This window comes from Elaeis guineensis, chromosome 2 (assembly GCF_000442705.2).
Source record: "Elaeis guineensis isolate ETL-2024a chromosome 2, EG11, whole genome shotgun sequence".
In the NCBI taxonomy this organism is placed as follows: domain Eukaryota; kingdom Viridiplantae; phylum Streptophyta; class Magnoliopsida; order Arecales; family Arecaceae; genus Elaeis; species Elaeis guineensis.
Window position 1 is genome coordinate 88645773 of NC_025994.2, and position 61069 is coordinate 88706841.

The 61069-nt window shown below is 40.4% G+C and overlaps 2 protein-coding genes across 4 annotated transcripts; both read left to right on the plus strand.

Annotated features, from left to right (window-relative positions):
* Window positions 1–9671: 9671 nt before the first annotated feature.
* On the plus strand, window positions 9672–23009 carry LOC105054610 (succinate--CoA ligase [ADP-forming] subunit alpha-2, mitochondrial). Its single transcript, XM_010936171.4, has 7 exons — window positions 9672–10002; window positions 11536–11745; window positions 13985–14155; window positions 14238–14361; window positions 18887–18948; window positions 21106–21187; window positions 22658–23009. Exons 1-7 carry the CDS (start codon window positions 9769–9771, stop codon window positions 22795–22797), a joined length of 1023 nt encoding a protein of 340 aa, XP_010934473.1. The 5' UTR covers window positions 9672–9768; the 3' UTR covers window positions 22798–23009.
* Window positions 23010–31413: 8404 nt separating this feature from the next.
* On the plus strand, window positions 31414–47173 carry LOC105054596 (DEAD-box ATP-dependent RNA helicase 37). Of its 3 annotated transcripts, XM_073252087.1 has the most exons (8): window positions 31414–31585; window positions 31804–32669; window positions 32790–32873; window positions 40973–41026; window positions 41126–41215; window positions 43062–43229; window positions 43411–43524; window positions 46043–47173. In XM_073252087.1, exons 2-8 carry the CDS (start codon window positions 31914–31916, stop codon window positions 46556–46558), a joined length of 1782 nt encoding a protein of 593 aa, XP_073108188.1. In that variant the 5' UTR covers window positions 31414–31585; window positions 31804–31913; the 3' UTR covers window positions 46559–47173. The 3 variants fall into 3 exon arrangements, with proteins under 3 accessions (XP_073108188.1, XP_073108186.1, XP_073108187.1); XM_073252085.1 differs by having other exon boundaries at window positions 40973–41215; XM_073252086.1 differs by lacking the exon at window positions 32790–32873 and having other exon boundaries at window positions 40973–41215.
* Window positions 47174–61069: the final 13896 nt, after the last annotated feature.

Below are 61069 nucleotides of genomic sequence, written 5' to 3' on the forward strand. Positions count from 1 at the left end.
TTTTACAATATAAACATATACAATTTAAATAATAATATTATAATATTTTTTTCCCCTCCTGCAACCGTTGACAACTACACATGGCTTGGCTTGAGAGCAATTTGTTCATTCTTATTTGTTTGATAAAATATATATAGGATATAAGTGATCGGTGATTTGAAAATCATGAAACGCACGTTAGCACTGAAAGCTTACAACCACGTATAAGCGTAATTTATGTGTTAATTGTCCAGACGCATCAGAACCTCACTTGCCCCTTCATCCTTCCCGCAATTATCAGGAGGCTTTGTGAATGTGTTAGTATTTTCACCCTTTTCTATCTATTATATAATGCCTTTTCAGTGATTCACAGTTAGATTACTAAAATATAAATCCACCGTGGAAGCACAAGCCTTTCCAAATGGACTCAAAATATGCCTCCGTAGCTATGAATGCTTGAAACTTCAAATCATCACATTTAAAAAATAATGGGATCTACTTCGTCATCAACCATTAGATGGATGATGTGTCAAGGTGCGCATGGCATATTGATATTTTATTTTAAGATTGTGTCCTAGAAATCTAAAGTGAACTGTAAGCCAATATTTCTTTAAAAACATCCAAAGTAAACAACGTCCCCCTGTATGACATGCATAACAGAGGACAACCGCAATACCAATATCTGGTTGTTATAATTCAAAATCTCATTCAAAAAATAAATAAAATATATTATTTAGATTCATTGATTTTGTATAAATAAAATCCTCGCATACTCTCTTCATCAAAGTCCTAATATTTTTCCTAAGTTAAAGATCCAAATCCATGCATCATAGCTCGTGGTCAGTCCAATGAATCTATGCTGCAGCATCCTTTAATCTACATAGATTATAGGCTGGATCGACTTTAATACCATTTGTAATAACTAAAGATCTAATCTAAAAAAACTAATCAAAAAGTATTATATAAGTTCTTTTATTATATATAAATATTCAAGATCTTCTCAATGAATAATTGATGTAGGACTAAATACATGCTTTCTCTGTGTGTGTTATCTTATTGGATTTGCCAACGGAGAATGTGGCCTTTTTGCATTACTACAAAATACCAAGTGACTAATATGATATGGTTAGTTGTATTGATTAGAACACACATATAACAATTTTTTAGGACCTTATTTTTTCATGGAAGGGTGCACATATTTTTTTCATCTAAAAAATGAAATATCATTTATATATTATTTTTTTAAGGAAAAAATTTAATACACCTTATACACCAGATATAAATAGTAGCGTGCTTAGCTACAAAGCCAAAAATAATGCATGCAAGCATAAGTGTGAGCATTATCTTGATCATCTCTGTATACTTTTCACAGCCAATAAATATGGTAGGACTGATCCGATAGATTTTATTTTTTTAAAAAAATTATTGATAGAGGTGGCAATAAGTTGTGTTCGCATAAAAATAAAAATAATAATATACAAAATTTGGATCCATACAAATCTAGGATTAGGTCAAGACTTCTCGACCTATACCCACCTATGGAACATTTTAGATCATCCATCCGATCCTAGTCTGATTTATTTTGTAATACTTGATTTTTAAAAAACCCCGATGAGCCTATTAAATATACCATATAAATTCTTACCGATAAATTTTCAAAATGATTTAAACAATTAGTATCAACAAAGTCCAATTATCAAAAATATATATATATGCAAGATCTTAAGTCGGATCAAAGCCTTTATCTATAATTGATCCATTCAGAATTTTGGATTAGAAAATCTTGATCATTTCCAACTCTTAAAAAAAAAAAAAAAAACCAAGACCCGTCTCAAATAGGGTATGGTCAAGTTGGATTTTCTAGTTGGGTCAATTTTTGCCACACTATTTATTTGGCACATGTCGGGGTGACAGTTTTTATTTCCCTTTTTCATATAAAGGAGAATAATAATTGAATTGGCAAATAACATAGTTTTCTCTATTCATCGGCTACAAGAATGTACTATATATTTGTTTTATGTTAGTCTAAAATGGCTGGGGCCATCTATCTCATGTTGGTTTTTCCAGTCCCACAGCCATACGTTTGCTGGTCCTTCAGACCATGCACGTTGATTTCAATACAGGGCGGCAATGCTGCAAGCACCTTGTTCCTGCACGAAGTAATCTCCTCGTGACCTTCCTCTTGCCATAATGTCAACATCCTGCCCTTGGAGTCTTGGAGTGACAAGACAAGTGACGCTTCAAAAGAATCAAAATAATGATTGAGGATGCACAGGATCATGCCTTGGTTGGCATTTTGTACCTCTAGGTATCTTGTTTAGTAATTTCTCTTATCGTGGTTTATATTTCTCACTGATGATCATGCAATGAGTTAGGATTGGACCCTCGAAGCCGATGACAACTACGTATACTTAGATGATTATGATGTAGCTAGGCCCGAAATGGGAAAGTAACCTATCCTCAAAACCAGGACAACATCAAGCATGAGACTCCCATAAAACATTGTATAATTGAAAGCATGATGAGCGATGTGCAAGGTCACATGACCGACCACACCATTATCTTTTCGAAAAATGTCTGGCATGGAAGAGATCAAGCTGAACGATCAATCTCCAGATATCAAGAAGGAAGATTGATCGGTGCATTAGTGTTCCAGCTGGTGATAGCTTGCAAATCTCCTTCCAACCATACTCCTAAAGGCTATAGCTCGAAGATGAATGACAACAAATACTAATTCCTCCCATGCTGCTCCGAGCTCAATCACAAGCTTCACACTGTAGCAATTAGTTGCATGTTCCAACCGATGAAGCATCTCCTCCATGGCCTGGCTCCGATGCGCTGCCATCGAAGTTGATATTAAAGACGCCATTAGATGGGGTTTCCATGTAAACTCAATCACCGTAGAATCTGTGGGATAGTGAGAAACCCATATTTCCATTGACCCTTCGTTTATAAATGAACTAATTGCAGCAGTATATCCTTTTGCTTGAGTTAAATTTGTTATGAGGCAACAAAAGAACCTTAGAACCTGTTTATTTGTAGACTTCCAAATCTCGTAAGCAAAGTAAGTATAGATGTTTATCATGAGTATAGAAATTTTTTTTCCTGATAAAAATGAGTATAGAATTATTATAGTTCTCTTTTTTTGGTACGGTGCATAAGCAAAAGAAAATAAAATATCAACTAGATACAACAGATAAAACCATAGCTACAAGCAGATCAATAAAATATTATAGACTTGGGCAACATTTTCAGTTGAAGCCCACCCCTACCATATCATCGTTCCGAATCCGGGTGAATTCAGGAGAAAGCAATTCAGCTTGGCTAAATATGAGGTGGCCTTAAAGGGCCTTTTTGGAGAGCCGATCATCAGCCCTATCTTGTTTCTGAATGAAAGAATATGGTTACCCACCTTTTGTAGTGCGGAGAATCCGAACCCGATTTGTGATTACTGATTCATGAGCAAAATCACGAACGAAAATTGATCAATTCCATGGTCTAAATTCTTCTTGACATTTTGCAGATAGTTGAGTGATTTAGAGAGAGAGAGATGAGAGTATTTTTTTTTTATTTTTATATATATATTTTTAGTTGAAAAGTTATTTCTCTTTTGTAAACTGTACGTGAAAATACCATTGCTCGGAAGATTGCTTAAGACTATAAACTAGTCTTAAAAGTCTATGCACTTTGTGCTCTTGATCTTCACTTACGAAACCTACAGGTTGTTCTATGTTAATTTTTTCTTCCAGTTTCCCATTTAGAAAAGCAGTGGTTACATCCATTTGATGCAACTCTAAGTCTAAACTTGTCACTATGGCTAGAATTAGACGTATAGAGATAAATCTCACAACAGGAAAGAAAGTCTCTTCGTAGGTAATTCCCTCTTGTTGAGTATACCCCTTTGCTACAAGACGGACTTTATACCTTTCAATTATTCCATCCGCCTTACACTTGATTTTGAGAACCTATTTATCCCCAATCGCCTTACATTCCTTAAGAAGATTAACCAATTCCCAAATATTATTTGATCTCATTGACTCTATTTCTTCTTTCATTACTTTCAACCACTTATCTTTCATAAGACAAGAAAGAGTTTCATGAACTATTTTTGGCTCGTCTTCATCTTGTGGCATAACTATGAAAACTTCACCTTCAGTCTCAAAACGTCATCGAGGAATGTTTTCACTACTACTACACCTGATTTGTGATTTTGATAAACCAATTTCATCATCTTTAGTCTTGCTCCTACTTGGATGAGATACTGTTAGCTGATTTTCATATATGTGTATTAAGCAATTTACAACAATCAAATTATCTTGATCCTTAATCTCGTAAAGAGACGGAACCAAATTTATCTCAACCTTATTTGAAAATTTATTTTCGAAAAAAGTGGCATCCCAAGATTTGAATTCGGTTACACTCCCACTCACTTGTTCACCAATAAACATGTACCCTTTTGAATGATCGGAGTATCTTATAAATATACTCTTTTTACCTCTTGGATCTAATTTGCTATGTTGATTAGCTGGCTCACGAACATAGGCAGCACAACCGTAAGATTTGAGGTAATTAAGATTTGATTTTCTTATGATCCATAATTTATAGAGTCGATACAACCAATTTAGAAGGTACTCGATTAAGTATATATGTAACAGTTAACAAAACATCACCCTAAAAGGTGACAGGTAATTTGGCTTGAGCCATCATGGATATAACCATTTCCAAAATATTCTTATTTTTTCTTTCAGCAACTCCATTTTGTCGTGGAGTGCTTGGTATTATTAACTGTCTATCTATTCTTTTTTCATTACATAATTTTTTAAATTCATGAGATAAATACTCACATTTATGATCCGTTCTTAACACTTTAATTTTCTTGTCTAATTAATTTTCTACTAGGAACATGTATTTTCAAAAGCATTCTAAAGCTTCAGACTTATGAAAGATCAAATATATATAACTAAAATGTGTATAATTATTTATAAATGTAATGAAATAAACATCTTCATGTCGTGCCCTAACATTCATTGGGCCATAAATATCTGAATGTATCAATCGCAATGGAGTATCAGCTCTAGTTGCTTACCAAATGACTTTCTTGCCATTTTTCATGCTAGACAATTTTCACAAGTTGGTAGATTAACTTTTTTAATTGGGCCTAATAATCTCTCTTTAGCTAATCTATACATTCGATGTTGTCCTATATGGCCTAATCTAATATGCCATACATCCACATCAACATCATTAGAAGATGTAATAAAGGAAGAACAAATACTATATATATCACTACGTGGAACGTAGTTAACATTCAATACAATAAAATTATCCAATAGATAATAAAAATCATAATAACATGTATCCAAATACATATTTAAAATAGTACCATAGAAATTTCAAGTAAATCCTGACTTAAGAAGAACAATAATTGAAATAAGATTTTGTCGGATATCAGGAGTAAAAAAGATATCATGCAGGAGTAGAGTACGTCCATCTCGCATACATAATTTGCAGGTGCCAATGCCCTTGACTTCAACACGAGCATTGTTTCCCACGTAAAGCCATCTTGTTCCATGCTGAATCTAACGAAAGTCCACGAACACATCGCGATCTTTTACTACATGGTCGGTGGCCCTTGAGTCTACAGTTCACAAAGGATGAGATTCAGTTAAATAAGCAGAACTAGCAATTAATGCTATACTTGCAGTTACATATGAAATTGAAGTATTTCTATATACTTCCAAAGTTTCCATACTAACAATTATATGAGAATATAAAATATATGTAAACTCATTTAAGGTTAATATATCTTCTTTAGTTTGTTGCACTCACGAGCGTAATGATCTTTTTTGTTGCAGTTGTAATACTTAATCTTAGCATTGCTCTTCTTCTTGGGATGAACCATAGGACCTTTTTCCTTTCTTTGATGTTTTTCAAGATCATCTTTTTGCTTCTTCGACTTCTTGCCCTTATAACCATACCCACCATATTACTAGTGCTTATGTCCAGAAGCTCCGTGTGAGCTTGAGTCAGTTATATATACGTCAGTATTAAGCCTTGATGCCTCAATACGATCTTTCTCAAGTTCCAAATGACGTGCAAAATCAGTGAGAGTCTTTATACTCTCATTGTGGGTAAGGTGCACCTTCATGTGCTCCTAGTTATGAGGCAAAGACCGAATAACAGTCTGAATCTGTTGTTCATTGATAAGCATGTGGTCTGCATTCTTTAACTCACTAATCATATTGGACATCTTTCTTAGATGTTGCCTCATATTATGATTTGGATGTTTCTTATAGGTATCAAATTTAATAGTGAGTTGTCTAAGTTTGATAACAGAGGTCCCATCAAACTTCACTTTCAAAGAATCCAAAATCTCCTTAGCAGTATAAAACTTTCAAAATTCATGCATAACATCATCCTCTATACTGCTAAGTAAGGTAATGTGAGCTTTGAAATTCTTTTTCTTCCAGACCTCATAAGCCTCGGGTCCTTTCTATGCTGGGCCATATTCTCTTTTTCAGGTTCATCCAGGACATAGTTTAAAACATCAAGAGTCTCTTACTCTTTCAGGACATATTGGATTTTCATATGCCAAATTTCATAGTTTTCACCACTAAGTTTCATTCCACTATTCAATTCAATAACTATATTCTTTATTGCAGTAGCCATTTTCACAAATGGTTCTACATAGAAAGACATATATGCACTAATTAATGTCTAGCATAGCACACAATCATCTTTACATAATCTAATAAATTATCATAATTAATCATGTAATATGTAATTGAAAGATCACTAAGTTTCACAATCATCATCTATATTTACATGTTTCATTACATTAATTTATTTTCTTATGCAAAGACTCCCACTTAAGTAACAAATACTTAAATTGAATATGGTTAAACATATTGATGCAACAGAAGCAAATTAACATAACAGTAATTAAAATATATATATATATATATACATTAACCAGTTCATAAAACAAGCAAAGTAAGGAAAAGCATAATAAAAAATAATAAATCAACAAATTGTCCAACTATACAATTTAAAATAAATATTTATAAGATACATATGTTCTTTAGAAAAACACCAAGGGACTAAGTCTAAGGAAACACCCACTTAATAGGATCGAGTTTAGGAACCTATCATGCAGGTCCATAGGAAGTGTATAGCACAAGTTTGATAACCACAGGGTTCCTAAGTAGATACGCCTTCCACTACGAAGTATCTTCCTAGCAGATAGATAAACAGATCATCTAGCTCCCCTCCTCACATACTCGGCTATGAACTTCTGAATCACAACTTAATAGCACTTATATCCTAATTTGGTTTTCCAAATATAGGTGAGAAGCCTTTGCAGATTCGGGCTATGCAATCCATATCATTCTCACGAGTGTTGGGATCCATGACAACATCCATCAGAAATGCAAAATTTATCTGAAGCCTTTGTCTTTGTGTTGGAGTTCTAGCTACTATAGGTGTCCTCATCAAGATCATAATTTTTCTGTAACAAATACTAGGATAGTTAGCATATATAAAATATACAAACAATGATTAAAAATTTATTTTAATCAATCCAAAGTAGCATAGAATATAATAAAAATATTTTTTGATGTCCAAAAAACTAATTTTAGATTATCAAAATTTAGAAAATATTTTTTGGATTCCAACAGTGGCAGCAGTTTCAAAAAAACACCGTCGGATTTGATTTTACGCACGCAAGCACATCGTCCAATCGGTGTCCTTTAGCACTATCAATTTTTTGAATTGGGGTATTCTAAGGTTCCAAATTGTTTATGTGGGATACTAAGCCTATTATTCATGTTCTTCCCTAAAAGAAGAAAAATTTTAGAATTTGATTATCAAATGGCCTACTTTGAACACTTATATCTCATTGGTTTCTAGTCCAGATCGCGCAAAACATATATCGTTTTGAAGCTTTGCATGTCTACTTTACAAAGATATAAGTTTTATAGGCTAAAGCATGCATTATTATAACAAGTTTAAGCCTTAAAGATAGCAACTTAAAACTAGAAAACACTATTTCCAAAAATGGCAAATTTAACGAGTCAACTTTGGAGAGTCATGACTCTCTCAATCCTTAACAAAATTAAGCATATGATATACCAAATCGAAGCTTGACATGCCATCTTTAAAACGATATAAAATTCGTTACATATGCTAATATTTTTAGACCTAAAGTAGGCAACTCGTTGACCAAAAAAATATAGATTTCAATTTTTCAGAATTAAATATCTAACTTTGAGAGGCCATATTTTACTCAATATGCATCCAAATAATGCAAATAAGATGTCAAATTAAAGCTAATCATGCCAACTACAAGATTGAAACATAAAATCATGCATTAGAAAGCATACGAATAAAATAAAATAATCTTAAATTAGGCACTTCAATAAGCATTAAAAATTTCAAAAAAATAAATTTTCATGCCTCCAGTCACCGATCAATTCCAAATTGCCATCATAATCATGTTTAAATTAGAAACATAAGCCTTTTGATTTGGATATCAGAATATGGCTACTCACATCTTGTAGCGTAGAAAATCCAAACTCGGCTTGTGATTACTGGTTCACGAATGAAAATCGATCAATTTCACATCCTAAATCTTTCTTTGCGTCTTGCAGAGAGTTGAGTTATTGAGAGAGGGAGAGAGAGATGAGAGTAAATTTTTTTATTTTTATATATATATTTTTTAATTGAGAAGTTATTTTTTTTTTTTATAAACTGTATATGAAAATAACTGTTAGTGGTAGTTATTCTCTACGATCCCACTTCTTTTCTCTTTTTTTTATTTTAATATATTTATACTAAATGATAGAACGGGTCACCTATTATGGGTGGATCCGGATCCATAACCCAACACTGAAGAATGTGAGAAACCATACATGATGGGAACATCTAAGTTTAAATATCTTAAAACAATAGAAGATTAAAAGACATGCAAGAAGGATGGAAATCCATTTGACTGCTGTTATAGAATCATTTCGTAAAATAATTTTATAGCCCAGAAACCAGTTTGCAGTAGCATAAAATCCCAGCCAAACAGTCGTTAATTAACTCAGCTATAGATGCAGATGATAAAGAAAGAAATTTGCCGGCATCATCTGATAGGATATTTGATCCGTCTTGAATAACATATGCTGCTGCAGCAGATCATTAATTGACAGCATAAAATTTATCATCAACATCCCAAATCTTCAGCCAGGCCAGGTTCCAGACTTCTGGAGCAGCGAGGTATGAATAAGAAAATGACTAATATACTCAAGGAAGACCAGAAAGGTCTAATGCTATGCAACGTGGACGCTTGGAACCGGATAAATCACCGGATATAAAAATATTGACAGGATTGTTCATAACAAATGCTTATGTACATGTGTTGAGCTCGGCGCCGGACCATACCAGATAGCACACCAGTGCTTCAAAGAGAGGGATTTATCTGATACTTATACTAAGATACAGGTTTATGGTTAAATGTACGTATCAAAAAAAAGTTTCGTAAACCGGTAAAGTTTCCGTGGTGCCGGTATGTATCTCTGTAATGATAAAAATGGAGGAGGAGATGGTTGTAAAAATGTGAAAACGAGCCTCGTGCCGGTAAACCAGGCATATTTACATATAAGACCCTATACAATGCTAATATTAGCACGCACCGGCGACTGTGCTCCTTGCGGCCAGCGCACGCGTTAAAATCGCGAGAAAAGAAGAGAAAACCCCTAAGAAGAGGGGGGGCTTGGCGGTGTTTTCCGGGGAAAACGGCACCCAGCTATGTCTCGCCAGGCTGCGAAGTTGGTCGGATCCCTCGCCTCCAGGCTCGTTTCCGAGCCCAAGCCCTTCGTATCCTCTCCTCTCTCCTCCCAGTACCGCCGACACTTCGCGGCGGCGCCGCCCCCGCCGCCCGCCGTCTTTGTGGACAAGAACACCCGCGTCATATGCCAGGGGATTACCGGCAAGAACGGCACCTTCCACACCGAGCAGGCCATCGAGTATGGTACCAAGATGGTTCGGCCCTTCTCTCCCCCTATTTCCTCGTCCATGCGTGGAAATTATTATTTTACCTATAAATCTTCTTTTTTTGATGGTTCTTGCCTTTTTTTGATGGGTCGGATCGCGGGTTGGTTTCCAAGTTTCAGTGATTTGCTCTCCAATTTTATTTCCAAGATGGGTTGTTTTAATTGATTTGTTTAGAGGTGGGCGTCATAATATTTTGGTAATTTTCACTGTAGACCAACGCAGGAGCATTCCGACAGTGTAGCTGCTCGCCGTTGAATCTTTCTATCGATTTGTCTTGCATTTGATAACATGATGTTTGGCGGCGATTTTACTGTCTTTTGTCTATAGGAATTTAGGCTGTTAGTGAGAGCAAGAATATAATGTTAATTTTTTTGTGCTGGTCACAGATGGGATGGGTTGTTGCCATAGTCATAACAATCAAGCACTTTCCCGATGGTTTGGAGTTGTCTCAACCCTTCGTTCTTATATTCATTTGGATTAGGTTATATGATGCAATAGAATAGGCCAGCTTAACTTCACGCTTCCTCCCATATCATCTGGGCTTGGGACCTCCAGTGGCAGTGTCACATTTTCAGTTCCTCTTTATTAATGTTACGAAAATCTCAATTCAAACAGAACTGTTCTTCTCCATGCTTTATATTTAGATATCATAATTAAGGAATTTTTTTTTTTTAAAATGATATCAAAGAAGGTTTTTGGAAATAGGAGAGAGGTCCATTATCCTAGTCTCCATCTTTGGCCTCATTTGCTCCTCACAATATATCAAATTCTGCTTGCCTGTTTGGATGCTGGAAGAGCTTATCAGACCCATAAGATCTTCTGGCTGATACATAAATTAAGTTGAAGAAAATTTTACAGTTAAGAAAGAAAAAGACGAGACTGGCAACTGGAGAGGCCAGGCCTTCCAAAGGAATCATTTATTCAGATTTTTTATCCCAAGCAAACCATTTAAGAAGTGATTTATTTTATCAGAGAAAAATCAGGATTCAAGAATCGCCGGAAGATTCTTTGAGACTTTCTCTCTTTCGTGCCTCTTTTCAGGTGAAAAATTCCATCATTTGATGGGTAGTCTGTGGATATTCAGCCCTGGCATCCAAACAGCCCCTCAATGTTTACATTCTGCAGTAGGTTGAGCTCTTCCTCTCCACAAGAACTCCTTTAAAAATTCCCTAGTAACCCAGTCGCTGCATTACTTTTTTGACTGGTTAGAATTTGTGCACAGTAGCATGATTTTCAAGTCATAGTGCTAATGAATTATATGTTAATGTGCACTTAGCGAAAGATCCTGATGGATTAAAAGAGGTGAACTTTAAGATGATTGTTGAAATTGATTGTTGTACACTCCATCCTTGTTGTTCCTTTTTGGCACTAGTAGCTCAAGACCAACTATTTTTTGCTCTGTATATTTATTATAAAATTCTGAAACATTTGTACCATTGATAATAGTTTTTAAGTTCTTGTTTGATTGCTGGGATTGTCGTATAGTTCAATTTGAGATATTTTTCTATATACTTATAACAGGTTGGTGGAGTGACACCTAAGAAAGGTGGAACTGAACACTTAGGTCTTCCAGTGTTCAACACAGTAGCAGAAGCAAAGGCTGAGACAAAAGCTAATGCATCAGTTATTTATGTTCCTCCGCCTTTTGCTGCTGCTGCAATATTGGAGGCGATGGAAGCTGAATTAGATCTCGTTGTGTGCATCACTGAAGGAATTCCACAGCATGATATGGTAATGGCGCATTCTTCTTACCTTCTTTTTATTCATCTTGAATGTGGTCTTATCTCCCGTAGCTTTTATTATTTTCTATTTATATGGATTCTATATCTAGAAATGTTTTTGCTTCTTTTTTTTTTTTGGTCTAACAGAATGAGGAGGAATGTCTTTCATGTTTTCTATTTTATTATGGTTCATGACTTCATTCCTTTTTCTTTTCTTTTTTTTTTAAAGAAAAGAAAAGAGGAAGCATACATCGTACATGAAGTACATAAATCTGTACGAAGTGTTTACGTATATGGGAGGCATACATGGAAGAATTCATGTGCAATATCATGAAAATTTTTCATGCAACCTTTTGGAGTTATAAAATGAGCACTTGCTGACATCCTTTTAATTGGAATGGAAAAGGTCTCTCTAAACAATCCTTCTTATCTTTTCCTTCATTTGTCACACCACAATCAGCTCCAATCATGATGTGTTCTTTATTTTGACTTTCTTTGATGATAAGAGCTAGATCTTATCTGCATTCAAAGGATTATTGCATGATGTCCTATTTCATTTTCATAAATTATAAATGTGTTACAGCATTCCTTTAGTGTTCTAGATGAAAATAAATCTCTCTTGCTGATTCTTGTTTGTTATTGTTTGTGCTGACCACATGCCTTTTCTTAATTTCTACGAGCTTGATAAAATTTTATAATCACCTTCTTTCAAAACTTAAAACTCATAATCAAGGTTGGCTGCTCTAGTACTGGAGCCCAGATTGGTCGGCCGGCGGCACGGTTTGATATGCTCTCGTACTATTCCATACTTGGCTTGAACCGACAAGGAAAGATGGTGGGAGTGGGAAAGAGAGAGGGGGAGGGGGAGGAAAGGAGAGGGAGAGAGAGCCTCCATAGACTGCTGGAGGGCCATTGCACTCATTGGAGGGCCAATGAGGAAGGGGGAGAGAGAAAGAAAGAGAGAAAAAGAGAGGGGGGAGAGAGAAAGAGAACCTTCGGAGGCCTATCGAGCTCATTGGAGGGTTGGAGACAGTCGATCGAAAAAGAGGCAGAAGCCCCATGTTTCGTTTTCTTTTTTTTTGGGAGGATTAGATCACCTGATATCAGCAAAATTTTTTTAAAAACATCAGGATTAAGTGAAGTCGGCAACAGACTTCATTCGATATCCTTAGGAAAAAGCAAAACAAAATGGGGGTGAAAAGTTGCCGACTTCATTTGATATCCTCAGGAAAAAGAAAAATAAAATAGAGGTTTCCGCTCCTGTGTTAATCAGCCGCCTCTGGCCCTCCAATGGCCTTGTGGGCCTCTGGAGTCTCTCTCCCCTCTTCCTTCCTCCCCCCTCTCTCTCTTTTTCCTCTCTTTCCTTCTCCCTCTCCCTTCATTGTCTCCCCTCTTCCTTCCTCCCCCCTCTCTCTCTTTTTTCCTCTCTTTCCTTCTCCCTCTCCCTTCCTTGTCGGCCCTCCTCCAGCCCTCCAACGGGCATAACGGCCCTCAGGCAGCCTCAATGGGCCCCTGGAGGTTCTCTCTCTTGCTCTCCTACTCCTTCTCTACCCCCCTTCTCTCTTTTCCTCTCTTTCCTTCTCCCCCGCCCCTTGTCGCTGGTGTCTCATTTCGAATATCGGAAACCTCTTGGTCTATTGCTGGTATGGTTTGGCACATCCCGAATTGGGTGATTCGGGATGGTTCCATAGTCACCACTCATAATGCTTATGCCGTTATTAATGGTCTTTTCCGATGGTTGTGGTGTTAGCATTTTTACTTCTCTCCATGACTGGGATGGATAACAATATGGTCAAACTAGGACAGTACTTGAGTGGACATTTTAATTTTCTAGTGCATGTTTATGTTGTTTTTTTTCTCAGGCCATATAGTTCAGAAAGATATTATTGGGAAATAATCACTCATCTGATTGATCTGTTACAAGTGCTTGAAAGTAAACATCACATGTTGCAGATATTTAGTTTTACTGCATTGGTGTGCGCATATGTTGTATCAGTGCACTTGTGCACATGGTCTTTGTACCTGTCATTAACTCTATATAATTTTCACACCTTTTTTCCTTTTTTGTTACAAGATCTCTTCTCATATCTGTGGCCAATTTGAGGTATATATGATGACTCGGATCTCTTAATAATTTAATAAAATCCAACTGCATCACAGCTGCTGCACATTAAGATGTGCGAAACTTTCATGTATTGTGAATTTCTGTTTCTTGCAAGTAGCCTGTATGGTGACCTTTTGGATATCAGGTTCGGGTGAAGGCTGCTCTTAACAAGCAATCAAAAACACGACTTATCGGGCCAAACTGCCCTGGCATCATCAAGCCTGGAGAATGTAAAATTGGAATAATGCCTGGGTATATCCACAAGCCAGGGCATGTAGGGGTTGTATCTCGGTCTGGTACCCTAACCTATGAAGCAGTATGACCTTTCCTTATCTCAATATGTTAAACATCTGGATAGGTTTATACGAGCTCATTATTTATTTATATTTCAATGACAGGTTTTTCAAACAACTACTGTTGGTTTAGGACAGTCAACTTGTGTAGGTATTGGGGGCGACCCTTTCAATGGAACAAATTTTGTTGATTGCATAACTAGGTTCCTTGAAGATCCTCAAACCAAAGGTAATCTATTTGCAACTCTGAAGTTTATCCTGTATCCATCTATCTATGTTTTCAACCATCTGAGGACCATATTTTGTTAAGCTATCCATCATATTCACATTATTTCCCTTTGTGTGCATATTAAAATGATGTTTTTTTTATCACATTGAGGGGAAGATGCCTGCTTAAAATTAAATACATAAAAGGGTTATGTTCGTTTACAAGTTATAATTGAACTGGCTGATGAACTGGCTTCAAGCTGAAATGACAACTGAATAGTTCAATGCAGGTGAGAGTTGGCTGGGTCCTTAAAACCACTCGACCTACATCTGGGTCGAACAGGTAGTGCTGCCATGTCTGTATGGGTGGGTGTGAACAGGCAGTTTGGGACACATTTATCTTTAGCAGGGTGCACCATTGTGTCCATCAGTACCTCATGCTTCCTGAACAATATAGTGTACACTTGCTTTTCTAATCATAACATCTTCGGATGTACAACAAGATTAGCAGCACGTAACGTTAGAAATGGTTTTAGTGGCTCATCTGGAATTCTGGATTAAGGAGCTGGTCTTCTGCTTGATTTGGTTTGGAATAGACTGGTCATTGTTTTTGTTTTAGTTCTGGTGAGGTTCTAAATTGGTTAGTGAGGCATTGCATGTTTCAGTCTCCACCTTTGGATCTTGGTTGCATGCGGGGATAGCAAAAGGTTTTGATACAAGGTTTCTTGGGTTTTCTTTTTGCTGGACTGAAATTGATTTTTGTGATAATTGTCTAGGTAGATCCAATTTTTGATTTAAAGTGAGCAACAAAGTCACTATGTGGGGGTTCTCTGCAATTAGTGATGGTTTGAGGTATCATTTGATAATCTAGGTTTGATGGGCTTTAGCAAGGGCTGAAGCAAAGAACTCAAGGGGAGAATATCTAGATGCTAAGATAAAGAACACAAAAATGCATCAGAAATGAAAAGATTGCTAGATGGAATCGTCACCATCTAGTTATCACCATTTGGGGGACGATGTTATCTGATCATGGATCTTTTTTTTAAAAAAAAAAATTCTGCAGTTGATGTTATGTGACGGTTGACATTTTTATTCTGTCATTTTTGTATGATTGTGGACATCTTTATTTTGTAAATGATGTTGTTACATTTGGTAGATGGTGATTTATTAGTTTGTGGGATGTTGAAATGATGCTATAATGTCAGGTTGATGATGTTACATTAAATCATGCACCTGTATTTTCATTGTTCATTCCTGTCATGTTTCATAGCTTTGTCATTGACGGTTCTTTTTGTTATCTTTTTGCATGAAGATCATGTGAAATATTGACTATTAGGTATTTATTAGGAAAACAAATGTTAATGTCGTAGCCTGCCTTCGGTATGTGGTGCCCATCAACTTCATGCCATGAATACCCTGGTTGCTCCGTGTCTGCTGTCTTCCTTATAGAAGATTGGCCCTTGTGAGTTTAAAAACTATTGGAACTAAGGGAACTGCATGTCATTCAAATAGGTTCAAAAAAGAAAACCTGCATGAAGTTTTAAACAGAAGGACGTTTTCCTGTGTAGCCTAGAGAATCGATGTCTATAGCTAGTGGTTGTTCCAGTAAAAGAAGCTTCCATGGTGTTCGGGGCTTTCATATTAATGGTGGTGAAAGGGTTGCTTATTGTGTTGAGGTCCTTTTTTCTAAACCATTTAACTGCTCTTAGTTTGGTCTTATTTTTGCAAATGAGCTTTCTCCTTTTATCTTATTTAGTCCTTTCGAGGTATTGAGATGCTTATTCCATTATTTTAAGGGATACATCTGCTATTTAGAAGGTAGAGAAGTGGGGAGTAAGGTGGTTGTGAAGGTGCCACGTTTAAGTGGACATAGTTATTATTACTATTGCATATTTTTTCCAATTGTTTTATGATAGTTTAAGGCCCCATTTGGTTTCTGAATAATTTTAACTAGGATATTTGAATAGCTTTTTTTCCTCCAAAAAGGTACTCATTTCTCATTAACTAGGTAAAGCCAAATAAGTACTGAAAAGATGCATCTTAGTTTTTCTAAATCCAAAAATACTCCTCATCTAATATATTTATACACTAAAATGGATGCTCTGCATATGCAAAACTCTCCATCTGCCACATGTACATCCATATGGACCATATCAATAACATTATTAATAGAGCTCTTTATTTTGGATAATAAATAGAGCACTTATTTAATACAGTTCTTTGTCACAATATAACAATATAATATCATATTATACATTATTAAATAAAAATCATTAATATTATTAAATTAATATAGAAATTAATTATATTATTGACAACCATATTCGTTTAATGTACCCTACCCATATTGCATGCGGATCATGAGATTACACTAATATTTTATTAATTTCTATGGCATTTTTATGATCAGGAATTTAAGCAAAAGTGCAAACACTAATGACCCTGCTATATTGCATTTACATATCCTCTAGATGCAATATGTTTCTATTTCTTATTATACACATGTTGGATCATGATCTTATTATTTTATAATGCATATACTATCAGAGTTTTGTATAATAATGGCATATCATAATACTCATAGAAAAAAATTATTTTAGAAAATAAATTGGCTTTTTATCTATTATATTATATTATAGTTCTTTTATCTATTCATTATATCTATTCCATATTGCATTTCAAGAATAGTTGGAAGAAGAAGAAAAAAATTACATCCTAGACATCGTATGGGTTTATTTTACTATATTGATAGATATACATATACTATTAGAATTTTGTATAATGACAGCGTATCATAATACTAATATCAAAAATTTATTTTAGAGAATAACTTGACTTGTATATCTATTATATTCTATTGTATATTCTATATTTTCAGGGATAGTTGGAAAAGAAGAAAAAGCTGCATCTTGCACATTGCGTGGGTTGTATGCCAGTTGTTGAATAAAGCTTATTAAACTGTAAACTTTATTCTGGTTTACTTGGGAATCTAACATAGCCTGAGTCTTTTAACCCTGTCCAAGTTGACCTGGACTTGTGCCGAAACTGAACTAGTTGGCATGGGTTTGTATGTTTACTGATGTAGTTGAATCCAAATTGAATTCAGGGCTGATCGTTTTCTTAAACCACACCGACTAGAAATGACCTGCATGATTGCTCTACTTACTATAAGTTGCTTGACCAACTGATTTTTTTTTTTTGCTCTTACGTCATATATCCTTCCTAGATCATTTCCAACATCTGGCCTACCTACATGATTGGCAGGAGAGTCTTTGTTTATGCTTATGCCAAATGGTCATCCATCCAACTTCAACTGCATTTACTTTTTGTGATGTTTATTCGATTAAACCTATCCATCCAAGCACAATGCTTCACCGACTTGTTTTTACACTGCATGCTGGATTTAAATTTGCCCTTAGGCAGAATGTTTGTCATCATTGATTCATTTTTTGATGTTCTTGACCGATGATATTGCAAGTCTTGTTATTTCAAGGTGGATATGAAGTTTTATATGGCTTTCGCACTTCATGAAGTTTTGGAACTTGAATGTGTTCAGAGGCTTCTGCTAGTTTGATTTACTAAGCTGTAAACATAAGAACATGCTAGCTTCCCTTACAAAGAATGATAACGTCTCAATGTTGTCATCTTCTCTTCCTTTATGTTTTAAGCCTTCTCATGGTTAGGGGTGTGCATGGTTCGGTTCGGATTGGTCTGGGGTCCATTTTCAAACCAAACCAACTTGAATCGGTTTTCTAAAACCGAAACCGAAACCAAATCGACGACATAGAAAAACTGGTTCAAATTGAATCGGTTCGGTTTGATTCAGTTTATCGGGTTGTGAGCTAGCTTATGAATAGGCAGCTTATGGGATGGGCTAAATGGGCTGCTATCCATTTTAATTTTTTCTAATCATACTAAATGGGCAACTTCTGAGATGGGCTAAATATACAAGCAATGAACAGTTGGGGCTAGGGCAAAATATACGTGAACGATGGCGGTTCATATATTTATCTATCTGTCTATCTGTCTATATATATAGGGGCTGGTTCAGTTTAAATCGGGTTTTTCAAAAGTGAAACCAAACCGATTTTTTTGGTATCCAACATTTTTAAACCGAAACCAAACCGAATTAGAAAAAACCCGATCCAAACCAAAATGAAATTAGTGGTTTGAGTCAGTTTTGCGGTTTGATTGGCTTGCTTGCACACCCCTACCCATGATCAATATTTAATGCTATGGATTTCTTTATTCTTGTACTTGTAATGACTTTCTTAATTATGGACATGGACACAAAAACAAATGTTCATTTACATGTCTTTGCATTCTGGTGGTTTTAATCCTGCTCAATCATTGTGCTGCCATCATTTTATAAAAGATTGCTACAACATTATTGTTTCAATGAATATTCTACCCTATCTGCTAAGCCTTTTTCCTAGCATGTGCTTGACGATGTATTTCCAACATCTGAATGAATTTGCATAATTGTTGTGCTAATGTATAATCACTTTTTCTTGTTTCAATTGCTGCTTGCATCGTTTGGATTTCAGGTATTGTCCTTATAGGGGAGATTGGTGGAACTGCGGAAGAGGATGCTGCAGCCTTAATACGGGTATATAAAGCTGGAATTTCTTTAGACTAAACTTTTTATGAACTATGTATAATGGAGATATTCATTTTTTTCTTAATTTTTGGGTTAAAATATTTCTGCATAGTTATTACTTCATTTTTTAGTATTTACATGTTAAATAGCACAGATATGTGAAATACAGAGGCCATTGATAAAGAAAGGTAGACATGAAGTTATCATATATGCTTGTCATGGAAAATTATTGTCTGTTTTTCTATAAAAGCATGAGATAGAAGGCAATAATGTTGCCTGTTCTATTTGCAACTTTGCACATTTGTGCTCTTCTGTTAACATTGTTAGAAATTGCTTTTTGGTTATCACTGAAAATTTCTGTACTGTCTAGTCCGAACTTGTAAGCATCGTAATCAGTTTGCTTGGGGCACACTTAGTAGTAAGGACCTGTTCTTCTTGGACTCATGAGATTTTATTTTAATTTATCATACTTAGCTTTCTCTGTGATGCATGTTGGGCACAAATTATTTGTTCATTTGCTATTTCTTAAAGTTCCTCCCACAACATTATGCCAAAATCTGTTGTATGCTCAATGATATTGATGGGCATACCTTGGAAGTGAAAAAGTTGTGTGCATCTTCATATAACTGTAATGTAGCCATAATAATCAGGCCTTGTAAGACAGCTTCATGGAAAAATATGTTTTCATCGATCTCTGGAGTTCTAGAACTGAATTGAATGTTCACGAATTTACTCTGTTTGCTGGCATATTTTGTTGTAATTCTTTCTTATAGAATTTAAGTCTGAAACCGGAACCTTATAATTGCAAGTGTTATCTAGTTTGCATAGATTTATTTTTACCCATCACCAGCATGCATACACCACTTGTTTAATGTTTTAGACTAAAGTTCTTGTTGATCAACAAATGATAGTTTTGAAATGATCAGTTGGATAGGCATTACCTTTTCACATGCCATTATTGAAAAAGAAAGTGGATTAATTGGTAGTAGACTATCATTTGGAGATCATGAGTTAGTGAAATGCCAAACGTAGATTGTTCTTCTTTTTTGGTTTTGATTGTAAGAATAAAAGCAAATTGCTAGATTGAAGCATAAAATAATGTTGAAGACTAATGTATTGCTCTAGGAAGTCATGATAGAAGGTGGTAAGCATTATTCAAAGAAAAAGTGTGAGCAACCTTGTAGAACTGACTAGGCTTTATGTCTTCTTAACCTGGAGAAGTGATCTTATAGAGTCTATGTTGGCAATTTTGTGGGTAATGTGGAGGAAATCTGCAGCAAATGGGAATACTTATCTCGATAGAGATTTATGTGGCTGCTGCTATTGAATTCCTAAATGAAGATCAGTGTTCTTAAGCCTTTATATTTTAGAAATTACAACTGCTTGAGTGAACTAACTATATTCGGAAAGCAAATAATTTACATTCATTGATGATAGGGAATAAGGTGAATGTCTAATTGGAATTGCTGAGAAAGCTTTGCGCAAATCATGCAAATTAGTTTGAACTGAGTCAGAGGTTTTGAAATGCAGTTGTGATCAGAAAATAAGTGAATTACATCCTTGTTGTAGCTATGGCTAGAAATGCCCTAAGGTATTTCAGATCTGTCGCATAAAAGAATTGGAAACACCTTTTTTTGGGTTTTTTTTTTTTTTAATTGCATGGATAAATACCTTGGGTTAATACATTGGTTAAGGTGGTCTAAACATCTATGATTATAAAGTTGTAGACATGAGAAATAGATATATTTTGGTAAAATCAAGCACTGTAGTCCTAGAAATTATTAGATTCAGTATATGCCAGATTCATCAACCAAAAAAAAAAAAAAAGCGACTGGTGATCTAGCTACTGTTAAACATTCTGAGTTAATGTAAGCTCTGAATTCTTGTTTTTAAATGCTTATGAAATGATCAAAACTGAGAAATTAGTCAGATTATATCAGCAATCTGTGTTAGTCCTGGTTTTCTTTTACATCGGTGATAGAGATGGAGCTTAAAGCTTGCTGTTACTGTATTTTAACTTAATTGAATATTACAGTTGCACCAGGAGTTATCAGTTATTATATCATATTTTAACCGATTTCTTTGTTTGTGTTGCTAATGCTTTACCTTTTTCCTCCTCTTGGGAATGTTTCATGTTCCACATTTGTTTCTTTCTAAATTAAACAGGAAAGTCGAACTGAGAAGCCTGTTGTTGCATTTATAGCTGGACTCACAGCACCACCAGGTCGTCGCATGGGTCATGCTGGAGGTTTGTACAATATCACCTACATAATTTGTTGACATTTTTCCTGGTCTCCTCTCTGCACTGCAGCTTTCAAGTTATAGACAGGACCTCATTTTGCGCATAAAATAAAGAACCCAAAATATCATGTGCATTCTTGGACAGTCTGCTATCTTTGAAGGTTTCATAAATTGCTTCTCAGAATTGTAGAAAATATAGCAGAGACATGATTTTTTTTTTTTTTTAAATTAACTTTTTTTTTTTTTGGAGGGGGTGAGGTGTGGCTGGTAAATATTGGTTGGGATAAGTATTTTCTGGAGGCCTTCTCAAATCATGTAGGCATAACAAAGGAGGGATCAGGTTTGGAATAACTTTGTTATTATAACTGCAATTTGTTTGGCTAAATTTAGAAGAGCTTCTAAAGATATTAAAAAAGGTGAAATGAAGGACTTACAGCTTTTTGCAGATTAGAGTTGTTGAACAGGAATCTTTTTAGAGTGATTTATGTCATTAGTTTTCAGGATTGCTGGGTTTCAAACATCATGATTTAGCATTACCAAGGCTGATGATTTAGGATAAGAAAGGGCCTGAGCTACTAACATCCATAAACAATTAGCTCTGTCAAAAAACTAGTTTTCAGTCCAACTTCTAGACTTACAAAATATCAGATGAGCCCTATGTGCAGAAAGAATACATGTGGTAGGAGAAAATACTTGAGCATTCAGAAAGACTATCCATCTTAAACTTTCATGCCAACGACCTAGATAGCTCTGATTATTACATGTTCTATGCCGATCTTTGATGTATGGTTAGCCTGTTGAAATACTACAGTTGTCTCATGTGGTCTTTAAAGAAGATTCTTTGGAAACTACACTTTGAAGATGGGAAGAGCAAATTACTCATTGGAGGTGCTAATGGATTATAGGAATGGCTCAAGCATTGTAGGCATGTTGGTTTAAGGGTCTCTTTAGGCAGGTAAGATGCAGTGTTTTTTGTTTTTTAGCAACACGATGCTGATTTATGTCCAAGCTAGTTGTGGGCTTAGCAGGAATATCTTGCATTTGCTTATTCTAGTATCAGCATTGACTCTTTCTTATGACAGACCTCCCTGAAATTATGAGGCAATTCATCAGTCTTTGTAATTGTTAGTCTTGGAGCAGAGGGCATTGTTGCCTTTTTCAGATTAATAACAAACTTCGGTATGGTGACATCCTTATTACCATCCGCACTAGTTCAAGCTATACCCTGTGTGGTTTTGTTTGCTAATCTGTAAGGACAGCAATATTATACTTGTTTGAATTCCTGATTTTAACCTCTCCTAAAGCTTGATATAACCGGAGCAAGTCTCCTCATTGTTTCTCTGCTCAAAAAAATTCTCATTACTGTTTCTGCTCCAGAAGGATTTTCTTGCCTGGATCATGAATTACTAACAATGTTTGGCTCATGCTAGCTTTAATTGGTTTTCTAAGCTGTATGTGTAATTTTGGTTTTGTGCAGCAATTGTGTCAGGCGGGAAGGGTACTGCACAGGACAAAATAAAGACCCTTAGAGAAGCAGGAGTTACAGTGGTTGAGTCCCCAGCCAAGATTGGTGCTGCTATGCTTGACGTTTTCAAACAACGTGGACTTGTAGATTAGGAGGTATTCCCATTATTATACTCCTGGAAATGTCAGGAAGTGATCTTTTTGAACTTATGACTGCGTTGAATGGGCGGTAGCAGCTCGCATTTTCGACCCCCCTTATTTTCTTTGCAAAAGTTGTTTTTGTTTTTTTCTTGTTTTTCCCATCCAAGCTGAGGCTTTTTGTTTTTTGTCAAGTTTCAATAATTGAACGGAAACCTCTTAGTGGATGCATGGATTGTAGAAATCATTTTAGCTTGTCTTCCAAGAATTAGCTTACACGGGACATTGTCAAACATTAATGATGATGCCACGCATAAGTTGACGAAGCCTGAAGCAACGTTGAAGCTAGGTAGTCCACGTTAGGAGGGTGCCAGTATGGACGGCCTTGGGTTGCAGACTTTCTGGAAGGTTTCCCTAAAAATATATATAATTATAATTCTGCTCATTCCCGGCAAAACATAGGTAAATAAATGGGTTTATACTGGAATACAAGTGTTTCATTGTACATATAGTTGCAATTTTTTTGTGATTGTTTATCTTTCAGTTCAGCAATAATGAAAAACTTCGATAATGTTCATTATCCAATTACAACCACTGTCATGTCACGGGCACAACGACTTATATTGGCATTCTTGTTGTTCATCCGGTTAAAATGACATTTATCAGATTGAAGTTTCATGTAAAGTCACAGAAATTATGCTGTTATTTAACCATTTATCCGTTATTTCTCATTATAATAGCTATAATGACTATTATCAGAACTATTTTATTTCTAAAAAGTCCATCGGCAGGTTGAGCCGGGCACTTTTTTTTTTAATTTTTCTTTTGACCAGGAAAGGTGGCTTTGTTGCTAGTGGCTCAAACGTACACCAACCACGCAACCCCATCAACACCGCACCTGTTGGGCAGAGAAGACCTTCGACAGCATGGGGGAAGCGTGACCGTGCGCGACAACGCGGAGTAGCGGTGATCACTGAGAGAACACATTGGAAAATGGATGCATGACCGCCGTATAGAGACGCCCCGAAGGCCAAGACCACGCCAGGAAACCGCGGGCTGGCCCTCCGACGTCGCAAAGGCCTCCATTGGTTGCCCCGAAAGCAATGGAAAAGTGTCTTAATTGGACAGCAGCATCGGAGGAGGGTGAAGGGGAACCGGTAAAGTTCCGCCCCATTAGGGCCGTCCTCACCTCCGACATCCATTGCTGCATCATGCGTTGCTCATTGCTCCGTAGCCAAGAGATGACCTGGCGCTGATGGAGATGCCGAGGCCTTTGCAGTCGACCCTGGTGGACGTCAACCCGGACCTTGTTCTACCTTAACCTCGCGTCCCTGGGAAGCTTGGGCGGTTGGAGGCCTGGGTTCCCCACCAGCCCTACCGGAGGAGAAAGCTCCACGACCATCGCCAGGAGGCCGTCGCCGCTAGTGCCAGCCCCTCTGTGGGCGTCGGAGCCGAAGGGGAACACTTCCTATTTCCTTTGGTGAATAAAGGGAGCACTTCTTTATCGTATCCGGCTTGGCCTTTACTGTTGGATGCCGGTAGAAGAATTATAGAAAATAAGATGCAAGAAAAAAACTTTTAGTGGAAAGCGTACGTATTTTCACTCATAAATACTAAAATTGTACAAGCGATTTTCAATGACTTTATTTTACCAAATATTCTAGACCGCCTATTTATAAATATAAACGTGACCCTTGGACTACCCCTCATGATCAAGGAAGTGATTTTTTTGACCTTTATACGTCTCTCAGTTTATTTGAGATAACTCTTTGATCTCTACGTATCTCTTAGTTTACTTAAAATAACTCTTATTAACTTTTAATAACCTCTTAATTTGTAATTCCCACGATACCTCTTGCTTGCTGAAATTTTTTAATTGTAACTACTTTAATGAAGATATTGGTCAGCTGCTCGTTGGTATTGACAAACTCTAATTATATATCTCATTTCTCGATCAAATCTTGAATAAAATGATAATGCATGTCGATGCATTCTGTCCTATTATAAAATCTTAGATTCTTGGTTATAAAAATGACAAATATATTATCATATCAAATAATTTTAGGATCTTATTCATTATGCTGCAAATCAACAAGAATTTTTTTGAGCCAAACTGCTTCACATCACTTGCTGCTTTAGTTATTGAAATGTACTTAGCCTCTACAGATGAAAGTGCCACTATATTTTGCTTCTTTACTTATCAAGAAATGACTTTTATTTTCATACAAAATACATAATCTGAAGTGCTTTTGTAATCATCAAGAAAGTCTCCTTAATCATTATCTGAATATCTAATAAGTTTGTTAAAACCTTCCTTTTGATACATTAAGCTCAGTCTTTTAATACCTTGTAAGTAGCGAAGAATTCTCTTAGTTGCTTCGTAATGAAACATACTTGGTTGACTCATTAACCTGGATAAGTGACTAAAAGAAAATGCAACATCTGTTTTTCTATTTGATAGATAAATAAGTGAGCTAATTAGATTCTATAAATTGTAGCATCAACCTTTTGAGCACCATCACATAGCTGAAATTTTTTGCTCTTGGACATAAGAGGTCTACAGGATTGCAATTAGATATATGAAACATTTTCAATAAGTCTTCAATATATTTTTCTTATGATATACATATTTTTCCTTTTGATTGTTTGACTTGAATGCCAAGAAAATACTTCAAGACTAAGACTAAGATCAATCATTTCATACTTCATCATTATCTTTTTAAATTCTTCTATCATGATGATATTAGTGCCAGTGTAATTAAGATTATCAATATATAAACAAAGAATCAAGAAATTTTGCATACCTTTTTTCTTTTGACATATAGTGATGACTCACTTGGACGTCTCTCAAAATCATTTTGATGAAAATATTTATCAATCTTGTGGTTCTATGCACAAGATGTACGAGGAACTTGTTTAAAGCTATATAGTGCCTTTCGAAGTTGATAAATTTTATTCCATTTTTCTTTTATAATATAGCCTTTTGGTTGTTCAACATAGACTTTTTCTTCAAATTTTTCATTTAAAAATGATGATTTTATATCAAGTTGGTAGATTGATAATTATATCTAAGCTGACAATGTAAGAACATTCTTGACTATTTCCATATGAACCACTGATGCAAATATCTCAGTAAAATCTATGCATAGTTGCTGAGTATGTCCTTTTATGATCAAGCAAGAATTATGATTCTTGACTTTGTTTTATAGATTGATTTTAGTTTGATAACATCTTTTCTCTCAAGAAGATTTGCAAGCTCTTATGTACCATCTTTTTCAACAGAAGCTATATCCACTGTTCCAATATCAAATATCTTATGATTCTTGTTGCAATTACATGCAAAAATAAAATAATTGTTAACTATTATTCTTTTTAGAAAATTTATTTTCATCTTTTTTTTTTTAATCTTTGAATCAATAATCTCTTTCAGAATGATTTAGAATTTCACATTTATAACTGGAAGATTTCAACTCATCTCTAGATTTTTTGTGAATTAAGTATTAAAAATTGGTATTATTATTTTTTTAATTAGATTGAACTTTTTTTTTTTTTTTTACCTTGGACTTCCATAGAAGACTTCTTCCATTTTCTTTATTTTTTTCTATGAGATGAGCCTCTTTTTTCCCCTTCTTGTTTGTACTTGAATGTTTCTTTTCCTTCTTGCTCTATACTTAGGCAAGATGAGCCCGAGTGACTGTTATGGCCAGGGAGGACCTCTCTCAAAGGCTGAATGCCACATGTCCCTCTTGAGTTGAAAAGTAATCAGAATGGATCAGGAATTCGCTATGGATTAGATAGAAAAAACGCTGCATAGGCTATATGCTTTTCATATCTAGATTTTATATTTGGATCATAATTTTGTACTTAGATCCATCCGATTAGCTGTTCAAATCAAATTGGATAGGATATATGGAAAGAATTTTAGATGTGGTGGGGCTTTCGAGTTAGGCGGGGACCATGTATGGTATGGACTTAGTTTGAAATGTTTGAGTTTATGTATCGTGGAGATGACAATGGATTAAATAGGCCGTTATCTGCACCACCTCATATTCATCTCAATGGAAGGTGAGGTGGGTAGAATTAGATGCGATAGGTTGGATGAATTAAATCGGGTAAAGTTGTAAAAATAATTTTTTTTTCATACAAATCAAACAAATTAAAAAAATATAAAATAAATTTTTATATTTTATGTAATATTAAATAAAATAAGAATCCAAGAGATGGGAGATAACAAATCAAGAGTAATTAATATACATGAGAGTTTATTCAATGAATCGGAAAATAATTTTAGAGCAAACAAGACGGGATGTATATAGTTCAGATTTTTAGATCAGACTGGATTGTATGATTTAGATCAGATCTATTATTTTATCGACTCAAATGAGACCTGAATGATATACATACGAACCCGGTCAAATCGAATGGAACTGAAAAATACAAGATCCCAACTCGACCAAGAATTTAGAGCAGCTCCAATTTTTAAACCTGCTTCAAATACAGATAGCACCAGGTTTAATGGAGTTGAGACTGGCTTGGGTTCATGGGTCGGCTTGACCAATTTGTAGCCGTACATCGATCTGGATGTTGAGGCATCACCTCACTTGGGGGAAGCATGCCAAGTGACTTACCTGGCATGGCAACTCTTGCGAGGCTCGAGTCAAATTGCCTTGTGACTCGAAGGGCCGTGGTACTCCCTTCACTTGCCGATCTGGAACCATACACAACTAGTTAGGGCCCCCAAGCGAGTAGCGAAGGACTAGCTATAGCGACCCAAGTCCCTGAGAAGACGACAGGATGCTTCGATGTCGACTTTGCTCAAACGTTGTCCTCTTGGACATGATGTTGGTGTCTTTTTTTGAAAGGAAAAAAAAAGGGGCGTCTTTCTTGCGCACGAAGGATGCAATCCATGCCGGATATGGTGCTATCCATGCTGGATATGGTGCTGTCGGTGATTTTATCTTTGAACGCGAAAGGCTGATTGTGAACTGTTGGATGGTTCTCTGCACAACTCTCAAAAGTATTTCGAATTTTTTGAGCCATTCATCTGCATGGATCTCGATCTCAAGTAATCACTGTGCAATCCAAAATTATATATATATATATATATATATATATATATATATATATATATATATATATATATATATATATATATATATATTTGCACAGAAGATACAATCTCTGTCCACTATCAAGAGCCACCATATTGTTGGTCCAACCTGTCACGCTGTGGGATATAATTAAGCCACTTAGTCGTTGTTCGTGTGGTGCAACCAAAACAAAACACCCCCATACTCTTGTACATGAACCGTTGCCACAACCCAACCGCCAGCGACTGATGCCGGCAACGAAAGGATTTGGTAAGGACAAGAAGTGCAGCCATGCGAGCTAGATCGACTGGCATGCTCGACTCCGATGACACAGATGGTGCAGATCGAGTTCCACCATGTAATGTTGTTTCGGCATCCGTGGCAATGTTCATCTCCATGTCCTCCCAGAGCAAGTCCAGCAGGCTCCTCCCCATTACATCCCCGGTGTTGGAAGAAAATCTCACACTCAACCGGCAATTAACCATGGTCACCAAGCATGTCCTTCTCGGACGATCTCACCTGGTGCCCGCAGCAGTTGGAATTAATCCATCGTATATGGAGATCCCACTTCGTTGTAAACTCATGAACTGCAACCTCAGTTGGAATCCGTTATTAGACTTCGCTCGCTCTACTTCGTTTTCACGTGTCACCATTTGCATCTTATCTCGTTTTTTAGCCATCACTTGAATCAAGATCTGTCCCACTGTGAGTTAATAATTTGCTCCTACGTAGCTAAATTTTATCCTTATACTAGATATATATTTTTATAGAACTTGCGTTGCCTTTTGTTGCCTGGATGGCTGGATTAGAAGAGATTTCATCTGGGTGTATAAATGGTGTATTACTTACCGACCATCGTGCGAGCCGAGGGGACTCTTGAGCCTACTTATAACTATTGTTGTTTTCAAAGAAGTGGAGGGAGTTCCAACGGTACTGTAATTACGGGAACTTGCGTTGCCTTTTGTTGCCTGGATGGCTGGATTAGAAGAGATTTCATCTGGGTGTATAAATGGTGCATTACTTACCGACCATCGTGCGAGCCGAGGGGACTCTTGAGACTAATTATAACTATTGTTGTTTTGAAGGAAGTGGAGGGAGTTCCAACGGTACTGTAATTACGGCGGTGTAAATTCTTACGTACCCAAGATTTAAATTCAGACAGCATTACTATTGCAACTAGATATTAAAATCCGAATGATGTACAGAGTAAAAATATACGAAAAAATTTTATATATTTTATTAAAATTAAACAAAATAATAATTAAAATTAATTAATTGATATAATATTAAAAATAATTAATAAATAATTTTTTAAATAATTAATATAAATTTTTTATTAAATTATAATAAATAGTGATAAACATTCGGAATGTAACTTTTCAAAAACTCAGGATGCCATTTGCCAAAAGATCATCAATCTAATTTTTTTATTAAATAATAATAAATTATATTAAATATTTAAAATGTCATCTGTCAAATATTTAGAATGTTACTTGTCAATAGATCACTAATTTGATCTTTTTTTATATATTATATTAGATGTATCCTAACAGTTACTGTATTGAATTATCATAAAAGATATATCTAAATTCATACAAACAACAAAAAATGTATAGCTTTACTATTTTAAAGAACTATGCTGATAACCATCAAGAGAGTGACTTGACAGAATGGATCTTGACTTTCATTCAAGTGATTGAGTTCGAATCACGATGAATATTGGAACTTCGATTAAATATTAGATCGCTCTTTTTCAACCCTTTTTATCTATATATATATATAAAAATTATACTAATGAATATATCAAGCCAATTATATAACCATCCTTTTATTACTCTACATGTCTTTCGAGCTGTTGACTCCAGCAATTCGAAAGGTCAAAAATATATTTGCATATACTTGATTTACATATACTTGGACAAAATACTGTGTCTTACCAGCTATTGACTCCAGCAATCCGAAAAATCAAGAGTACATTTGCATATACTTGATTTGCATTTACTCGGACAAAATATTCACTGCAACCATGATATTACATTATCATTGTAGCAAACCAATCGTGAATCAGAAATGAATGGAATATACAAAATAATATAAAATATAATTTATAAAAATTAATAAAATATATAATAATCGATAAAATATAAAAATTATTATTAATTTATTATAAATTTGATATAATATTATTATTGTAACGAATGTTTTTTCATATAGTTGATTCCAATCCCTTCCCCCACGGCGCAACCAAATTTCCAAGGCGTCTCCGCCTTTGCTTCTCCAACAGTTCTCGCCTTTCAAAATTCTAATGTCCTTGGCAGCCAAGTCCCAATGCTTCAATCATCTGCCGCCGTCGCTATTAATGAACTCTTCCAGAATTGATATTTGACGTCATGTGTATATATAATCACCATCTGTTAGTTATCTGATCAAGCCTCCAATTGAATTTTCTGAGAACTTTCGATATCGTAATGGAAACAATAAATAGTTTGATTATTTCATGTTTATATAAGAAGAAAAATATGATTTAGATACGCAAAAACTCTGAGTTAAAAAAATGATGTTTAATTAAACATGTAACAAAGTGAACCAGAAAAACATATAAAAGAAATTATGTTTATGTTGCCGTTGCGTTGGAATGATGACTAGTAGATAGCTAATATTAATTTTTTTTTTTTTTTGTACAAAGATCTGTTACTTCAACAGAGCCCCCAGTGCAATGATCAAGAGAACGATGTTTGAATATCTCATTTTTATAAGGATACTTGCATAAACATAAAGGTACTTTGAGTTTAAAAAAAAATAAAAAAGCTTTGATAATCATGGTGGTTTAAATTTTCCTTTGGTTTAATAGAAAAATAATACAATATACTGCTAAAAATAGAGTCTATTTACCGAATTATATGAATAATAGAAATATTAATTTTCCTAAATGGCTGTACAGTAAATATACTCTAATAGGTACAGCCATCCATTATGCCGCGTTTTTTTTTTTTTTGGTACATATCATGCTGCTGCTTTTTTTTTCTTTTTTTTGGTACACGTTATGCTGCATTTTTTTTTTTTCTTTCTTCCTTTCTTTTTTTGTTTTTGATAGAAATGCTGCGTCTTTTCAAGAGCATCACAAATGCAGGTGGTCAATGAAATGTAATCTATTATTTTACCAAAAAAAAAAAGAAATCTATCTATTATAATTTAAAAGTTTGAATGATATAGGGCCCGATAATATCCAATTTCTATGGGGGCCTAAAAGCAAAAGTCCAATCTATAGGAGTGCACGTGACAGTATTTTAGTGCCAATGTGCCATGTGCCCTTCTAAACTTAATCGAAGGTACACCAACCGGACAGCGGAGATGTACATTCCACACAGATCCAACGGCTGTACTAAGCGGATCGATGTCCCTTCGTCGACCCTATAATCCGGGCCGATCGCTGGTTCGATCGATGACGTCAGCCCGAGCTCTCCCGAATTACCCCTCCTGCTCTCTCCTAATTCTATTTTTTTAGGGTTCCCATAATAAATATAAAGATGGAAAATAAAAGAGGAATTCGCGTTGGAGTAGAAAAAGGCGAACCTCCAACTCAAAAGATATTTTCTTAAGTCTTGTCCTCGCCGGATTCGGTCTCCACCTCTCTCGCTCTCTCTCTCTGCTTCTAGGGTTTCTTCCCGTCGCTCCTACTCATCGTTTCAGGGGTTTCTGCCCTACCTGTTCAGGTCTTTTTCTCATCTTTGACCCTTTTTTTTTTTTTTTGCGTTTTTTCGTCTCCTTTTCTTTGCCAACCTGTGCTTTGATTTAGATCAAGCTTTTCTCTTTCATCTGGTTTTTCGTCTTTGGGTTTTGTGGATTTGTTGCGTTTCTTTTTGTGATTTTCTAGCGTTTTGACACCCCATCGGAGGAAAAGTTTTGATTTTGATTTTTTATTTTTTGGCAGAAAGGGGAAAGTTTAGGGTTGATGGTCCGTTGCTCACATTTCTTAGATCTGTTGTGATTTTGCTGGATCGAGGTTGTGGAGTTAGGGTTTAGATTGATTTTCCTTGAATTATGCGAACCTCATGGGCTGATTCGGTCGCGAACGCCGAGAGCTCGGCGGCCGCCACCGGTTCTTCTGCTAGCAACGCCACCGCTGCTGCTCCTCGTCACGCTCGCAGTACCTACGTCCCGCCTCATCTCCGCAGCCGCCCGTCGTCGTCCGAGCCCCCGGCCCCAGCTCCTGTCGATGCCCCCTCTGCTGCGTCGCGGCCGTCCGGGTATGGTGGGTCTGCCGGTGGGAACCGCTGGGGTGGAGGACCCGTTCGTGATTTGGGCCGCCCTGGGTTTGGTGGAAGCCGCGGAGGGGGTGGTTGGAATTCGAGAACTGGTGGATGGGATCGAAGGGAGCGGGAGGTGAATCCCTTCGCTAATGATGACGAAACAACCGAGGCTGCATTTGATGATCAGGAGAATACTGGCATCAATTTTGATGCATACGAGGACATCCCTGTTGAAACGAGTGGTGAGAATGTACCACCACCCGTGAACACATTTGCTGAGATTGATCTAGGGAATGCACTGAATGAGAACATAAGGAGGTGCAAGTACGTGAAGCCGACACCAGTCCAGCGCCATGCAATCCCAATCTCCATTGGGGGGCGGGACCTGATGGCCTGTGCTCAGACAGGGTCAGGAAAGACAGCAGCTTTCTGCTTCCCAATAATTAGTGGGATCATGAGGGGGCCACCTGCGCAGAGGCCACGGGGTGCAAGGATGGTTTACCCGCTTGCACTGATTTTGTCACCCACAAGGGAGCTCTCTGTCCAAGTATGTTTTTGTATTTAGATGTTCCATTTCAGATTCCCTTTTTCATCTGCTGGTCTTGATGATTCATTTTTCTATTTCCATTTGTTTTGTTGTTTATATTTGTTGAGCTTTGTGTTGTAGATAAATGAGGAGGCTAGAAAGTTTGCCTACCAGACTGGAGTTAGGGTCGTTGTTGCTTATGGAGGAGCACCAATCAATCAACAGGTTTTTCACTTTTTATTTGATTTTTGCCGAAGTTTCAAATGCCGGTACGGATATCGTACAATTTTTTTTTTGCCAGAATGGTAGTACCAGGAACTGACACAATGTAGGATAGCATCCTATACTGACACACAGTGTACAGATGCCACAAACCTTGGATAGTACGGTACTGTTCATACAAACCTTGATTTTGTTCTGGCATTTGAAACCTTTTTAGGTTTTTATTTTGTTGTTGAGCCTGTAGAAAATTTCGTTTACAGCATATTGTTCTGATATGCGCTGATTCTGTGTGGAGTTTGACTTATGATGGATGGTTGTCACAAGCTTGCTTTTTGCCCATCTGCACTGTACTAAATCCCTCTCCATGGGGTAAACCATAGACACAGGCCATGGTCAATAGATACATGCACACGTGCATGCACCTCTGCACCTGCATGTGCATATATGACGATAGAGATAATTTAAGTTCTCGTCTAGTTTCTACTACTGTCTGTGGCTTGCAGAGTTGCAGTTAGCATTTTCTGTCGTCTTCATGTATGTATCATGGGTATTTGTTTGAAGCTGAACCATTATGGGATCAAAAATGCACCCTCTGCTATAAAATCATTTAAAATTGGACATGCATGCTACCAAGGCTGCTTATAAATATCTTGTGATTTTACGCGATGTTAAAATATGTAATTGCAAGATATCATGAAGTTGTGTTATTATGAGCTGGATCATGATCACCAGACCTTTTGTTGGAGTCTCATTTATGTTTTTTAGGATGAGTTTTCATGTTTGGCTTAAAATTTACAGAGTTCAGACTTTGATATGAAACATTGCATTATTATATGCAAATTATAAATTAACAATAAAGCTAAGAGCTATCAGTGACTAATTATTAGTAACTAGAATTAGTGGCATTTTCTATCCAAGAAAGTGGATTTTACTTTTGGAACCTCATTTTTATGGAATTCCTTATCGTTATAAAACATGCATGCTTTCATCATGCGGAAGACTATTAATGGGGCCAAGTGGCCCAGACAGCATGAAACCCTCGGCTTCTATAATGGACTGGATGGCAACACAGATTCTTTTTTCTTTTGGATCAAATTAGGGAAGGAAGGAGGAGAAGAAAGGGTTGAAGAAAAGGGAGGGAGAATGTGGAAAATGGAAAAATGCAAAGTGAAAAGAAATAACAAAGGGAAGAGGGATCAAATATAATTACGTCAAAAATTTAAAAGGATAATTATATCTTGACTAGGATAAAGATGATTGAAGGGGTTGAGGAAGAAGAGACACTTCTCCTCCTATGTTAGACAAATTAGTGAGCAAGGGTATGTCCTTTTTGCTTGTATAATAGCTTGCATAATATCATGTATGGTCTGCTTCTTGGGTGGTTGATTTGCAAGTTATAACTGTCATTTGTTATTTAGATAATATATCTGTGTGTGATGGGTGTGTGTGTTAGACAAATTAGTGAGCAAGGACATGTCCTTTTGCTTGTATGATATCATTTATGGTCTGCATCTTGGGTGGTTGATTTGCAAGTTATAACTGTCATTTGTTATTTCGTTAATATAGCTGTGTGTGTGGGTGTGTTGTGGTGTGTGTGCATGTGTGAGAGTGCGTGTACGCTTGTGGTGCGTGCGTGATGCATGTGTGGTGCATGTGTGTGATGCATGCATGTGGTGCATGTGTGGTGCGTGTGTGTGATGCATGCTTGTGGGGGGTGTGTGTGTATGCAACATACGTACGTACGTAGTACTCGTTGCAAGTGGTGAATAGCTAATAAGTAGCTTAATTTGTGGGTTAGTGTGACAGATTCTTACTGTTTATACAGCTCAATTTATGTTCATTGTTAATATTTAGTGATATGAGTCCATCTAAGACCAGTGAGTGGTGCAACCTTGTAAAGATTTGACATTTAGTGACATGTGAGCTGCTGTCTAGTCTTTAGACCGGTGACTAATGCAAACATATGTTAGTTTGTTTTCTAAAAAATTTGAGGTTGTTACTTTGCCTTCCTAAAGAGGAGGCAGCCACTACCTAGATACTTGTCCTGGCTTAGGTGCCTTAGTAACAGCCTAAATGGTTACTTTCTACAGCAATCATGCATCCATTGATGTATAAGTGACTTTTATATTTCATCTTAGATGCATGCAACTTCTGCATATATTTGTGTCTAGCGTGTGTGATAGTCTTTGTGCTATGGCAAAAGTGGTCTATATTTATGAAGAACATGTGTTACACTTATTCAGAACTTGCCATTATTTTAGTAGAACTCCTAACCTTCATTCCTAGTGCAAAATTATATTGGATTCTTTGATTCCCTTCAGTGAGGCTACTTTCACCCATACCATCACTATTACTGGATGCCATGAAGCTTCTTAGATGGCATGACCTTGGCATAGAATTGGTGGATTTAATGGGACTTTTTGTAGAGTGAGGAGTGATAAAGAGATTTTTTTTATAGAGAGCTGAGTAATGAGAGTTGAAGAGGGAAACAACCCATAGGATATGAGAATTTTATGGGGTTGGACTGGAGCCTTTGAGTCTTTTTTGGTTGACATTGATATAGTGTAGTTATTACATCGACAAAGGAATGCTAATAATGAGATATGAAAGATGAGAGAGAGCTGAATGGTGGATCATGAGCTGAATGTGTAGAAGTGGTATCATATTAAATTCCTTTGAAGCATAGTCGAGAGATGCTTGAATTTGACACTACAATAAATGATGGATTATATATAAGTTCTGAGTAGCAATTGGGACTAGCCGCATGAGATTTAGATTGAGATTCCTATATATTAAATGAATGTATGCATTACAGGGATTTGATAATGAGAGCTTGATGTTAGTGCTAATGCTTAAAAAAAGGAAGTTTGATACAGTATGAGGCTATTTTATAGGAAGTCTGAGTGAGCCTATTTTACATGAAGTCTGGGTGCTTGAATTTGAAGTATGATATAAGCTAGGGGTAACATGGATTTGATGTCACTTAGGTTCGTACTTTATGCAGGTAGTTCTTGTTATTGCCAAAGTTCCAAAAGACAAGGTGGTGTCATGGCTTCACATTTTTTTAATAACTTTTTGTTAGCATTGTAAGCATGGTATCATAAGCTTTAAACTATACTACTACTAGTTGTTTGGTATATATGATAATGAGAGGTTGATGTTAGTGCTAATGCTTGTTACATGCTCTTTCAACCAAATCTCTTGGGTGATGGTTCAAGTACTATTTTATATGAATTGATTTCTTCCAATGACTTAAAAAATGTTATGCATATTGTTGCATAGTGCCTGCATATGCATATGCAGTCTCCTGATTGCACCGCATCTCCTATATACATTACTGTATGCGGTCATACCACATAAGGACCAAAAAGGAAGTCCACTTAGCATTGTGCATGTATGTGGCTTCCTTAGTATTGTGAGGCTTTATATGTAAGCCCACTTGGCAAACTAGAGCTACATATATAGCCTACTTTTATGTGGGCCTATGTAGGTGAAGCAGGTTTAAGTTGATGGTTGGGTGTGATATGGTTTCAAGTGGGCCCGATACAGTATTAATAGTGCTAAGATGTTATGTGAAAATTCTTGCTATTGGATTAGTTATTATTGTTATTAACATTATTATATTGATCCATGAAGTTCCTATCATTGTCATTATTTTTTATTATACTTAATATATTATATTATTTCTAAATGCTTAAAAATAGTAACTGCTTATGAACCTGCATATGCTGCTCCTACCTCATATGCACTATATGGTTCCTTGTCCGCTTGTAAACCGCAGCTGCTGATTTCTTCAAACTCAAAAATTAGGATTTGGTGAATGGAATTTGAAAGTGTTTCTTGAGTTTCATGTTAGCAATTTGAAAGTGAATGGAATTTAGTTTTGCCAAGTTCTCTATTATATATGTGAATCTTGGGTATATTTGATGGCTAGCAGGTAAGCCTCAATGAGTATACTTTCATCTTGTGTATATCCTTAGTTTTATTGGTGCTAGAGAGCTAAAAAAACAAGAGAAACAACTCTGTAAAAAATGGTCATGTATTTATCTTTTATCAGTTTACATAACCAAATAATTTTGATGGTAAAATCTGGATTTAAAATATTTCATCAACTGATGGAATCTCCAACCGTCCATTAGATGTGCCGTATAGATGATTTACATCATAAATTAATGAAACATTTGTCTATGATCATGTCCCAAGTGACATGGTCAGTTTGTAAAGGAAATATATCCAGTTGTTGCAATAATCCTTGGAAATTTGATTGTTATGAATCAAATCATTTAATCTATATATGATAACCATGTTGCAAGCATTTTTGTTGTACGCCGTGTTTCAAATCTTGGGCAAATGGGGATGTCCATCTTGTCCTGTACATCTGGTTCCTTTCCTGTGACTCTGTGAGAAAATATGACTAGGACGGGAACCATCCACATGGGGAAGGACGAAGAAAGAGGAAATAAAGGAAGGATAGGAGAAGAAAAGGAGAGAAAGAAAAGAAGAAAAGAACAAGACAGGAAGGAAAGAAAAAAAGGAAAGGAAGAAAGGAAGGAAAGAAGAAGAAGAGGAGAGAGAAGGAAAGAAGAAGAAAAAGGAAAGAAAAAGGGGAAGAAAGGAAAAGGAAGGATGGAGGAAAGGAAGGGAGAAGAACAAGAAAGGAAGGAATAAAGGAAGGAAAGAGGAAGAAAAGGAAAGACTGGGAGAAGAAAAAGAAAGGAAAGAAAGAAGATGGAAAGAAAGAAGAAGAAAAAGAAAAGAAAGAATGGAAGGAAGAATAGAAAAAAATGAAAGGAAGGAAAGAAGGAAGAAAAGATGGAGGGTAGCTATAGGGATGCTTGAATGTGACATCCCTACTGATAAGGCAGGACGTCAAGGTGTTTTGTTCCCTAGAGAAACTGAGAAAGCTCTCCCCACATGATTTAAAACCTTGGATGTATGTTTTATTTTCTTACATATATGAGTAATAAAATGGGTTAGAGATTGCCAAGAATGTGAATGCATATTATAATTCTGTGGAATTGGTTTTTGGATGGATCTGTCACTAGTTCAGAAATTTGTTGAAGGCTTTAAAGGCAAAAGAACATTGATAGTTCAGCTCACTGCTTTTTTTGCTATTCCTTTTCTATCTTCTTTCCATCACTGGATTGAAGATCTTTTGAAGGTAAATGGAAGAAATGCATATTATTAGGATGAATTTTAAATTTTAATCATGACATACTAAGCTGAAGGTAGCTTTAAGTTGGAAAATGCCTTCATGGTGGTCTAGGTTGAGTGTAGGTTGGAGTATTGATATGTGGACGTTTCCTTCCACTATAACCTTGTGCCAAAAAAACTCAGCTACCCAAGGCGAGGTGTGGATATCCCACTTTTGGAAATAGCCAGTCAAAGAAAGATTACTTAAAAATAACAGAAGTCATCATTTGCAATGACTAAGAATTGATAAATTGTAAAAGATAATTTGAAGTTTAGTTTTATGCCTAAAAGTTCTTTGGAGGATGTCCAAATTGGCATTTGATATGTGCAAAATTTACTTTAACAGATCAGTTGGTTATTTTTTCCTGATATAGTGATAGTGATTTATGGGAAACCTGTTTCGCTTATGAAACCATTTGGTTGTTGATCAGATTTGTTTATAGATCTATGAATGTGTAAATTATGTTCTGGCATACATAATTACATATACATGATGCATGCAAGTTAAACCCCAAAAAAAAAACGTATTTTGCATTGTTCTGTAGATTCCCAAGCAAACTTATTTATTGTTGTAGTGCTATGCTTTGGTGGGAAATACATGCATAGGGACTACTGCTTTTTCAAATTTACTGCCCGTGTAAATGTACTGTTGTACATTACTATATTTTTTTTACTATAGCCTTTTGTAATTGCAACTATACCTTTGATTATCAATGCCAAAAAAAATATGCACATAGAGAGTTGCACATCTGATGCAGTGCCATACACTTGAATGCGTTGCAAGTCAGCATGTGATAATATTACTCAGGCATGTGCAAAATCACACCTATGGATCTTTTAGAAGCTGATCTGTTCGTCATGTTTTCTAGATTAGTATGTCCCATTATTGTAGAATTTGTTATAGAGAGTTGCTCATTTCTCTCTGCACTCATTTGAAAGGTTATGCTGTCTTTCAAGTTGCAAAGCGTAGCTGTATCTTGGGCACATTATTTAGGACAGGTTGTTCATGTATCATTTTTTCTTCTTAGTTGGTATATGTAACGTAAGCTTAGCTTGCAGTATGTTACTAGGTGATAACAAAAGCATGTTAGCTAATTTGTTCCAAACAAAATGAACCCAACCCTGTTGATACTGAAAGATCTAGGAAATTCCTCTTTGTTTTGACAGATAATTCTCAGTTGTTTATTTATGTATAATTATCTTGCCTCAGATCTCATAGATTTAGGGATACAGTAAGATTGGCAAAATTTCAGGCCAATGGCTGCTAGAGTTGGCCAAATGGATGTATATCACAGATCTGAACTCAACTAGCAAGAAATTAGCTAGCTTCATGATGGGGTTATTATTGCACAGACTTAAACTAAGTTCATGTCTGGAAGGAATTGATGTGCTGTACGCCAGAGTGGAGGAGGATGGATGGCTGGTGGTTGGAAAGAGTTTAATGCTTTAATGGAATGAGAATGTTGGAAGTTAAATGGTTCTTGTTCAGTAAGGTGGACAATTTTAGTTTAGTATCAAATTTTACAACAGGTCGTGCTTAAATGCTGAACATGGAATATTTAATTATTATGGTCCAGCAAGTAATTTAGCTTAGAGATGTGGTTTCAATTTTCTACTTACATGTTCAATCTTAGGTCAATGTTATGGTCTGGTTTCTGGTTTTGATTGTCTGCTTGACAAATATGACTAGTATGACTAGGTAGTACCCTGACCCTGGATGTGATATTCTTTCTTGTTGAAGTATAGCGAGAGGTGGCAGAAATGCAGAGATTAGGAGGAAATACTAGGTACTGCATAAGGAGCATGCACTGAGCTTGAATCGTACTCCCTGAGAGCATACAATGCAAAACAAGTTTCAGATGTAGAAGAAGGGGAAGACAACTAAAGGTATAACTAAGAACTTTGACAATTTAAGGGAACAAGCAATCATGGAAATTTACAAGTACTAACTGAAAGCCAAATGCAAAAATATGCTTGAGAGCTAAACGGAGCTTCTTGAAATGCTCTTATTTTGTGGATGTATTCAATTGATAATCTGTCAGTAGGTTTTTTGTCAAAATATAAATTTATGATCCTAGCAAGGTTGGCACTGAAAGTAGATGAGCAGAGCATTTTTAAGACAAGTGGTTTTATGAGTTGTGGCAGTCAGTTGCTGTCATTGAAGCTATTTGGTTTTCTGCTAAATAAAAGAGATTAGCGGAATTGGTCCAAGTATAGATTTCATTTGGGTTTTTGTGGCTTGTGCTTGAAGGTTTGGGTTCCAACTTGTTGATGCTTTACACTTCGTATTTCCTCAAATACATTTGCTATGCTGTTGATGCGGTTTAGCACCCTTCTGATTAAGCAGCAGTTATTTGTTAAAACAGTTAAACTTGGGATCGAGCATTTAGTATGCTTCCATCATACTTCTCTTGTGCTTTCTTCCTGTGACAGGCTTTCTACCCAATTACTTGCTAAGGAAATCTTTGAAAGATCTCTATTTAATCCTACAGTTTTGTTCCCTTTTTATTTAGGTGAATTCTGTTCATGAAATTATTAGTGCATTATGATGTTTATTTTATTGGGCTCTACATCTTAAATACTTTTTTAAAAAATATATATATATTTGATCAATTAGCATGTTTGAAGATAAAGTCCTGTGGGAATCTTCATTTACTGTTTGAAATGTCTTAATTTCTTATGTCTTTGGTGTCTTGTCCAAGACTGGTCATGGATCATGGTGGTACAGATGCATAACCTTTCTGCCAAAACAGAATCTGCATAACCAATATTGTTTTTTTTTTTTTAACGTTCAATTAGGCCTGATTAAATAAAGAAAAGTGTCCTTGAAATCCCGATACATAGTGTACTGTTTCTTTTTTAAATATTATTATGCATTGTTACTGATTACAGTTCATGCATTTTGGCAGTTGCGGGATCTGGAGAGGGGTGTCGATATTCTTGTGGCCACTCCTGGTCGTTTGGTAGATTTGTTGGAGAGGGCTAGAGTTTCATTACAGATGATCAGATATTTGGCCTTAGATGAGGCTGATAGAATGCTTGACATGGGTTTTGAGCCACAGATTCGGAAGATTGTTGAACAAATGGACATGTCCCCACGAGGTGTAAGACAGACCATGCTGTTCAGTGCCACATTTCCCAAAGAGATACAGGTTTGTTTCATTACGTGTTGAGGATTCTTATATTATGTATGTACTAGAATCTTTGTAAATTGTTTACAATTTGTGGTGTCAACATTTTTGTGCTGGTTGGTCCTTGTTTAATTTTGGATATAACATAACATATGAAGTGCCTATGTATCTCTTGATTATGTTATGCTCCAGATTTCAGATGGTAAGCATGACAGTTTTGAGGAATCTGTGTATGAGTCATCCTAAAGCCTTTATAACAGAGCTGTATATCTGTAATTGGTGCATATGAATTGGTGCTTGCTATCATGAACCGTGCGATGAGACATATGTTAGTTATGAATGAATCTGTTATAACTTTGGTGCTATAAATGCTTGATCTAGAAATGGCATTATAAATTGATGCAATCCAATCACAATGATTGATATGTACTTTTTATTTATTTTTTTAATTTGTTTTTCTATTGATATTTTTGTTGCTAACACCTCATAGTCACTGGTATGCATTAAATTACGTTGTTCAATCTTTCTTGGGTCAAGAGTGAGAAGTGGCGGACGAATGTCAAAAAGTTGAATAAGAAATGGGACTACTAGAAAATGTAGACATGTAGGCAAAATTATTTCAAGCTAATATTTCTGATGTTTATTTCGTTAGAAATGTTAAGGATTTAAGTTCAACGGGGAAAAACTGTTTATAATATAGAAATATTTAAGTATTGTTTCTCTAGGCTTTTGATATTTTGATGCTTGATGGGAAAAAAGGAAATACCTGAAGTCTGCATCACATCTCCAAACATGGGTTCGACATGACAAGACATGGGTATGGGTATGGGATTGTGTCTGGCAGGATCATCATGTTTGGACACATCTTCAGTGAATCTGAACCATGGATAGCTATGGAATCTATCCACTTTTTTTGAGAGGGGACGGAAGGCGTAGAGAGCACTGATGGAAAGTGGGGCACCTTCATGGCATGAGGCTGGTTCATGGACCGGATCAGGTGGAGCACACCAACAGCGGATAAAGCATGCTTTGGGAGGGGGGTGGTGGTAATTGAGGCCAAGGTAGGTGCAATATTGGGAAAGGAGAAGGATTAAGTTACAGTTGGTCCAGATCAGGCTGTTGGCATGGGAGATGCACATGGCATAAGGGGAAGAGCATTTGATGGAAGGTTCTGATCCGATCAGGAATTATTTGAGTTTGATAAGCAAATTAAATTCTTTTCTTTAACTTGCACCCTATCTTATGAGCAGGACTTGTTCAATAAAAATAATTTATCCAGTCTCTTATTTTGATGGCCATTTAATATCCAGTCCATGGCCTGTCTTAGAAACAAGACATAGGTGTATTCAAAAATCAGGAATTGGCATGTGTAAATTTGTATAAGACAAAGCAGAGGTGCATATTAAGTAGACTATAATGATGAAAAGTCAAATGAAATAGCGCAAGGCCTTACAGAATCTGGTTATGTACCGCATTTCTATGCACCTGCACCTAATTTTTGGAGCCTTTTTTTTGTTGGCTGAGTCCTTGTATTCTAAGATTGGAGGATAACAAGGATTGAAGTCCCCAACACCTGTTCTCTTACCTGACACCTGTGCCAAATCCCATTGGAATAAAGAGGTTATGGCATTGCATTGTTGGATATAGCTTATGTGGTTACAACGGTTTGAAAAAAAATATTTAGGCCGATAGATATGCTCTATACATGTTTCAGGGCGATTGGTTTGCTTGGTTATATGTAATTTGGTTACCATATGTGTCTGGCGAATCTATCTTTTCATTTTCCTTGCATGTTGTTCTAGGTATGCCATTGAATTTTTTCTAATACCTATCCTGGCACTAACAAAATTGCAATTTTTTTATGCAGACATTGGCTTCTGACTTCCTTTCCAACTACATCTTTCTTGCTGTTGGAAGGGTTGGTTCCAGTACTGATTTGATTATACAGAGAGTTGAATTTGTTCTTGAATCAGACAAAAGAAGCCACCTTATGGACCTTCTTCATGCCCAAAAAGCTAATGGTGTTCATGGAAAGGTCATATCCACTTCAAAACTGAACTTTCTTGTGCTTTTTTTCTTCACACCCGAGGGTGGCTCCATTGGGTTTCATTTTATTGGATTTTTGCAACATTTTCTTGCTGACTCATTTATATGGTAATATTATTTTGATTGGGTAATTTCTGTGGTTGATGATACCATTACTTTGATCCCTGCAGCAAGCTTTGACTTTGGTCTTTGTGGAGACGAAGAAAGGAGCTGATTCACTGGAACACTGGTTGTGTATGAATGGATTCCCTGCAACCACTATTCACGGGGATAGAACACAGCAGGTAGGCAAATGGGTGATTTGTCGAATTATTGTTCTGATGATATTTGAAAATTGTCTTATTTGTTTCCCCTTTTTTTCACCAATCTTATTTGTTGTATATCTATTGTTAAGGAAGTTGCCTATTATGCCCATGATACCTGTATTTGTGCTTCATTCTGGATGGTGTAAAGTATTGTGTTCAACATTACAATGAACATACTTTTTTATTTTTTTATTTTCTTGATTAATCATTATCTTTATTGAGTAGATGAGAAATTCCCTAGACAAAGATGGTTGTTAGATAACTTATTGATTTTTGATTATTACCGTGAATCTATTTGTATTTTTTTCTTAGAGATTGCAAAGCTGATGCAGCAGTAGAATTTAGGACTGCTTATTGAGGGTTCTGGATTTTTGTTGAAGAGGATTTCCACCCGAAAAAAGCAAGAGGATCGAATAAATTTTATGCAAAATCTGAGTGCTGTTCTGATGTCTCTGCAAGTAAGAGTTTAAATTCAAGTATGAAAATCTATAGTTGTAGGCTTTTGAGTGCTTTCTGAGGCATGTAGATGGGTTTAAATAAACACTAGATTGCTGTCAAGTAATTTCTGGGCGCAAAATGCCAATATTTTTGTGCACAAAATGATAGACCATAGCAAAATTAGGGTGTAAACTCACATTGGACATCTTGGAAGTGGATGATTATTATGCACTGAAAAGAGCAAAGCAGTGGAAAGATTATATATGCCCCTGCAAGTATTACTACAAAATCATTTCCGGATAGAAGAAGAGGAAAGGAAGAAGTTTATGGAGAGAGAGGAAAAAGGTGCAGGGAAGACTCTGAAATGGCCTGCAGTATAATGCCTCTTTTTTGCTTCCAACTTTCAAAATCAAATTACTTTCTGACCAAAAAAATAAAATTACCTTGCATCAGTCAACCCATCAAAATAAAAAGCAATAAAGCTTTAACTTTTTTCATAAAATACCCTCATAAGATGGCTTGCGACATATAGTAGGAAAGAGGAGGTTGTCCAGTATGTCCTTATGAAATGATCAGTATAAGAGTTACTGATTTTTTTTGGCATTGATACTAAAGAATGAAAACATTGAGGAGTTTTTATCACATTCCTGAGGAACATATGGTTTTGTTGTGGACCAAATTTGGAGTAGTTTAGTGAATCTCATTGGAGTCTGTAATTACTATTTTCAATTATCTTTTATGTAAAAGATATTGTATAATGCAAGAAGGTAAAGCTTTTCGTTTTTCTCTAGTAACTAGGTAATGCTATTCATGAGAAATGGTTGTGGACTTTGCTTGTCGGGAAGCTGACAGTTAAGCATGCAGGATTTCTGAATTTCCCACGTTACTAAGTATATTTGTAGTTAAATAGGTGGATGTAGCTTATCTTGGGCTGAAGAGATGTAGTCTCTATTTTGTCATTTATGGGAGAATTTATAAGTATAAGATATGACAGGGTTAAGAAGCTGTGATTACAAGCACTCGAAGAAAGGTTTGGACTTCTGCCTTTTGGTTTCTGAGACATTGAAGTCCACTTCATGTATAGTGGCTTCACGTATGGCAGTCCACTTCTTACATTTGACTGGTTGCGTCTATGACTGAGCTCTAAACTGAAAAATTCGTCAGATGCCTGGCTCCTTTGCAAGGCTATACCCCAAGACTAGTCATTGGAACAAGTGTTCATTGGTCTTCTATGCCAAGGGTTTGGTTGCAAATCAGATTGTTTTTCTTGTTATTTTGCTAATAGTGTTAAAATTGATTGTGTTAGCATTGCATAGTGGATAAAAGAGGATAAATGTCTTAGTAAAAAGCATATTTCGTCATTGATGGCATTAGAATCATTGGATTTGTTATACTTTTTATGATGAGCCAATACTTTTTTTAAAATGTTGGATGATGAGGACAGAGGACTAACAGTTTGCTCTTCGCCAGGAAATCCTTGATGTTTATTTTGTTTTTCTGTGTTTGCTTTTTTGACTGAACTACTCTTTAAGCTTGTTGGAGCCTGTCATTTTTAAGCTTATGTATTCATAAAGAGGTTTTTAGAAAATGTTGCTTTTCCAGTACTAGTTTGAGTTGACACCGTGCTCTTAATACAAAATAATGAGCTTTTTACTGCCTCAATTACTGTTTTTTGTTTTCCTCTTTTTGGAAATCTCTTGCTAGAAAGTTTTAAGTGGAAATTATCTGCTTAATTTAATTTCTGACATAATATTAATTAGCCATTGACTGACTACCAACGCCCCCTTGAAGCATCAACTAGTGATTGCCCAGTCATTGACATCAAAGTTGCAGTATTCAACAACCAGATGATTGTTACTATCTTATTGATGAGTTAATTGTAGTTTTATGGGATTTACTTGATCCCTGAGCTTGTCTTATTATTCCTCTCCTCTTCAAAAATAAGTTTAAAAGTTCTGCTGCTCTTGTGAAAGTAATTTGTTTTGTTTCTTGATTACGGGTTTTGAATTGGATGTTGCTGCTGGTGCTCTATTGGCACGTCATTTATGTTTTCTTACAGGAAAGAGAATATGCATTGAGATCCTTTAAGAGCGGTGCAACTCCAATCTTAGTGGCAACAGATGTTGCAGCACGTGGGCTTGACATCCCCCATGTGGCACATGTTGTCAATTTTGACCTTCCAAATGACATTGATGACTATGTGCACCGTATTGGAAGGACAGGGAGAGCTGGAAAGACTGGTCTGGCCACTGCCTTCTTCAATGATGGCAACTTAAACCTCGCAAGACCGCTGGCTGAGCTTATGCAGGAATCTAACCAGGAGGTTCCTGCATGGCTCTCCCGCTATGCTGCTCGTTCTTCCTATGGTGGTGGTGGTGGTAGGAACCGTCGATCTGGTGGTGGAGGTGCTCGCTTTGGCGGTCGGGACTTCCGACGGGATTCCACCTTCAGTAGGGGTGGAGGTGGTGACTACTATGGTGGAGGTGGTGGGTATGGTGGTGGGGGATATGGAACTGCATCTCCGGGGTACGGGGGTGGCTATGGTGGTCCGGGGGTGACTAGTGCTTGGGACTAACATTATCCCCATTGTCTCAAACAACTAAAGTTCTATTGCCCCTTGTTTTCTAGAATATAATTTTGATAGGGTTGCACACTCGCAGGGTTAAACAGTGGGTAATTGTCCCTTTTTTGGTCTTCTGTTCGTTCAGTAGTCTCTCTTCTTATTGGTTCCCCATCATTGGATGTGTTATCTGGCATTCTGGATGGTTAATATGTGATGGTGAATTGATGGTGGTGGCTAACTTCTAGGTGTTGATGGGATCTGTTTATTTTTTTCTCTTTTTTTTACTTGTCTTTTTCGTCATGGGTTGGGTGTAATTTTGGTGGGGGGTTGTAGAATGTGTTTAGGGTGGGAGGGGCTTTTTTTTTGGGGCTCTTTGTTTCATCTCATAGCATGTTCTTTTAGACCTGAATTAATGGTGGGGGAGTAGACAAGAGCTAGGCTTTTGCTTTCCATGTTTTTATTTCGTGTTCTTGTTGTAAATTTCTGAGAGATTTACTGAAATAAATATGACGGGAAGGGAGAAAAGGGGATAGGATGTCAAATCTTAATGGAAACAGAGTAGCGTGCTTTACGGTAATCTGATATTGTTATTCGAACATACTGAAATATATTTTGTTTTGTCTTTCATTCTCTTTTACTTGCACATGCAGAAAAATATTGTCGAATCTGTTATGGTTAGGAAAAAAAATGGTGTCTTTATGTATTAGTGGATATGCTGTCCATGTGGCGTAATTGAGCAAGCATGTTTATGGCAATCTCCCTCTTGTCAGACCTACATTGGCGCAACGAGAGAAACATGGGGGATGCTGATTCTATTTTGTTCAGCTTTCCTCAAAAGGAAAAAAAAGAAAGATTATATTTGTTCAGCTATTTGGTCAATTGCTATGCTATTGGGATATGGGACAGTCTCCAACGTGTCTGAATGCTCTGCCCTGTGGTTGCCCCTACTTTTTGCTTGATTTATGATGAGCTGATGAAAAGATTGTGGCTTCTAGTTATGAAAATCGTGCGGATCATTGAATTTGTGTTGGTATCTTAGTTGCTTGAAAGGGCAATGGGGTCACTGTAAATGGGATTTGGCAGCACAAATTTTGTTATTGTTGTTGCCTGAAGATACGTGAGCCTTTTGGATTCAGTAGCGTATTGCTTTGATTTTGTTTGGATGTTTATTCGTTTCTTCAAGGCCTTTCATTCATTGCTTGCGTGCGGTGCTGGAGTCGGCTTGGAGTTGATTGCTGGGAACTCTGTTCGTAGGGTTGTTCTATGGTGATTCGAGAGGTCAGTTGCGTCATGTAATTTTTTTCTTGGGCTGTTTTATTGTGTTATTGTCGTTTATTTCTCCCTTTGGTTCGCCATCAAACTAAACTAGTGGAATAAATAGAAGCAGAGATAATTATGCTATGTAACTTACCTGATCTAAGATCTAAAATTCTAACAGCACATGAAGTTAGGGATAAACTTGGTAGTTTTGTAAAATACTTAAAAGGAACCGACGATATGATCTTTTCCAATGCTTGCATTGAGGTGGCCATGCGGTTGGTAGTGCTCAGCCGAAGTCTTGCACCAGTGATGATGACTGCGCGTTACAAAACGAATTGAGGAATGCATGATTAGTGGGAGAAAGTGTGATTTGATTCCGGATGTTTGGTGTTAATCGGCAGGGGAATTTTGTCGGTAGGCACGAAGGAGCTTTCAGAATCTCTCGAGACGTCTGAGGGGCAGGGTACAAGGCAGTCCCGCTCTTCAAGGTACAGGGCAGGCATACTCCTTCAGGAAGGCTGGAGGCAGGTGTCAACGAGGCAGGGTTCTGTACCAGACGACGTTGACTCTAAGAAGAAGATTATTAGAATGATATAGCGTTTGATGAAATGTTGAAGCAACTCTGTGGTAGCATTTGTTAAAAGCTTGATAATATTTGGTGCAGATATTCAATAGAGGTATACCTTGTAGAAGTGTTATCTCTAAGGAGAGGGAGTGATAGAATGAGAGTGTGAAGATGGAGGAGGATAAAGCTAATCGGAAGTACTGACTTTGGGTTTGGATTTGTCCAGGCTCGAATAATAGAGGTTTGTTATAATTTGGACCAGAATTGGAGCTAGGTTGTAAAGTGTAGTAGCTGTCTCTCAGAGGTGCCTAAGGATGTAGAGAGAGGGGGAGGAATGATTTCGTAGACTCATTTCACATTATTTTTCTACACGCGGAGACCATATTTTTGGATGATTTAAAGTGTCACATTGGAACTAGAAACAATAATGCAAACATTATTGGTCTGATCATTGAAAAGGACAATAACAAAGTGGATGGCACCGACATTCATACTGCACTTGACCCTAGCACCACCCTCTAGCTGTGGTGCTAGCTATCCATGCCGATGCCAAGTATTAAACATGACTAGTTTAAAAAAGGGTTTTGTTGCAGTGCTTCCTAAATCCATGTATGAAATAAATTTTTTCTTAAATTTTTTGTCTGCTGTTCGCTGTATGATGAATGGTCCAAATTTTTTGACAGGGAAATCTATTATAACAGGTGGAAAGTTAGAGTACAGATGGCAAGTACTCTAATTTGAACAAAATTCGAGAGCCAAAATTCATATCATATAATAAAATGGCCAAGAGAACATTTGCTGATAATTTTATAATTTAGGTAGCTTTCAAGGCAGATTATAAGCGATCAACCTTTCTTTTTCCTTGTTTAGATAAAAATCCTCTTCCAAGGATCATAGTTGTATCCTTGGCTTGATAAAAAGATTCACCTTCCTTCACCCATCCACTATAGCTTTGAGATCCATGCAAACAGGCGAATGATGGGTCTAGAGCACTTCGAGATATGTGCAATAGATGATCCAGTGGTGGATGGGCATGATGCAAGGTGAAAAAAGAGATGGGGACGGGGGAGGGATGGAGAGGAAGAGGAGGGAGAGAGGACATCGGGTGAGAAGTTGGAGAGAGGAGGGGGATGAGATTATGGCAGGGAAGAAAAGGCGCCGGGGGAACAAATTGGGAGAGGGAGAGGTCATTGGGGGAGGAAGCAGAGAGAGGTAATTGGAGGGTCATCTAATTATAATTATAGATCATCAATGGTCTGTTGGTGCAAAAATCTGCTTGCACCGGAGAAACTGGAGTCGGGGAAGCCGCGGTCGCCTCCGGAACCTGCAAGGGAAGTCTAAACCGGAGGTGGGGTTGCTCCGGTAAGACCCTCCGACGCTCAAGTCAGTTCTCTGCCTCAACAAGAATGGAGTGCTCGAACGGAGAATTTAGCAGAGTTTTGAGATAAGAAATGAGCTTAGAGAATAACGTATCTGGGTCCCCCTTTTATAGGCGGAGGAGGCAACGGATTGATGGCGACGTTTGTAACCGTCTGGTAGTGGGCCGCCCATGGTCAGGGAAATTTATTGCGAAGGGTAGTGGGGTAGACTCGTGGCTATTGTCATAGCCTGCCATGTAGGGCCTGTTGCAGGTAGTGGAGCGGCGTCCGTTGCTGCTAGTTGTCAGCGAGTAGTGGAATCGTGCAGCACCTGCCGCAGGGAGCGGAGCAGAATCGTGGCCGTTGACACAGCCTGTCAGAGAGTAATGGGCCCGCCGCAGGGGGTGATGGAGCCGCGCGGGATCCGCTACAGGAAGTGGAACAGGATCATGGTTGTTATTGTGATCTGCCAGGGGTCGCGGATCTGTTGGTCGAGGCTCGACAGCGGTCGGAGTCCGGCCTCTGTAGAAGTCCGGGAGGGGTCCTCCTTTCGGTTGGGGTCGTGGGTGGAGTCCGGCTCCCGTAGGAGTCCGGACGGAGCTTACCTGCAGTGGATACTGAAAGCGGAACCCGGCTCCCGTAGGAGTTCGGGCGGAGCCCTCTGCAATCAAAGTTAAAGATGAAGTCCGGCTCCCGTAGGAGTCCGGACGGAGCTTACCAGCAGCTGATACTGAAGGCGGAGCCCGGCTCCCGTAGGAGTCCGGGGGGAGCTGAGCTGCCGTCGAAGTCGAAGGCGGAGCCCGGCTCCCGTAGGAGTCCGGGCGGAACCGAGCTGCTGCTGATGTCGAAGGCGGAGCCCGGCTCCCGTAGGAGCCCGGGCGGAGCCGTGCTGAAGTCGACGGCGGAGCCCGGCTCCCGTAGGAGTCCGGGCGGAGCTGAGCTGCTACTGATGTCGAAGGCGGAGCCCGGCTCCCATAGGAGCCCGGGCGGAGCCGTGCTGAAGTCGGCGGCGGAGCCCGGCTCCCGTAGGAGTCCGGGCGGAGCTGTGCTGAAGTCGGCGGCGGAGCCCGGCTCCTGTAGGAGTCCGGGCGGAGCTGAGCCATTGTCGTTGCCGGTGGTGGAGCCCGGCTCCTGTAGGAGCCCGGGCGGAGCTGTTCTGCAGCTGATGTTGGAGGCGGAGCCCGGCTCCCGTAGGAGTCCGGGCGGAGCCGTTCTGTTTCGTCGTCGATTCTGCTGGTTTCGGCTGTGGGTATTCTATACCCAACAGTTGTTATTGTGATCTGCCAGGGGGCGCGGATCTGTTGGTCGAGGCTCGGCAGCGGTCGGAGTCCGGCCTCTGTAGAAGTCCGGGAGGGGTCCTCCTTTCGGTTGGGGTCGTGGGTGGAGTCCGGCTCCCGTAGGAGTCCGGACGGAGCTTACCTGCAGTGGATACTGAAAGCGGAACCCGACTCCCGTAGGAGTTCGGGCGGAGCCCTCTGCAATCAAAGTTAAAGATGAAGTCCGGCTCCCGTAGGAGTCCGGACGGAGCTTACCAGCAGCTGATACTGAAGGTGGAGCCCGGCTCCCGTAGGAGTCCGGGCGGAGCTGAGCTGCTGTCGAAGTCGAAGGCGGAGCCCGGTTCCCGTAGGAGCCCGGGCGGAACCGAGCTGCTGCTGATGTCGAAGGCGGAGCCCGGCTCCCGTAGGAGCCCGGGCGGAGCCGTGCTGAAGTCGGCGGCGGAGCCCGGCTCCCGTAGGAGTCCGGGAGGAGCTGAGCTGCTGCTGATGTCGAAGGCGGAGCCCGGCTCCCGTAGGAGCCCGGGCGGAGCCGTGCTGAAGTCGGCGGCGGAGCCCGGCTCTCGTAGGAGTCCGGGCGGAGCTGTGCTGAAGTCGGCGGCGGAGCCTGGCTCCTATAGGAGTCCGGGCGGAGCTGAGCCGTTGTCGTTGCCGGTGGTGGAGCCCGGCTCCTGTAGGAGCCCGAGCGGAGCTGTTCTGCAGCTGATGTTGGAGGCGGAGCCCGGCTCCCGTAGGAGTCCGGGTGGAGCCGTTCTGTTCCGTCGTCGATTCCGCTGGTTTCGTCTGTGGGTATTCTATACCCAACACTAGTCCCCCTACTTCCGAGTTTGAATTTCAAACGAAGGAAGTACAGAGAGAGAGATGGGTACAGCCGGAACCGTCACTTCGAATCCTGCGCACGGCCGCCTCCAGATATTTTGGTATTTAATGTGTGTACGCCAGAGCCCGCTTTTCGGTGAAGGTGACCTGAAGAGTTTTTTCGGAACCCCCGTTGAAACGCGATCCCAAGCGCCGTGCCACGAGAATTTGCGAGCGGTCAACCCTCGATAGCAATGAAGGGGATAAGCGCGACACGTGGCACACACCAGCTGGCCCAGGAACGCTCGCCGCCATAACTGCGCTAGGATCCGTCGGCTATTTAAACCCCTCAGTCCTTTCACGGCTTCATCTTGGTGCTTTTCTTTCGCCTGAGAGTCTTGCCTCTCTCGCACCAGTCCTTGCCCCCTTCAGCCCCCCCCCCAATTCTTCTCTGAGGGTTTCCACACCATGTCCTCTACTCTGGAGGCTGTTCTTGAGGGGATTTTTAGGGCTTGGAGGAAGGTGAGGAGGAGAATGGCGGCCGGTGAGAATCTCCGTCGTTTTAAAGGGGGCTCGAGGAAGAATTCCTTCAACAACGGGGGTTTAGAAATGGGGGCTGTCGGTGAAGTTATTCTGCCCGCGAATTTCGGAGTAGCAAGGCGGGGTGATACCGGTCAAGAGGGCAGAGCTGCCGTCATAAGCCATGACGGGATCCTTGACGCCGTCGGGGCCGAGGGACCGGAGGCGGTCGGCATCGATGGCGAGGCAGTGGAACTTGTTGCGGGGACGGTGGAAGTAGCGCATGCCGACCTTGCCGGAGCAATTTAGGTGGCGGTTGTTGTGGGGTGCTCGGAGATGAGGCACATCTCTGGTGTCGCTACCGCTTCTGAGGTGACTCTGGTTCTTCTTGAAACAGGTCTTCGCTACTGCCGCCGTTGCCCTTACCGCCTCCGGAGATCTATCCCACCCCTTTCCCGTTAGGGTTGGGACTTCAGAAACAGAATGAGGCGAGATGGGGCGAGAGCTGTTACACGCACTGGAGAACGCGACTGAGAAGGATAGAGACGGAGAGAGGAGTTCGTAGCTCGAAGCGGCCTCCGGTTCGTCCTGCCCGAACCGTGCTTGCGAGACTCGTAATGACGTGTATCTTCTTTTTCTTTCTTTTTTTTTCTGACCCACCGGGTCCTGTAACGTATACTCTTGTTAAATGAAAAAGAGATTTTGTTACCTCGTCTGCATCTCACATTAAATAGTTGCCCGTCGAATTTCTTCATTTTCCTTTCCTTCTCTTCGTCTGTATAACGTCGTCCCAAGGTCGTCGACGACCTCTTCAGTTCATGTGGGGTTGTCGTTTGCCGAGCTACTTTTTCGGTTCTCACGTCGTTCGAAGATACCCGATTGTCATTCCGTCGATGGCTGCAGGTTCGCTTGGGGCCCTTCAGGCCCGAAGTCCCTCCTAGGGCTTGAATTTGGGGATTCAAGCTTCCGTTGCCTTTGGGCGCTGTTTGCTTTCCTTTTTGCTTGGGATTTTTCTCTGTTGAAGTCGGAGCTGAGTCCGGCTCCCTTGGGAGTCCGAGTGGAGAAGTCCTCCTGAAGTTGGAGTAGCTTGGTTCTCGTAGGGGCCAGGGCAAAGCTTTCGTTTTCCTGCAATCAAAGTCCTAGGCAAAGTCCGGCTTCCGTAGAAGTCCGGGCGGGGTTGTCCTGTAGCTGATGTCGGCGATGGAGCCTGGCTCCTGTAGGAGCCCGGGTGAAATCTTTTTTGTCGTTGGAACCCGGCTCCCGTAGGAGCCCGGGTGAAGTTTTCTTTGTCGCTGGAACCTGGCTCTCGTAGGAGTCCGGGTGGAGCCTTCTTTGTCGTTGGGACCCGGCTCCCGTAGGAGTCCGGGTGGAGCCTTCTTTGTCGCTGGAACCCGGCTCTCGTAGGAGTCCGGGTGGAGCCTTCTTTGTCGTTAGGACCCGGCTCCCGTAGGAGTCCGGACCTTTCGTTTCCCTCGGAGCTGTTCTGCAGCTGATGTTGGAGGCATTCCCCGGCTCCCGTAGGAGTCCGGGCGGGGTCCTCTGCGATCAAAGTTAAAGATGAAGTTCGGCTCCCGTAGGAGTCCGGATGGAGCTTACCAGCGGCTGATACTGAGAGCGAAACCCGGCTCCCGTAGGAGTCCGGGTGAAGTCTTCTTTGTCGTTGGGACCCGGCTCCCGTAGGAGTTCGGACCTTTCGTTTTGCTCGGGCCGGCGTGAGGTCCTCCTCGCGTTATCGGCCTGGCTTGCGGGGGCGCTTTAGGGCGCTGTGGGGTCTCTCCCTCATCCGGTCTAGAAGAACCGGGTCTCCGAGTTTGCTCAAGTTGGGGCGAGGTTCTCCTCCTGTCCCTAACAGGGCTGCGGGGGCACATTAGGGCGTTGTAAGGCCTCTCCCCCCATCCGGTCTAAAAGAACCGGGCCTTCAACTTTGCTCAAGTTAGGGCGAGGTTCTCCTCCTGTCCCTAACAAGGCTGCGGGGGCACATTAGGGCGTTGTAAGGCCTCTCCCTCCATCCGGTCTAAAAGAATCGGGCCTTCGACTTTGCTCAAGTTAGGGCGAGGTTCTCCTCCTGTCCCTAACAGGGCTGTGGGGGCACATATGGGCGTTGCGAGGCCTCTCCCCCCATTCGGTCTAAAAGAACCGGGCCTTCGACTTTGCTCAAGTTAGGGCGAGGTTCTCCTCCTGTCCCTAACAGGGTTGTGGGGGCACATATGGGCGTTGCGAGGCCTCTCCCCCCATCCGGTCTAAAAGAACCGGGCCTTCGACTTTAAGAGGTTGCCCTCTTGTTTTTGATACAGTTTGCTTGAATTGTCCCAAGACATATGGGCACGCATTTTTTGATTAGGACGAAATTACTGGTAGTACATCCGTAAGTTTTCTGAGTTCCATGGTCGCGGGAGGTCGGCTCCTCCGAGCTCCTTAAGATAATAAGTTCCAGACCGGACTACTTCCTTGACCTCGTAAGGTCCCTCCCAGTTTGGGGCAAGTTTCTCCTGGCCCTGTGGTTGCGAGACAGCAGCTCGTCGGAGCACTAGATCTCCTACTTTAAATACCTTGTTCTTGACCCGGGCGTTGTAATATCGGGCAACTTTCTGTCTGTAGGCTGCCATTCGAACCTGAGCAATCTCCCGCCTTTCTTCCAGCAGGTCGAGGTTGGCTCTGAGACTTTGTGCGTTTTGGGGTTCGTCGAATGCCACGACTCGTGCCGACGGGAGTTTAAGCTCGATCGGGATGACTGCTTCCGTACCAAAGGCTAAAGCAAAGGGAGTCTCCCCTGTAGGCAATCTCTGGGTAGTTCGGTACGCCCATAGCACATGATAAAGCTCGTCCGCCCAAGTTCCTTTCGCTCTTTCAAGCCTTGTCTTAATTCCCTGCAAAAGGGTTCTGTTAGTTACCTCAGCTTCGCCGTTTGCCTGAGGATGGGCCACTGATGTGAAGTTGTGGAAGATGTTTAGATCTTCACAGAATTCAGCGAATCTGGCTCCTGCGAATTGCCGTCCATTATCAGTGATTAGGGTTCTAGGCAAACCGAATCTGCATACGATTGATTTTCAGATGAAATCCTGCACTTTCGCTTCTGTAATTTTTGCTAGTGGCTCGGCCTCGACCCATTTGGTGAAGTAGTCGATCGCTACAAGGAGAAACTTCCTTTGACCGGACGCCATGGGAAAGGGGTCTAGAATATCCATCCCCCACTGTGCAAAAGGCCATGGGGCACTCAAGGGCGTGAGCCCGGTAGCGGGTTGTCTCTGGATGTTGGCGTATCTCTGGCATCGATCACATTTCTTGACATATTCGATCGAATCACGATGCATTGTTGGCCAGTAGTATCCTTGGCGGAGTAACTTGTGGGATAAAGATCTGGCTCCCAGATGGTTTCCGCAAGCTCCCTCGTGTACTTCCCATAAAGCGTAGTCAGCTTCTGAGGGCCGGAGACACCTTAAAGGGGCAAGGAGTATGATCTTCTGTACAACTTGCCCTCATAAAGGATGTACCGGGAGGCTTGATTTCGGAGCTTCCGGACCTCTTTCGCGTCCTGGGGGAGGACCCCATCTTTAAGATAGATTGTCAGTGGGTCGACCCAGCTGGGCTCGTGGTCGATCTCCATTACGGGCCGCGGTTCTTCCGTACTCGAATGTTTTAGAACTTCAAAGAGGACGCCTTTGGGCAATTCGGCCGGAGCCGATATCGCCAGCTTGGAGAGAAGATCGGCTCTGGTATTTTCTGACCTTGGAATTTGCCTGATGTCGAAACTGCTAAAGGTAGGGGTGAACTCTTTCACTTTCTCAAGATATTTGGCCATGCTGTCCTCCCGTGCTTCATAGCTCCCGCTGACTTGCCCCACCACAAGTTGGGAGTCGCTGTGCACCCGGAGTCGACCTATTCCAAGCTCTTTGGCGACCCTTAATCCTGCAATCAGAGCTTCATATTCCGCTCCATTGTTTGTTGCGGGAAACTCGAAACGCAGAGCGTACTCCGCGACGACTCCCTCCGGACTAACCAAGATTAGTCCTGCACCTGCACCTGCCATGTTGGAAGATCCGTCCACATAGAGGGTCCAAAAGCAATCGGAGGGGCTGGTTTCTTTGTTGGGGGAGTTCGGTCGAGCCTTCAGGTCGTCAACTTTGCTTCGCTCAGGTTCGGCCTCCTCGGGGATGGTGCACTCTATTATGAAATATGCTAATATTTGGGCCTTTATTGCTGGTCTAGGTTTGTAGTTGATGTCGAATTCTGTGAGCTCGATTGCCCATTTTGCCATTCTCCCAGAGGTATCAGCTCGGTGCAAAACCGTCTTGATCGGTTGATCGGTGAGTAGTGTCACCGTGTGCCCTTGAAAGTAAGGTCGGAGTCTCCGAGCTGCAATCAACAAGGCGTAGGTCAGTTTTTCTAATTTAGTATACCTGGTCTCGGCGTCCCTCAGCGCACGGCTAATGTAGTAGACCGGCCGCTGGACTTTCATTTCTTCTTTGACAAGGACCGCTGCGAGGGCTGTGGGAGAGACTGCCAGGTACAGAAATAATTTCTCCCCAGGTTCGGGCTTCGCCAGCAGTGGAGGTGAGCTAAGGTAGCCTTTTAATTCTTCGAATGCCTGTTGGCATTCAGGGGTCCAACAGAAGTTCTTCGGCTGCTTGAGGATTTGGAAGAAGGGCAAACATCGTTCGGCCGACCTCGCGACAAAGCGATTAAGAGCTGCAATCCTTCCCGTGAGGCACTGAACCTCCTTGATCGACCTTGGGGCGGTCATCTCTTGGATGGCGCGAATTTTCTCTGGATTGGCCTCAATCCCGCGCCCCGATACCATGAAGCCCAGGAACTTTCCTGAGGTCACCCCAAAGGCGCATTTGGTCGGGTTCAGCTTCATTCTGTACTTTCGAAGAGCGCCAAAAGTTTCCTCAAGGTCGGCGACATGATCTCCGGAAGACCTGCTTTTTACAAGCATATCGTCTACGTAAACCTCCATATTTCGGCCGATCTGCTCTTTGAAGATTTTGTTCACCAGTCGTTGATAGGTGGCACCCGCGTTCTTGAGGCCGAACGGCATGACCCTGTAGCAGTAAAGGCCGCGATTAGTGATGAAAGCTGTCTTTTCTTCATCTTCCGATGCCATTCTAATCTGGTTATAGCCGGAGAACGCGTCCATAAAAGTGAGGAGCTCATGGCCCGAGGTGGCGTCCACCAGTTGGTCGATCCTGGGAAGGGGGTAGCTGTCTTTTGGGCAAGCCTTATTCAGCTTTTTGAAGTCGATACACATCCTCCACTTGCCGTTTGCTTTCTTGACCAGAACAACATTGGAGATCCACTCAGGATAATTGACTTCTTTGATAAATCCGGCCTTGAGAAGCTTATCCACTTTCTCGACTATTGCCTTCTGCCTCTCCGGGGCATGACTCCGGATTTTTTCTTTCGTCGGCCGATGTTTAGGGTCGATCGCCAGATGATGTTCCATGACTTCTGTGTCGATCTCCGACATATCCGTCGGGACCCATGCGAAAACGTCCGCATTCCTTCGGAGGAAATCCACAAGACGCGTCCGCACCTCCTCCTCCAGGTTGGAGCCAATTAACACCACATGCTCTGCATTCCCATCATTCAAAGGAATTGGTATTAGGTCTTCGATTGGACTGCCTCTCTCTTCAGTGAGGTCATCGCGCGCATCCAATCCGTCGACCGGACAGAGGTCCGCTTGATCGTTTCTTTGCAAGGCAATGTTGTAGCAATGTCTGGCCAGTGCTTGGTCTCCCCGGACTTCTCCGATCCCCTGGCTGGTGGGGAACTTCAATTTCAAATGGTAGGTTGAAACAACAGCTCTGAGGACATTGAGGCCGGGTCGGCCAAGAATTGCATTGTAGGCAGATGGCGCCTTTACCACCAGGAAATTTACTAGAGCTCTGGACTGCTTTGGATGCTGACCCGCGGTTACAGTTAGAGCTATCATTCCTTCAGTCGGAACGGCGTCACCGGTAAACCCTATTAAGGGGGAGCAAATCGGCCTTAGATGACCGCCAAGAGTGGCCATTCTTGAAAAGGCATTGTAGAACAAGATGTCGGCCGAACTCCCGTTGTCGACGAGAATACGACGGATGTCGTAATTTGCTATGTTCAAGGAAACCACGACCGCGTCGTTATGAGGGAATTGGACTCTCTGGGCGTCTTCTTCAGTGAAGGCTATGGGCTCTTCAACTTTTTGCCGCTTGAGGGACGCGGCTGGTGTGATGACTGCCTCCCGCCGGGATTCCCCCGAGATGACGTTGACGGAATCCGACGGAGACCGATCATCCGGCCACCCTTTATCGGCGACCATAGCCGGAGGTAGCTGTGCAGAGACCTCGCGAGAGGGCATCAGATGGGGGAAGGAAGATTGGGCACCGGAAAAGACGGCCGGAAGCGGGTCCGTTGAGCGCTCCTTCAAGAACAAGGGTGCTGCGAAGGTTCAGGCCCTCCTTCTAGCGCCAATCCTGTTGGTGCAAAAATCTGCTTGCGCCAGAGAAGCTGGAGTCGGGGAAGCCGCGGTCGCCGTCGGGACCTGCAAGGGAAGTCTAAACCAGAGGTGGGGTTGCTCCGGCAAGATCCTCCGACGCTCAAGTCAGTTCTCTGCCTCAACAAGAATGGAGTGCTCGAACGGAGAATTTAGCAGAGTTTTGAGATAAGAAATGAGCTTAGAGAATAACGTATCTGGATCCCCCTTTTATAGGCGGAGGAGGCAACGGATTGATGGCGACGTTTGTAACCGTCTGGTAGTGGGCCGCCCATGGTCAGGAGAATTTATTGCGAAGGGTAGTGGGGTAGACTCGTGGCTATTGTCATAGCCTACCATGTAGGGCCTGTTGCAGGTAGTGGAGCGGCGTCCGTTGCTGCTAGTTGTCAGCGAGTAGTGGAATCGTGCAGCACCTGCCGCAGGGAGCGAAGCAGAATCGTGGCCGTTGACACAGCCTGTCAGAGAGTAATGGGCCCGCCGCAGGGGGTGATGGAGCCGCGCGGGATCCGCTACAGGAAGTGGAACAGGATCATGGTTGTTATTGTGATCTGCCAGGGGGCGCGGATCTGTTGGTCGAGGCTCGGCAGCGGTCAGAGTCCGGCCTCTGTAGAAGTCCGGGAGGGGTCCTCCTTTCGGTTGGGGTCGTGGGTGGAGTCCGGCTCTCGTAGGAGTCCGGACGGAGCTTACCTGCAGTGGATACTGAAAGCGGAATCCGGCTCCCGTAGGAGTTCGGGCGGAGCCCTCTGCAATCAAAGTTAAAGATGAAGTCCGGCTCCCGTAGGAGTCCGGACGGAGCTTACCAGCAGCTGATACTGAAGGCGGAGCCCGGCTCCCGTAGGAGTCCGGGGGGAGCTGAGCTGCCGTCGAAGTCGAAGGCGGAGCCCGGCTCCCATAGGAGCCCGGGCGGAACCGAGCTGCTGCTGATGTCGAAGGCGGAGCCCGGCTCCCGTAGGAGCCCGGGCGGAGCCGTGCTGAAGTCGACGGCGGAGCCCGGCTCCCGTAGGAGTCCGGGCGGAGCTGAGCTGCTGCTGATGTCGAAGGCGGAGCCCGGCTCCCATAGGAGCCCGGGCGGAGCCGTACTGAAGTCGGCGGCGGAGCCCGGCTCCCGTAGGAGTCTGGGCGGAGCTGTGCTGAAGTCGGCGGCGGAGCCCGGCTCCTGTAGGAGTCCGGGCGGAGCTAAGCCGTTGTCGTTGCCGGTGGTGGAGCCCGGCTCCTGTAGGAGCCCGGGCGGAGCTGTTCTGCAGCTGATGTTGGAGGCGGAGCCCGGCTCCCGTAGGAGTCCGGGCGGAGCCGTTCTGTTCCGTCATCGATTCTGCTGGTTTCGGCTGTGGGTATTCTATACCCAACAGTTGTTATTGTGATCTGCCAGGGGGCGCGGATCTGTTGGTCGAGGCTCGGCAGCGGTCGGAGTCCGGCCTCTGTAGAAGTCCGAGAGGGGTCCTCCTTTCGGTTGGGGTCGTGGGTGGAGTCCGGCTCCCGTAGGAGTCCGGACGGAGCTTACCTGCAGTGGATACTGAAAGCGGAACCCGGCTCCCGTAGGAGTTCGGGCGGAGCCCTCTGCAATCAAAGTTAAAGATGAAGTCCGGCTCCCGTAGGAGTCCGGACGGAGCTTACCAGCAGCTGATACTGAAGGCGGAGCCCGGCTCCCGTAGGAGTCCGGGCGGAGCTGAGCTGCTGTCGAAGTCGAAGGCGGAGCCCGGCTCCCGTAGGAGCCCGGGCGGAACCGAGCTGCTGCTGATGTCGAAGGCGGAGCCCGGCTCCCGTAGGAGCCCGGGCGGAGCCGTGCTGAAGTCGGCGGCGGAGCCCGGCTCCCTTAGGAGTCCGGGCGGAGCTGAGCTGCTGCTGATGTCGAAGGCGGAGCCCGACTCCCGTAGGAGCCCGGGCGGAGCCGTGCTGAAGTCGGCGGCGGAGCCCGGCTCCCGTAGAGTCCGGGCGGAGCTGTGCTGAAGTCGGCGGCGGAGCCCGGCTCCTGTAGGAGTCCGGGCGGAGCTGAGCCGTTGTCGTTGCCGGTGGTGGAGCCCGGCTCCTGTAGGAGCCCGGGCGGAGCTGTTCTGCAGCTGATGTTGGAGGCGGAGCCCGGCTCCCGTAGGAGTCCGGGCGGAGCCGTTCTGTTCCGTCGTCGATTCCGCTGGTTTCGGCTGTGGGTATTCTATACCCAACAGTTACGATTCATCTTATTTTTTGAATAAAAAAAGAAAAAAAAAACTATAGCAAACCCCATTTAAAAAAAAAAAAAATTCATATTTAAAGGGTTGATAGTTTTTCCATATATATGAA

Coding starts and splice junctions, on each gene's coding strand:
- LOC105054610 (XM_010936171.4), top strand. CDS start 9,769: ATGTCTCGCCAGGCTGCGAAGTTGGTCGGATCCCTCGCCTCCAGGCTC. Junction 14,156..14,237: donor GTACCCTAACCTATGAAGCA/GTATGACCTTTC, acceptor TTTCAATGACAG/GTTTTTCAAACAACTACTGT. Junction 14,362..18,886: donor TGAAGATCCTCAAACCAAAG/GTAATCTATTTG, acceptor TTTGGATTTCAG/GTATTGTCCTTATAGGGGAG.
- LOC105054596 (XM_073252085.1), top strand. CDS start 31,914: ATGCGAACCTCATGGGCTGATTCGGTCGCGAACGCCGAGAGCTCGGCG. Junction 32,670..32,789: donor CAAGGGAGCTCTCTGTCCAA/GTATGTTTTTGT, acceptor TTTGTGTTGTAG/ATAAATGAGGAGGCTAGAAA. Junction 43,525..46,042: donor ACGGGGATAGAACACAGCAG/GTAGGCAAATGG, acceptor GTTTTCTTACAG/GAAAGAGAATATGCATTGAG.